Below are 72,089 nucleotides of genomic sequence, written 5' to 3' on the forward strand. Positions count from 1 at the left end.
GGCGATGTGGGTCTTTCAGGCAATGCTGCCATTGTGACGTATAATCTAATGGACGGGACATTTCTTCAACAACAAGGACGGCTAATCAGCCACCTCGGTAAATTGCTAGCCAATTAGGCTGCTGTCAAGAAACACTGGCATGTTTTATCATCGGACCCAGCTCTGCCAGCTTATTGTACAAAGGAGAGGTCGCAATTTACGCGACATGTTGGTCGATGACAATTGCCAAAATGAGCCAGGCTCGTTTACGGCCTCTTCCGAAGGGCAGCTATAAACGCAGAGGCTGCGCACAGTGCAACAATATGCCACCCACGTAAAAGAAAACGGTTCCAAATTAATGGCATTATTAGGTGCTCCTCCACCCATGTCATCTCCATGATTAAATGTCCATGTGGGCTGTGGGATGTAGGTAAAACCTCTCGTTCTCTCAAACCAGAGAATTCGTGAACATAAAAGTTCAACCGGAAGAAACGACAGGGATCATCCAGTCTCAGTACATTTTTAATGACCAAAAACATCACATTTCTACCTTTTTAGATTTAGTGTCAAAGAGAAAGTCAAGATATCAGACAGACGAGGCGATATAAAGAACTCTTGAGTAAAATAGAATGTTTGGGGATTTTCCCCCTCCAGACATTATTCCCTAAAGGTAAATAAATAAATATAAATATATAAATAATTAAATATCATTAATCACAATGGTTAGTCTTTTCAAATTAACAGGACAACATTCTGAACGTATTCATATGACTACATTTATCCCAATTGGAAACATAACAAACAGCCGCGGGGAGAAGTCAAAAGATCCTAGAAGTCGGGCTATAAATGGTCAAATCCAGAATAAATATAAGCTAGCCGAATTGTTCAGTCTTGATCTATGATCAAAATAGGCTGGGACGTGTTCGGGTTCCCTTACAGAAAAAAAAATGCAATCAGAGAGCAGTATAACTGCAATTACTGCGTCCAAAATACCACAGTCGACTAAAGTTACTGAACTTTTACAGCAGTTTCAAAAAAACTGCAATATTTAGTTGTAAGGGTTCGGTTTAGGCTATAGGTTATGGGGAAGAACGCAACTGCACTGAAACGAATAGCCTGATTCAATGCAATTCCCCACTCCTGAACATGTTTATAGGCATAACCTACCACTCAATTCCGGAGCATTTAAAACAACCATATTTTCTGTGGGATAATGATACTTGCACCGTGGATCATTGTTGTTTTTTTTATCACCATTTATAAGCCAACAACGGGTAGCCTATGTTTTTTTTGCCATTTGCTATAACAAGGGTTAGAACTACATCGTCACACACGCCCTCAAGTTCAAGACCTGCTTTTAACCATAACACGTGAAGCCCTCCATAGAAATTGATAGCATATAGCCTAAGGAGTGCGTGGTGACAGTGATTTGTGTCTATTAAAACAGGTAAACTTGTGGTAAACTGGGGGGGGAAGAGGTCAAATCGTGACATCAGTGATTTTCAGGTCGGAAAGTCGGAGATGTAGAAAGATTTCCGAATTTGAAATAAGAGTTGAACCATTGAAATAAAATTGTTCCTAGTCAGAGCTTGTTTTTTTCTGAGCGACTTTAAAGGGGAAATAAGCAATTTGCTACATCCAATTTCAAACTTTTAAATTAATGATTTATGTACCATTGACTCTTTTTAAGAATATAAACGTATACATGCCTAATGAGCTTAGTTCAACTGCCGAGCGTACCCCATCAGAAACCAACCTGTTTAACTCCATTGGTTTGTAAACATTGTAAACACTGTTCGCCTGAAAACATGGATAAACTAGAATTTAAATATCATCTTGCATCCATAGCTCTGTGAATTTGAGAGTGGTTGTATTTCTCCAGCCTCAGCTTTTTACCAAAACAGTGGTGGGGTATCCGCTTTGTTATTGTTTGAAGTGCAGATCCCCTGTAAAGGAAAAGTCATAACAGGGTTCATTATAACAGGGTTTATTATAGCAGAGTTTATTTTAATTATTGATAAACATGCACCTGTTTGGTAACTGACTGTTAGAACTGTAAAGGCTCCGTGGATTGATGAGGAATTGAAAAACTGTCTGGTTGAAAGAGACGGGGCAAAAGGAGTGGCTAATAAGTCTGGCTGCACATCTGACTGGTTGACTTACTGCAAATTGAGAGATTATGTGACTAAACTCAACAAAAAGAAGAAGAAAACTGTATTATGAAGCCAAGATCAATGATATAAAGAATGATGGAAAACAAATTTGCAGTACATTAACTGAAATATGGGTAGAATGACATTCAACTCCATCTTTCATCGAATCAGATGGCTTATTCATCACAAAACCATTTGACGTTGCCAATTATTTTAATGATTACTTAATTGGCAAAGTGGGCAAACTTAGGCAGGAAATGCCAACAAGGAACAGTGAGCCATCGTATTCATGCATAAAAAAACAAATAATGAAAGAAAAACATTGAAAGTTTGAATTTTGTAAAGTTAGTGTGGGAGAGGTGGGAAAAGTATTGTTATCGATCAATAATGACAAACCTCCTGGCATTGACAACTTAAATGGAAAGCTACTGAGTCTTTCAGGTGATGCTTCTTCCCACTCCAGTCAGCAGATGGCGATGTGAGTCTTTCAGGTGATGCTTCTTCCCACTCCAGTCAGCAGATGGCGATGTGAGTCTTTCAGGTGATGCTTCTTCCCACTCCAGTCAGCAGATGGCGATGTGAGTCTTTCAGGTGATGCTTCTTCCCACTCCAGTCAGCAGATGGCGATGTGAGTCTTTCAGGTGATGCTTCTTCCCACTCCAGTCAGCAGATGGCGATGTGAGTCTTTCAGGTGATGCTTCTTCCCACTCCAGTCAGCAGATGGCGATGTGTGTCTTTCAGGTGATGATTCTTGCGTGACGTATATTCTAGTGGACGGGACGGGAGGCTTTTTCAAAAACAACAACTCAGCCGCCTTGGTAGCTTGCTAGCCAACATAAAACCAAAATATTGAAGCTCTTTAGACCATTTTTGTGTATATTAACATCAGTGTTTTAAACACACTGTCTGTGTATTTACCAGTTACTCCATTTGATTTCACATTTACGTTATTAGCTATCTGGCTAAGTAACACTAGGCTAATGCTAACTAGCTAGATAACATCCCCGACCATGAGCTCACTAAGCTACTCTCCTCCTCCTAAAGAAGAGGAGGTCTGCTGGACAGAGAAAGACGTTACAGTGAAAGAAGAGGAGGAAGAGGAGGCTGTCACAGTTAAAACAGAAGTAGAGGGTGAAGCTGTTACTGTGAAAGAAGAGGAAGAAGTTACAGTGAAAGAAGAGGAAGAAGGTTTCAGAGTGAAAGAGGAGGATGCAGTTTTTGGAGTGAAGGGGGAGGGGGAGATTACTGTCACATTGGAGGAAGAAGAGGAGACTGGAGAGCTGATTAACACCAGTAAGTAGTATTTTAAAAACAGTGGCACAAACTCTGTAGTTGTTGAACTATTTAACTAATGTGTCTTCTTAAAGACTGCGGTCAAGTGAGCCGTCATTCGCAAAACGTGGTCAAGCCACCCACCCTTCTGTTTCCGCCTGAATTTTCTTACGGAATAGATACCACTTAACTGTACCGCGTGTTTTCTGGGAGGGAAACTGAGTCGGATGCTCTCTAATGCTCCGACAGAAACGATAGCTACAAATCATTCCAAGCAAACAGTTTGAGCCAAACTTATTCAATCTTTCATAATCAAAATGATACCAAATCGTTAATTTTATTTTCGCACCTTATAAAAATGACTTTGATATCACGGGTAGAGTGAGGCTGCAGAGGTTGCAGTAGCCCAACGTTGGTGCTGTTTAGGAAATGTTAAATTGTCAAAGCAAGATGTGTTTACGGTCATGATACACACACAGGAAGATCTAAATGAGCTTGATATGTTTTTAGTAAATCATGAATCCAGTGTGATGACCGTTGCTTACCATACGATCTCCATATTAAAATATAGGTTAATATAATTACTTATTCTATATTACAGTTAACTTTGAAGTAAAATTGGATTGTAAACATTTTGTCATGTCTGCCACTAGTACGTCACTAATCCATTTTCATTAACATTAGACTGTAAACACTCCTTCCAGACTCACATTAAGCATCTCCAATCCAATGTTAAATCTAGAATCGGTTTCCTATTTCGCAACAAAGCCTCCTTCACTCATGCTGCCAAACATGCCCTCGTAAAACTGACTATCCTACCGATCCTTGACTTTGGCGATGTCATTTACAAAATAGCCTCCAACACTCTACTCAGCAAATTGGATGTAGTCTATCACAGTGCCATCCGTTTTGTCTCCAAAGCCCCATACACTACCCACCACTGTGACCTGTACGCTCTTGTTGGCTGGTCCTCACTACATATTCGTCGCCAAACCCACTGGCTCCAGGCCATCTATAAATCACTGCTAGGCAAATCCCCGCCTTATCTTAGCTCATTGGTCACCATAGCAACACCCACCCGTAGTCTGCGCTCCAGCAGGTATATCTCACTGGTCATCCCCAAAGCCAACATCTCCTTTGGCCGCAATTCCTTCCAGTTCTCTGCTGCCAATGACTGGAACAAATTGCAAAAATCTCTGAAGCTGGAGACTCTTATCTCCCTCACTAACTTTAAGCATCAGTTGTCAGAGCACCTTACCGATCACTGCACCTGTACACAGCCCATCTGAAATTAGCCCACCCAACTACCTCATCCCCATATTGTTATTTATTTTGCTCATTTGCACCCCAGTATCTCTATTTGCACATCATCTCTTGCACATCTATCATTCCAGTGTTAATACTAATTGTAATTATTTTGCACTATGGCCTATTTATTGCCTTATCTCCATAACTTATTACATTTGCACACACTGTATATATATTTTCTGTTGTATTTTTGACTTTATGTTTTGTTTTACCCCATATGTAACTCTGGGTTATTGTTTTTATCGCACTGCTTTGCTTTATCTTGGCCAGGTCGCAGTTGTAAATGAGAACTTGTTCTCAACTGGCTTACCTGGTTAAATAAACGTAAATAAAATAAAAAAATAAAAATGAATTGTATGTTGGCCGAATCCCAACGTTTCAGTTGAACGGAAGTGAAGGCGGAGCCTGGCTCTTTTCTCTTGTGACTTTACGCTCCTTGCAGAGTAGAACACCAGACAACATGATTGAACAAAGGAGGAATGTTAAAATGATGTCAGACGGTAACTTTTGAAAATGAGCTAAACAGAAGCCTCCTGCTGTATTATTATTTGTATGTTGGCGGAAGTCCCATTTTTCAGTCGAACGGAAGTGAAGGTGGAGTCACATGTTCTCTATTCTCCATTTTGTCTTCTGACTTTAGGCAGAGAGTCAAATGTTGAAATATAACGTCTCGGTCCTCTACCTCCCTGATCTAAAAGGTCCGTAGACTAGAGATAAACATCTAGTTAACTTCGCCTGAACTCTGCAATCGACCATAAACACACGTTTCTACAATGAATCAGGTGAGTTTAGATTAATTTAATAATTTTTATAACGGGTCTTTGTGGCCTACTTTCTGCTTTTACACTGCGCGTATTTAATGGTCCTTGACTTTTGGAAAATCATTTTTGTAGTTTAGCTGGTTACTCGTAGCCAGGCCCGGCGGCAGGATGAACTCGGCAAAGGGGCATCAGAAATGACTAAGGGGGCACAACTATTTTCGCTTGCTGATAACACAGGATCGATAATAATCGATAGTACATTTACCCACAATGTATTTGCAGCCACGCACGGCCGTCTTGCAGCAAGAATACAGGCTACTGCACCGCTTTACAAACATGGACAATTCATAAATAGCAAGTCATGACAACGCTACACAGCTACATGCACAATACCCAACAATACAAAACAGTTGCTAATTACCGTAATAACACTTCCTCATGCAATACAATGCATTTCCAATCGTGGAAAGCAAACAATAATGCACTACCAATGACTTATCGGTACAATGCAGTTAGTTGGAGCTTGCCAGTTGGCTGTAGGCTACTCCACTAGCAGCTTGCCAGTTGGCTGTAGGCTACTCAACTAGCAGCTTGCCAGTTGGCTGTAGGCTACTCTACTAGCAGCTTGCCAGTTGGCTGTAGGCTACTCCACTAGCAGCTTACCAGTTGGCTGTAGGCTACTCCACTAGCAGCTTGCCAGTTGGCTGTAGGCTACTCCACTAGCAGCTTGCCAGTTGGCTGTAGGCTACTCCACTAGCAGCTTACCAGTTGGCTGTAGGCTACTCTACTAGCAGCTTGGCAGTTGGCTGTAGGCTACTATACTAGCAGCTTGCTAAAAACTAAGCAAGCTATCCTTTTCCTTCAAACAAGATCTGAAATATTTATATTCTCCTTTCACTCTGTCATTTAGGTCATTATTATGGATTACTGTGAATAGTCACATGTACAGGGTTGCAGGTGGTCACTGTGGTCTAAGGCACTGCATCGCACTGCACTGCACAGCGTCGTCCAGGGTAGGGGAGGGAATGGCCAGCAGGGATGTAGCTCAGTTGGTAGAGCATGGCGTTTGCAACGGCAGGGTTGTGGGTTCGATTCCCATGGGGGGCCAGTATGAAAAACTAGTCACATGTACAGGGTTGCAGGTCATTATTGTGGATTATTGCGAATAGTCAAATGTACAGGGTTGCAGGTAGTCATTATTGGGGATTATTGTGAATAGTCACATGTACAGGGTTGCAGGTGGTCATTATTGTGGATTATTGTGAACATCTTTGACGTGTCTGGGTGGCTTAATACACCATACACAACATCATTATTAACAGAGGAAAGGTTAGTCATTCATATCACACAATTACTATTTTAGTTATTGTTTTGTATTTGTTTGTACAAATTTGTAGAATTTTGTTTTTACTTTCACATTATTTTGTGTAGATGATTTACGAAAAATTATAATCAAATCTATTTCAATCCCACTTTTTAAAGCAACAAAATGTGAAAAAAGTTATAGTGGGTGTAGACTTTCCATAGGAACTGTATAGCCTAATAATATTTAGGAAGTTAATTTCCTTGGGAAGATAACTGCCGTGCTTATCCGTCCATTCATATATAGACTACTCTATTTAATTGAGACCAAATGCTCACCTGATCTGGCACGCCCAACTAGGAGAGGAGAGGTATGGCTGCTGAACTAGGAGAGGAGAGGTATGGCTGCTGAACTAGGAGAGGAGAGGTATGGCTGCTGAACTAGGAGAGGAGAGGTATGGCTGCTGAACTAGGAGAGGAGAGGTATGGCTGCTGAACTAGGAGAGGAGAGGTATTGCTGCTGAACTAGGAGAGGAGAGGTATGGCTGCTGAACTAGGAGAGGAGAGGTATGGCTGCTGAACTAGGAGAGGAGAGGAGAGGTATGGCTGCTGAACTAGGAGAGGAGAGGTATGGCTGCTGAACTAGGAGAGGAGAGGTATGGCTGCTGAACTAGGAGAGGAGAGGTATGGCTGCTGAACTAGGAGAGGAGAGGTATGGCTGCTGAACTAGGAGAGGAGAGGCTGCTGAAATAGGAGAGGAGAGGTATGGCTGCTGAACTAGGAGAGGAGAGGTATGGCTGCTGAACTAGGAGAGGAGAGGTATGGCTGCTGAACTAGGAGAGGAGAGGTATGGCTGCTGAACTAGGGAGAGGAGAGGTATGGCTGCTGAACTAGGAGAGGAGAGGTATGGCTGCTGAACTAGGACAGGAGAGGTATGGCTGCTGAACTAGGAGAGGAGAGGTATGGCTGCTGAACTAGGAGAGGAGAGGTATGGCTGCTGAACTAGGAGAGGAGAGGTATGGCTGCTGAACTTGAAACAGCAAGAAAGATGAGCGGTCCGTTGCACTTTCTCTTGACCTACGTTTTGCACGTAGGATATAGCCTGTCTTTTAGGAGCGGGAATATTTTCAGTCAGAGACAAATGGATAATTAATATATATTGAGAAGGAGAAGACTCAACGCTCGATCCCCATGTTGCGCCTTTTGCTTTATATTGATAATCACATTTTGGGGATTTCACCTCGACTCACGTTGGTTGAGCGTCCCCAACTTCTTTCTTTTAACAGACACTGTAGTAAACTATAGCCTAATTATATTTAAGTGAATTTCCTTGGAAAGATAACTGCCACGTGATTTATTCGCCCATTCATAGGTAGCCTTGTAGGCTAGTGTGTGAATAATGTGACAGAGGTGCTTTTAGTACAATAGCTAGGCTAACGCATACACAGCAGAAAGACACCGTTTCCAAATAATCTGCGGAACAAGTATATTTATCACAACGTTTTCTGTCTGACCGCCCTCAACATGAAAAATACGGGCCGTGCTGCAATGATCTCTGTCGGAGCCCGCAGCCCTCTACCTCCAAACATCTTTGTTGTACCATTTGAAAGTGGAAAGAAATATATACAGTACCAGTCAAAAGTTTGGACACACCTGCTCATTCAAGGGTTTTTATTTATTTTTAATATTTTTTACATTGTAGAATAATAGTTAAGACATCTAAACTATGAAATAACATATATTTTATATTTGAGGTTCTTCAAATAGCCACCCTTTGCCTTGATGACAGCTTTGCACACTCTTGGCATTCTCTCAACCATCTTCATGAGGTAGTCACCTGGAATATATTTTGATTAGTTTAACACTTTGTTGGTTACAACATGATTCCATATGTGTTATTTCATAGTTTTGATGTCTTCATTATTATTCTACAATGTAGAAAATAGTGAAAATAAAAACCTTGAATGTGAAGGTGTCCAAACTTTTGACTGGTACTGGATGTTATTACATTTTAGTACATTTGTCAGCCAAAACATGACACCCACCCTTTTTTTCATGTGTTCTATCGCAAACTGTCATAAACATAAAGCTTTCCAACGTAGCATCAACTATCCAATCAAAGCCACATCGACAATTTGAAATTAGCACATCAATTACAAAAAAATACAATTTAATAAATGTAAATCACACTTTGTAACGTAACAAAATGTGAAAAAGGTTCAAGGGAGTGCAGACATTCTAAAGGCAATGTATTATATTAGGTTAACATTTCAAAATAGTCTGATGCATATCCTGAAGATCAGATCAAATAGCCTGTAGATCAGATCAAGGAACGCTTTCTATACTTCCATCCCTTTGGTTATTGGCTGATTCCATCGCCAGCAATGGCCAAAAATATTATTGGAATTCTCACATAGAAACGTAATTGGTGTCTAAAATAAAAATAAGCTAAATCAATTTGCCCTTTTTCCCGATAGGGAATGTCCTATTGGTCTGAAGTGTAATATATTGGTTTCTCCCGTGGGAGCCCCGGGTTCATATCGTGCGTGTTACATACAGTTACAATATTTGAGCGCTGCAAATCTGCGTAGCAAGCAAACAGACGATGTGTATTATTATTAACATGCTGTGAAAGTGGTACTCACTTTTAGGAATGGGTAATCGTTTACAAGTTGCAAGCTATATCATAAACCCATCGTTGAAAACCACATTTTTCATCTTCTGTGGTTTGGTAACTTCCTGTTGTTCAACGGACCGGAATGAAGAAGCAGAGTTTGGGAAAAAATATATTTGGTGTCCATTAAGTCTTAAACAGCAAGGGGGCATTGTTTCCACTCCGTTGTGGCCGTCCCCATTTAAATGCAAGACCTCATCATACCATTGTTGTGTTGTTTTACCCTCAGTGTACTAACTTGAACTCCACTACCCTCTTTTTGGGATTTACAGGAACACCTATCCCACCCCCCTCCTCCCTCTCCCGCCAACCCTCCTCCTCCCTCCCCCTCTTGGGGTCCCCAGGTCGTGCCTCTCCTGGTAACTTACTGCTGGGTCTGAAGAGGGTGTCTGTGCTGCTGGTCGACTGCAGGAAAACACCGGGACAGAGTGGGTTTATGCTCTTAGATACATTTATTAAAATGTAGACTCATTAGAAGCACTCCTACCCCATTGGTTACATTGATGATTTTAACGCATCCAAAATGCTCAAATCTGATCACAAGAGTTGGAAAGCTGGGCCTTGAACTAACTTCGATATGAAGAAGGAACCCTAACTGTCTGTCTTTGTTTCACAGGGGACAGCCCTAACCGTCGCTCTTTCAGTAGAAGGGGCTTATCATCTGGGGAGGCTAACCAACATCATGATGCTGATGAGGCAGAGAAGAGTCTCTCCAGATCAGAACACCTCAAGAAACACCAGCAGAGACTTACAGGGAAGAAACCTCACTGCTGCTTTGACTGTGGAAAGAGTTTTACCTCTTCAACAAATCTTAATACACACAAGAGAATACACACAGGAGAGAAACGTTATAGCTGTGATCAGTGTGGGAAGAGTTTCACTCAGTCAGGACACCTGGCTTTACACAAGAGAATACACACAGGAGAGAAACCTTCTAGCTGTGATCAATGTGGGAAGAGATTCACTAAGTCAGGAAACCTGGCTGTACACAAGATAATACACACAGGAGAGAAGCCTTTTGGTTGTGATCAGTGTGGGAAGAGATTCACTCATTCAGGAAGCCTGGAGTTACACAAGAGAATACACACAGGAGAGAAACCTTACCACTGCTCAGACTGTGGAATGAGCTTAACCACTTCAAACGGACTTCTAGTACACAGGAGAATACACACAGGAGAGAAGCCTTATCACTGCTCAGACTGTGGGCTGAGTTGTACTACTTCAGGGGATTTAAAAGATCACCAGCGAACACACACTGGAGAGAAACCTTATAGCTGTGATCAATGTGGGAAGAGATTCACTCAGTCAGGAAGCCTGGCTGTACACAAGAGAATACACACAGGAGAGAAGCCTTTTGGTTGTGAACAATGTGGAAAGAGATTCACTAGGTCAGGAAGCCTGGCTGAACACAAGAGAATACACACAGGAGAGAAGCCTTACCACTGCTCCGACTGTGGGCTGAGTTGTACTACTTCAGGGGATTTAAAAGTTCACCAGCGAATACACACTGGAGAGAAACCTTATAGCTGTGATCAGTGTGGGAAGAGATTCACTAAGTCAGGAAACCTGGCTGTACACAAGAGAATACACACAGGAGAGAAGCCTTATCACTGCTCAGACTGTGGAGTGAGCTTAACCACTTCACGTGGACTTGTACTACACAGGAGAATACACACAGGAGAGAAGCCTTACCACTGACTGTGGGCTGAGATTCACTCAGTCAGGAAGCCTGGCTTTACACAAGAGAAAACACCACACTGTTGGGTAACCTTTCCACTTTTGGTAGTTCAATCCAGTTAATGGTAGACTAGTGTACACACACCGGAGAGAAGCCCTACAGGGTGAGTTTTGCCACCTCAAGCGTTCTTAATGTGGCCTTCCTTAGTGTAATTTGATGTACTGTCAACAAGGGGTCCACCCTCTGATAACTGTAACTATCCATTATTTCCAGATTTCTATTAATTGCAATGTGAGTGAAATAGTCTGTGTTTGAATGGTGTGGGCGTACGTACCCCAACAACAGAATGGTGTGGGTGTTTCCCAACAACAGGATTGGTCAGCTCAGAGAAAGCAGTGCGGTAGCTCCTCCCCCTCTCTCTGCAAGTCTATCGTTAGGGTTAAGGCAAGGGTCCGTTTAACATGTTGACTAGTTGGGATGTGGTCAGAAAAGTCCCTTAAGTCGCTGCCGTCCCACAGTCTGTTGACAGATGCTATGATACCAGGAGTTTACAGAAATGTTGGCAAGTCGATTTATTTGGTTTGCTTAGCGAGCAAGCTAGAGGGATCTGAAGACTGATAACTATGTCTGAGGACAATTCACCATCCTCATGATCAACCCTGTCTACCAGCCAACTCAATCACCATGATCAACCCTGTCTACCATCCAACTCACCATGATCAACCCTGTCTACCAGCCACTCAGCTCCTCATGATCAACCCCGCTTGTAACAGCCAACTCAGCATCACCTGATCAACCCCGTCTACCATCCAACTCACAATGATCAACCCTGTCTACAGCCAACTCACCATCACCATGATAAACGCTGTCTACCATCCAACTTACCATGATTAACTTACCATCCAACTCACCTTATTTTGAAATGACATGATAATGTTTGGCAGAATGAACACGGTATAGTGAATATTTTCCCAAACTGCGTTACCCACTCCAGTCAGCAGATGACGATGTGAGTCTTTCAAGAGCTGTTTCCTCCAGTGGACAGGACGCTTTTTCAACAACAACACGGACTCATCAGCCGCCTCAGTAGCTTGCTAGCAAACAAACAAACAAACCACAAAGTTTGCTGCTTCAGTGTTTTTAGATATTTTTCTCAGATGTTACTATGGTATACTGAAGTATAATTACAAGCATTCCATAAGTGTCAAAGGCTTTTATTGACAATTACATTAAGTTTATGCAATGAGTTAATATTTGCAGCGTTGACCCTTCTATTTCAAGACCTCTGCAATGGCATGCTGTCAATTAACTTCTGGGCCACATCCTGACTGATGGCAGCCCATTCTTGCCTTCAATGCTTGGAGTTTGTCAGAATTTGTGGGGGACCCGCCTCTGAGGATTGACCACAAGTTCTCAATGGGATTAAGGTCTGGTGAGTTTCCTGGCCCATGGACCCAACATTTCAATGTTTTGTTCCCCGAGCCACTTAGTTATCACTTTTGCCTTATGTCAACGTGCTCCATCATGCTGGAAAAGGCATTGTTCGTCACCAAACTGTTCTTGGATGGTTGGGAGAAGTTGATCTCGTTTTATATGGATGTGTTCTTAGGCAAAATTGTGAGTGAGCCCACTCCCTTGGCTGAGAAGAAACCCCACACATGAATGGTCTCAGGATGCTTTGCTGTTGGCATGACACAGGACATATGGTAGCACTCACCTTGTCTTCTCCGGACAAGCATGCCCCAAACAATCGGAAAGGGGATTCATCAGAGAAAATGACTTTACCCCAGTCCTCAGCAGTTCAATCCCTGTACCTTTTGCAGAATATCAGTCTGTTCCTGAGTTTTTCTGGAGAGGTTGTTCCTGAGCAAGCTCTGCACTGGTGGTGCCCTGATCCCGCAGCTGAATCAACTTTAGGAGACGGTCCTGGCGCTTGCTGGATTTTCTTGGCCGCCCTGAAGCCTTCTTCACAACAATTGAACCTCTCTCCTTGAAGTTCTTGATGATCCGATAAATGGTTGATTTAGGTGCAATCTTACTAGCAGCAATATCCTTGCCTGTAGGCGGCAGGTAGCTTAGTGGGTAAGAGCGTTGTGCCAGTAACCGAAAGGTCGCTGGTTCTAATCCCCGAGCCGACTATGTGAAAAATCTGTCGATGTGCCCTTGAGCAAGGCACTTAACCCTAATTGCTCATGTAAGTCGCTCTGGATAAGAGCGTCTGCTAAATGACTAAAATGTACAAATGTTAAAAAATATCCTTGCCTGTGAAGCCATTTTTGTGCAAAGCAATGATGACGGCACGTGTTTCCTTGCAGGAAACCATGGTTAACAGCGGAAGAACAATGATTTTAAGCACCACCCTCCTTTTTAAAGCTTCCAGTCTGTTATTCTAACTCAATCAGCATGACAGGGTGATCTCCAGCCTTGTCCTCGTCAACACTCTCACCTGTGTTAACCTCCTGAGTGGCGCAGTGGTCTAAGTGCTAGCTGTGCCACTAGAGATAATACTTGGCCGGCCGCGACCGGAGACCCAGGGGATTGGCCCAGCGTCGTCCAGGTTAGGGGAGGGAATGGCCGGCAGGGATGTAGCTCAGTTGGTAGAGCATGGCGTTTGCAACGCCAGGGTTGAGGGTTCGATTCCCACGGGGGGCCAGTATGAAAAAAATAATGTATGCATTCACTAACTGTAAGTCGCTCTGGATAAGAGCGTCTGCTAAATGACTAAAATATAAAAATCTTAACGAGAGAATCACTGACATGATGTCAGCTGGTCCTTTTGTGGCAGTGCTGAAATGCAGTGGAAATGTTTTTGGGGGATTAAGTTCATTTTCATGTTAAAATGCAATTAATTGCAATTCATCTGATCACTCTTCATAACAGTCTGGAGTATATGCAAAATGCCATCATAAAAATTGAGGCAGCAGACTTTGTGAAAATTTATATTTGGGTCATTGTCAAAACCTTTGACCACGACTGTATATTAACAGCAGGGTTTTAAACACAGTATGTGTGCTTACTAGTTATTACATGTCATATACAGTTGAAGTCGGAAGTTTACATACACTTAGGTTGGAGTCTTTAAAAGTCGTTTTTTCAACCACTCCACAAATTTCTTGTTAACAAACTTTGGTTTTGGCAAGTCAGTTAGGACATCTACTTTGTGCATGACAACAATTCTTTACAAACAGATTATTTCACTTATAATTCACTGTATCACAATTCCAGTGGGTCAGAAGTTTACATACACTTAGTTGACTGTGCCTTTAAACAGCTTGGAAAATTCCAGAAAATTATGTCATGGTTTTAGAAGCTTCTGATAGGCTAATGTACATCATTTGAGTCAATTTGAGGTGTACCTGTGGATGTATTTCCAGGCCTACCTTCAAACTCAGTGCCTATTTGCTTGACATCATGGGAAAATGAAAAGAAATCAGCCAAGACCTAGAAAAATGATTGTAGACCTCCACAAGTCTGGTCAAGTCTTATTGTGGGAAGCTTGTGGAAGGCTACCCGTAACATTTGACCCAAGTTAAACAATTTAAAGGCAATGCTACCAAAAACTAATTGAGTGTATGTAAACTTCTGACCCACTGGGAATGTGATGAAATAAATAAAAGCTGAAATAAATCACTCTCTCTACTATTATTCTGACATTTCACATTCTTAAAATAAAGTGGTGATCCTAACTGACCTAAAACAGGGAATTTTTTACTTGGATTAAATGTCAGGAATTGTGAAAAACTGAGTTTAAATGCATTTGGCTAAGGTGTATGTAAACTTCCGACTTCAACTGTATATGTTGTCAGTCAGCTAGCTTGTTAAGATAGCATTAGCGTAGTGCTAGGCTAGTTTTAAACACAACAAACATACAAACCAAAACATTGGTGCTATTTAGACAATTTTGTGTATATTAACAGCAGGGTTATAAACACACAGTCTGTGTGCTTACTAGTAATATATGTTGTTATTCAGCTATATTTGGTTTATTTATGAAAGGAGGGGGAGATGACTGTCACAGTGAAAGGGGAGGAGGGGGAGATGACTGTCACAGTGAAAGGGGAGGGGGGGGAGATGACTGTCACAGTGAAAGGGGAGGGGGGAGATGACTGTCACAGTGAAAGGGGAGGAGGGGGAGATGACTGTCACAGTGAAAGGGGAGAAGGAGGGGGAGATTACTGTCACAGTGAAAGGGGAGGAGGGGGGAGATGACTGTCACAGTGAAAGGGGAGGAGGGGGGAGATGACTGTCACAGTGAAAGGGAGAGGAGGGGGGAGATGACTGTCACAGTGAAAGGAGAGGAGGGGGAGATGACTGTCACAGTGAAAGGAGAGGAGGGGGAGATGACTGTCACAGTGAAAGGAGAGGAGGGGGAGATGACTGTCACAGTGAAAGGGGAGGAGGAGGAGATGACTGTCACAATGAAAGAGGAGAAGGAGGGTGAAGAGGAGGAGGAGGAGGATGGATATCTGATTAACAGCAGTGAGTTTTGTCTTGGGGAGAGTCAGAAAGCTCTGATTAGAGAAAAGGCCTTTTTGGCCTTTTTAACTATCCCAAAGCCTAGGACCAAGAGGCATGGAGAGGCAGCCTTTAGTTACTATGCCTACCAGCCTCTGGAATAGCCAGAGAACCTGAGGGGGAACGAAACTGTGGCATTTTAAAAAAGAGATCTTAAAACACAACTTTTTAGTGGTGCTTTTCCTCAGGGTGCTTTTTAGTCGTGCAGTTTATTGTAATTCTTTAGTTTTTTATCCTCTTATATTTGTGTAGTAAATATTTAATTTAATTTTAATTGTTTTTATTAGTTTTTTTCCTGTGAAGCACATTGTGTTCCATTCCATGCAGGGACGGCTTGTTCAATAGGGCGATATGGGCGACGCACTGCCAAACGGGAAAAGGAAGGGATTTTTTTTCTAATCAATTATAAAAAAAAAATATATATAATTTTTTTTTATAAATTTATAAAAAATTATATCACGGCAACAGCAGTTATCAGTGTTCACGTCTGATCTGCCAGCCACTAAATGTCAAATCAGGCTAAAGTCGTGCTTCAAATGGCCCCGCCCGTTTTTTGGGCGATTTCAGTCAGGTTGAAAATCGCCCAGAAGTCTCTCATAGCCTGTCATGTAAAATTTATTTTTTTCACATTTCAAAGCTTTCAATACATTCTCTATGGGTGTCTGTGTGCATGCACTTACGCGTTCGTCATACGTGACGTAACGTTGAAACGTAACTAAGACAATGGCGGCTATCAGCGTCTATGTTGCGACCTGCAGTGTGGCGTTATTTTATGTTTTTAATTTGTAGACTTAGTTTACAAACATTCTGCAAACATTCTGCTTTGGACTGATCTTCGGTTTTGGACTGATCTTGTTGATCGTGTACATACCCGCTACGAACGGACTAAATAATGAAAACGCTGCTGGCAGAGAGGTGGAGCCGCCACCTTCACCCTGGTCAGAGCGGACCGCGATCCTGGTAAGAGAGCGACTGTACCCCGACATTGAACTGCTTTCTGTGTCATTGAACCTTACTATTGTTGATAAAACAAGTTTACTGGAGAACGGAGAAAAAGTAGAGACTTTTGGACAAGGTGGATAATTGTATAATATAAGGCAGTTTATTCAGAGGTAAAGATATCTGCAATCGCGTTCACGGACCCGTTCGTCAAACTCTTAGGGAGCTATAAATCAAGCCCCATTACTTACCATATCAGATAAGAGAAATTGCTGCAGTTACATATATTTTACATCCTGGCCCTACATAGTTCACTATTTGCATCACTTACCAAAATATTACATGTGGTCATATATGCTTGGAAAGTGGAGATGCCATAGAACGTCAAAAAAGTAAACATTGCTGGAGACGCATTGCGTTTGCTAGCGAAGAGATTTGTTGTGGCAAATGAACTTGGGCTGGGAATTGCCAGGAACCTCACGATAAGATATATGCATCAGCATTGCGAGTCTCATGATTCTATACGTATTGCGATTCGATACTGTGATTTTATTGCGCACCATATGTCTGTTGCAGAGGGATCAGAAAGCCATGAGAACGAGTTTTGATCAGTCATGGAAATAAAAGTGCTGAAAACAAATTGGCTCCCAATGTGAAAAGATTGAGAACAAGCTATGAAGGAACAATAATGGTGTTTTGGTGCAGGTACAGCCAACTAGCGCTAAAATATTGCGATATTGTCAATACAGTATATCGTAAAGTATCACTATGTAACTCGATTTCTTTCACCCCAATCCCTCAAATTAACGGTAAATAACTGAATTGTTTGCCCCACATTTAGCTAAGATGATTAGCTAGCCAGCTAAAATGTTTTATTTAGTTAGCAGTCGCATCTACAATAGTTTACTGTCAATAACATGTCTCCAAAAATGACGTGGTGTCTCCAATTGTGTTGACATTTTACAATTGCAATGCGCATCCATGAGTATCCACTTTCTGTAGCTCAGCTGGTAGAGCATGGTGCTTGTAACGCCAAGGTAGTGGGTTCGATCCCCGGGACCACCCATACACAAAAATGTATGCACGCATGACTGTAAGTCGCTTTGGATAAAAGCGTCTGCTAAATGGCATATTATTATTATTATTATTATTATTATCTGAAGAGAGCCCCGAAACATTGTGTGCAGACATTTTATGCAATAAATGAAGTAGGTTCAATCTAGTAGTTCTGATCTTCTGATTGGTCCTGATGAGTTGGGCGAGGTCCCCTCCAGGCTACTGTCACTGTTGCATTGGCTCTGAGTCGGGTTCTCTGTCTTCAAATGTTCAGCCTAAGAGAGGGGATTTTTGTGTGTGTGTGTGTGTGTGTGTGTGTTTAACAGTGATGATGTGTGTGTGTGTGTGTGTTTAACAGTGATGATGTGTGTGTGTGTGTGTGTTTGTGTGTGTGTGTGTCCTCAGAGCAAGAACTCGTGAGTTGGAAGAACTGAGAGGCCTATGGCGTGGGTGTTGTCCTTGGCCACCTGCTGACAAGGCTGACAAGATAGGACCCTTTTGTCCATTGTTATTGGATAGGAACATAACTTATAACCAGCTCCTGACCTAAATAGATCTTAGCACAACATTTTACTCAACATATCATATTCCATATTCACTATAACAAATATATTTACTACGACATTAGCAAGAACCGCCACATCCTCAGCCGGCTAATCCAGTGTGTGAAGTTTTGCGGAGTGTTTGAGTTAGCTTTGCGAGGCAAAGATGAAACTGAGGGCTCCACCAACCCTGGTAAGCCAACACTTTTGAGATCAGTCAATAAATGCTTCTGGTATTGACTTATATGCTGCCCCTGTCTTCATGTTGTTGCTGGACATATCTTTTTTTAAATGTGTGTAGGTCACCTAAATCATCAGAAAAATTGCCCCTCCTGAGAATTTTTTCAGGAGCCGCCACTGATTCCATGTCTGAAATGTGCTGTATAAATAAAGCTTGATTTGATTCTCTATGGTGTTATTAGGTCCCTAATATTGTAGGAGATGTTTAGTTAACTACTTAGACAACGTAACAAACCAATTATATGATTTATACAGTTTTGTAGAATTAAACGCCTATATGCCTATGGATTAAGAACCAATTAAAGGGTTTAAAAAGAGCCATGATGAAATGGCTCTATAGGTATTTTTTCCATTACATATATTATAATATGCTTAGCAATAGTAGAGACATTTCTTTAGTGCAAATGCTGTGCTTCTGATAAATGATGGTTCCCTCTAGCTCCCTGCATCTGGTCTGGGCCTGTAGTCAAGGACATGGGATGTAGATAAACTTCAGGAACAGATACACCTGTATTGTAGTAACGGAACTAACGTTATCACTTGTTTGTGCGCTATGACCCAATACACATAGCCACAAGAAGAAACCATAGTGGCTCAAGGTCAAGGGAGGGTGGCTGTTTGGATAAAGAGGGGGTTCCGATATGATATGAAAAGGAGACCAAGCAGACATGGGGATAGACAGGAAAGAAGCTAGACAAAGAAACCATAGTGGCTCCGATATGATATGAAATGATGAAGCTGTATAAAAAGAGAGAGCTCCAAGTCTGGGATGGCAGTTGCTCTGCAGACCAGCTCGGCTCTATTGCTTGTGAAATAAAGTCTATCTTAATTCTACAAAAACTCTGAAAGTACTTTGTTTGTTTTAATAAGTATAGTGATAATTTACTACAACAATTGCAGCTAAATAGCCGCTAAATACTGTATATACAGTGCCTTCAGAAAGTATTTATACCCTTTCCACTTTTTCAAATTTTTTTGTTACAACCCTGAATTTAAAATGGATTAAATAGAGATAAATTGTGTCACTGGCATACACACAATACCCCAAAATGTCAAAGTGGAATCATGTTTTTCGAACAAATTAATTAAAAATGAAAAGCTGAAATGTCTTGAGTTAATAAGAATTCAACCTATTTGTTATTACAAGCCTAAGAAAGTTCAGGAGTAACATTTTTCTCAACAAGTCACATAATAAGTTGCATGGACTCACTCTGTGTGCAATAATAGTGTTTAACATGATTTTTTAATGACTACCTCATCTCCGTACCCCAGACATACTGTACAATTATCTGTAATGTCTCTCAGTCGAGCAGTGAATTTCAAACACAGATTCAACCACAAAGACCAGGGAAGTTTTCCAATGCCTCGCAAAGAAGGGCACCTATGGGTTGACAACATTGAATATCCCTTTATTCATTACATTTTGGATGGTGTATCAATATACCCAGCCTCTACAAAGATAGAGACATCCTTCCTAACTCAGTTGCCGGAGAGGAAGGAAACCGCTCAGGGATTTCACCATGAGGCTTATGGTGACTTTTAAAGAGTTACAGAGTTTAATGGCTGTGATAGGAGAAAACTGAGAATGGATCAACAACATTGTAGTTACTCCACAATACTAACCTAAATGACAGAGTGAAAAGAAGGAAGCCTGTACAGAATAAAGTTATTCCAAAACATGCATCCTGTTTGCAACAAGGAACTAAAGTAATAATGCAAAAAAAATGTGGCAAAGCAATTAACTTTTTGTCCTGAATACAAAGTGTAATGTTAGGGCAAATCCAATCCAACACATTACTGAGTACCACTCTTCAAATGTTCAAGCTTAGTGGTGGCTGCATCATGTTATGGGTATGCTTGTAATCATTAAGGATATATTCACCTGTCACCAAATAATTGATTAAAACACACTGTTTTGCAATGAAGGTCTACAGTAGCCTCAACAGCACTGTATGATAGCACAACTCCCTAACATAGACTACACAGTAATTATGACAACTTCCGGAGGACGTCCTCCAAACTATCAGAGCTCTTGCAGCATGAACTGACATGTTGTCCACCCAATCAAAGGATCAGATAATTCATCTAGTATTGAAAGCACAAGCTACAGCTAGCTAGCTAGCACTGCACTGCATAAAATGTGGTGAGTAGTTGACTCAGAGAGAGAGAAAGACAATAGTTTAGCAGTTTTCAACAAACTAATTTATTCAAAAATGAAGGAGAAGGAAGAGAGAGAGAATTCATTATTTCTTTTCACTTTCAGTTTCACTTACTTAGCTAGCAAATGCAGCTGGCTAGTTTAGTTACTCAAACACCCTGCTCCAACAGGGGATGCAGAGCTAGCTGGCTAGTTATACTAAACACCCTGCTCAAACAGAGGGATGCTATGTTAGCTAGCTGGCAAGTTTAGTTACTCAAACACCCGGCTCAAACAGAGGGATGCTATGTTAACTAGCTGGCTAGTTTAGTTACTCAAACACCCTGCTCCAACAGAGGGATGCTATGTTAGCTAGCTGGCTAGTTTATTTACTCAAACACCCTGCTCCAACAGAGGGATGCTATGTTAGCTAGCTGGCTAGTTTAGTTACTCAAACACCCGGCTCAAACAGAGGGATGCTATGTTAGCTAGCTGGCTAGTTTAGTTACTCAAACACCCTGCTCCAACAGAGGGATGCTATGTTAGCTAGCTGGCTAGTTTATTTACTCAAACACCCTGCTCCAACAGAGGGATGCTATGTTAGCTAGCTGGCTAGTTTAGTTACTCAAACACCCGGCTCAAACAGAGGGATGCTATGTTAGCTAGCTGGCTAGTTTAGTTACTCAAACACCCTGCTCCAACAGAGGGATGCTATGTTAGCTAGCTGGCTAGTTTAGTTACTCAAACACCCTGCTCAAACAGAGTGATGCTATGTTAGCTAGCTGGCTAGTTTAGTTACTCAAACACCCGGCTCAAACAGAGGGATGCTATGTTAGCTAGCTGGCTAGTTTAGTTACTCAAACACCCTGCTCCAACAGAGGGATGCTATGTTAACTAGCTGGGGCTAGTTTAGTTACTCAAACACCCTGCTCCAACAGAGGGATGCTATGTTAGCTAGCTGGCTAGTTTAGTTACTCAAACACCCTGCTCCAACAGAGGGATGCTATGTTAACTAGCTGGCTAGTTTAGTTACTGAAACACCCGGCTCAAACAGAGGGATGCTATGTTAGCTAGCTGGCTAGTTTAGTTACTCAAACACCGGGCTCCAACAGAGGGATGCTATGTTAGCTAGCTGGCTAGTTTAGTTACTGAAACACCCTGCTCCAACAGAGGGATGCTATGTTAGCTAGCTGGCTAGTTTAGTTACTCAAACCCCCGGCTCCAACATATAAACATATCTGAATTTGTCCATTAGAAACTCTTGTTTGCAACTGTTGGACAAATGATTACACCCTAGATAAGCTAATTGCAGGCAAGAGTGTGCAAGGCGGTATTGAATGTGTCACTGTCCGTATGTCACCTACGTTGTAAACTTTCATTCATAGACTAGGTTGTAGCAACCTCAGGATGGGTATAGGGAAAATTTGAGTATCATATAGTAGCCTAAACCAATCGATGTTATATTGAACTGGCTGAATGGAATATGAATGACAGTCATCCAACATGCTGTAATAGAAATGAGGCCATGCTCAATAAAAAATAAATAATGGTCCTCCCTCATCTTAAACGGCACTTACGGCCACCGTTGTCTAGCAATGATCAACAACCAATTTGACGGAGCTTGAAGAATTTGTAAAATAACAATGGGGAAATGTTGCACAATCCAGGTTTAGAAAACTCTTAGAGACTTACCCAGAAAGACTCAGCTGTAACTGCTGCTAAAAGGTGCTTCTATAAAGTATTGACTCGGGTGTCAATACTTACACTACCGGTCAAAGGTTTTAGAACACCTACTCATTCAAGGGTTTTTCTTTATTTGGACTATTTTCTACATTGTAGACTAATCGTGAAGACATCAAAACTATGAAATAACACATATGGAATCAGGTAGTAACCAAAAAAGTGTTAAACAATTCAAAACATGTTTTATATTTGAGATTCTTCAAATAGCCACCCTTTGCCTTGATGACAGCTTTGCACACTCTTGCCATTCTGTCTACCAGCTTCACCTGGAATGCTTTTCCAACAGTCTTGAAGGAGTTCCCACATATGCTGAGCACTTGTTGGCTGCTTTTCCTTCACTATGCGGTCCGACTCATCCGAAACCATCTCAATTTGTTTTAGGTCGGGGGATTGTGGAGGCCCGGTCATCTGATGCAGCACTACATCACTCTCCTTCTTGGTAACATAGCCCTTACACAGCCTGGAGGTGTGTTGGGTCATTGTCCTGTTGATAAACAAATGATAGTCCCACTAAGCCCAATCAAGATGGAATGGCGTATCGCTGCAGAATGCTGTGGTAGCCATGCTGGTTAAGTGTGCCTTGAATTCTAAATAAATCACAGACAGTGTAACCAGCAAAGCACCCCCACACCATAACACCTCCTCCTCCATGCTTTACGGTGGGAAATACACATGCGATCATCCATTCACCCACACCGCGTCTCACAAAGACACTGCAGCTGGAACCAAAAATTCTCCAATTTGGACTCCAGACCAAAGGACAAATTTCCATCGGTCTAATGTCCATTGCTTGTGTTTCTTGGCCCAAGCAAGTCTCTTCTTCTTATTGATGTCCTTTAGTAGTTTTTTCTTTGCAGCAGTTCGACCATGAATGACTGATTCACACAGTCCCCTCTGAACAGTTGATGTTGAAGTGTGTATGTGACTTGAACTCTGAAGCATTTATTTGGGCTGCAATTTCTGAGGCTGGTAACTCTAATGAACTTATCCTCTGCAGCAGAGGTAACTGGGTCTTCCATTCCTGTGGCGGTCCTTATGAGAGCCAGTTTCATCATAGAGCTTGATGGTTTTTGCGACTGCACTTTAAGAAACGTTCAAAGTTCTTGAAATGAGTGACTGATCTTCATGTCTTAAAGTAATGATGGACTGTCGTTTCTCTTTGCTTATGTGAGCTGTTCTTGCCATAATATGGACTTGGTCTTTTACCAAATATGGCTATATTCTGTATACCCCCTCCTTACCTTGTCACAACAAAACTGACTACAAAATTAACTACAACTACAACTGTTAACTACAACTGTGCTCCCTGCTAGCTGTGCTGAAGCACCAATTTGAACTGCTCTCGGACTCACATATTGCTGTTCACTGGACCTTATCATCATTCAGCTGCACAGCTGATGCCTGCTGGACTGTTCCTTTACACGGTACCCTGTCCTGTTTATTCTGTTTAGTCTTAGCCCAAATGTTATCGCTATTTCCAGTTGTGTCTTAGCTCTCTCTAATAACACCTGTGACTGCTTTATGCCTCTCTCCCATGTCAATTATGCCTTGCCTATTGCTGTTTGGGTTAGTTCTTATTATACAATTACAATGTAGAACCGCTAGTCCCTCTCAAACTGCATATAGTTCCTTTGTTCCACCCCCTATACACGCCGAGACCGGCTCAATCGATGCCTCCAATGACGCTATCTCTTTCATTGTTACCCAACGCTTAGGGTTACCTGAACTGTACTCATATCCTTCCATATCCTTTTCTGTACATAATGCCCTGAATCTTTTCTACAACGCCCGGAGAACTGCCCCCTTTATTCTATGTACCCAACGCACTAGAAGACCAGTTCTTAAAGCCTTTAGTCGTATCCTTATTCTAGTCCTCCTCTGTTCCTCTGGTGATGTAGAGGCTAACCCAGGCCCTGCAGCCCCCAGTATCACTCCGACTCCCCAGGAGCTATCATTTGTTGACTTCTGTAACTGTAAAAGTCACATAAATATCAGAAGCCTCCTTCCTAAGTTTGAGTTATTCACTGCGTTAGCACACTCCGCCAACCCTGATGTTCTAGCAGTGTCTGAATCCTGGCTTAGGAAGGCCACCAAAAATTCTGAAATTTCCATCCCCAACTATAACATTTTCCATCTAGATAGAACTGCCAAAGGGGGTGGAGTTGCAATCTACTGTAGAGATAGCCTGCAGAGCTCTATCATACTATCCAGGTCTGTGCCCAAACAGTTTGAGCTTCTACTTCTAAAAATCCACCTTTCCAGAAATAAATCTCTCACTGTTGCCGCTTGCTACAGACCCCCCTCAGCCCCCAGCTGTGCCCTGGACACCATATGTGAATTGATTGCCTCCCATCTATCCTCAGAGTTCGTACTGCTTGGTGACCTAAATTGGGATATGCTTAACACCCCGGCCATCCTACAATCTAAACTAGATGCCCTCAATCTCACACAAATTATCAACGAACCTACCAGGTACAACCCTAAATCCGTAAACATGGGTACCCTCATAGATATCATCCTGACTAACTTACCCCTCTAAATACACCTCCGCTGTCTTCAACCAGGATCTCAGCGATCACTGCCTTATTGCCTGCGTCCGTAACGGTCCGCGGTCAAACGACCACCCCTCATCACTGTCAAACGCTCCCAAAAACACTTCAGCGAGCAGGCCTTCCTAATTGACCTGGCCCAGGTATCCTGGATGGATATAGATCTCATTCCGTCAGTAGAGGATGCCTGGTTGTTCTTTAAAAGTAATTTCCTCTCAATCTTAAATAGACATGCCCCATTCAAAAATACAGAACTAAGAACCGATATAGCCCCTGGTTCTCCTCAGACTTGACTGCCCTTGACCAGCACAAAAACATCCTGTGGCGTACTGCATTAGCATCAAATAGCCCCCGCGATATGCAACTTTTCAGGGAAGTTAGGAACCAATATACACAAGCAGTTAGGAAAGCAAAGGCTAACTTTTTCAAACAGAAATTTGCATCCTGTAGTACTAACTCCAAAAAGTTTTGGGACACTGTAAAGTCCATGGAAAATAAGAGCACTTCCTCCCAGCTGCCCACTGCACTGAGGCTAGGAAACACTATCACCACCGATAAATCTACAATAATCGAGAATTTCAACAAGCATTTTGCTACGGCTGGCCATGCTTTCCACCTGGCTACCACTACCCCGGCCACCAGCTCTGCACCCTCCGCTGCAACTTGCCCATGCCGCCCCCGCTTCTCCTTCACACAAATCCAGACAGCTGATGTTCTAAAAGAGCTGCAAAATCTGGACCCCTACAAATCATCTGGGCTAGACAATCTGGACCCTTTCTTTCTAAAACTAGCCGCCGAAATTGTCGCAACCCCTATTACTAGCCTGTTCAACCTCTCTTTCGTAACGTCTGAGATCCCCAGAGATTGGAAAGCTGCCGCGGTCATCCCCCCTCTTCAAAGGGGGTGACACTCTAGATCCAAACTGTTACAGACCCATATCCATCCTGCCCTGCCTTTCAAAAAGTTTTTGAAAGCCAAGTCAACAAACAGATCACCGACCATTTCGAATCCCACCGTACCTTCTCCGCTATGCAATCCGGTTTCCGAGCTGGTCATGGGTGCACTTCAGCCACGCTCAAGGTCCTAAACGATATTATAACCGCGATCGATAATAGACAGTACTGTGCAGCCGTTTTCATTGACCTGGCCAAGGCTTTCGACTCTGTCAACCACCGCATTCTTATTGGCAGACTAAATAGCCTTGGTTTCTCAAATGACTGCCTCGCCTGGTTCACCAACTACTTCTCAGATAGAGTTCAATGTGTCAAATCGGAGGGCCTGTTGTCTGGACCTATGGCAGTCTCTATGGGGGTGCCACAGGGTTCAATTCTTGGGCCGACTCTTTTCTCTGTGTATATCAATGACGTCGCTCTTGCTGCTGGTGACTCTCAGATCCACCTCTACGCAGACGACACCATTTTGTATACATCTGGCCCTTCATTGGACACTGTGTTAACAAACCTCCAAACGAGCTTCAATTCCATACAACACTCCTTCAGTAGCCTCCAACTGCTCTTAAACACTAGTAAAACTAAATGCATGCTCTTCAACCGAACGCTGCTTGCACCCGCCCACCCGACAAGAATCACTACTCTCGACAGGTCTGACCTAGAGTATGTGGACAACTATAAATATCTAGGTGTCTGGTTAGACTGTAAACTCTCCTTCCAGACTCACATTAAGAATCTCCAATCCAAAGTTAAATCTAGAATCGGTTTCCTATTTTGCAACAAAGCCTCCTTCACTCATGCTGCCAAACATGCCCTCGTAAAACTGACTATCCTACCGATCCTTGACTTCGGCGATGTCATTTACAAAATAGCCTCCAACACTCTACTCAGCAAATTGGATGTAGTCTATCACAGTGCCATCCGTTTTGTCTCCAAAGCCCCATATACTACCCACCACTGTGACCTGTACGCTCTTGTTGGCTGGTCCTCACTACATATTCGTCGCCAAACCCACTGGCTCCAGGCCATCTATAAATCACTGCTAGGCAAATCCCCGCCTTATCTTAGCTCACTGGTCACCATAGCAACACCCACCCTTAGTCTGCGCTCCAGCGGGTATATCTCACTGGTCATCCCCAAAGCCAACACCTCCTTTGGCCGCAATTCCTTCCAGTTCTCTGCTGCCAATGACTGGAACAAATTGCAAAAATCTCTGAAGCTGGATACACTTATCTCCCTCACTAACTTTAAGCATCAGTTGTCAGAACACCTTACCGATCACTGCACCTGTACACAGCCCATCTGAAATTAGCCCGCCCAACTACCTCATCCCTATATTGTTATTTATTTTGCTCATTTGTACCTCAGTATCTCTATTTGCACATCATCTCTTGCACATCTATCAGTCCAGTGTTAATACTAATTGTAATTATTTTGCACTATAGCCTATTTTATTGTCTTACCTCCATAACTTGCTAAATTTGCACACACTGTATATTATATGTATTTCTGTTGTATTTTTGACTTTGTTTTGTTTTACCCCATATGTAACTCTGTATTGTTGTTTTTATCGCACTGTTTTGCTTTATCTTGGCCAGGTCGCAGTTGTAAATGAGAACTTGTTCTCAACTGGTTTACCTGGTTAAATAAAGGTGAAATAAATAAATAAAATTAAAAAATGCATTAAGAAGGAAAGAAATTCCACAAATAAACTTTTAAGAAGGCACACCTGTTTATTGAAATGCATTCCAGGTGACCACCTCATGAAGCTGGTTGAGAGAATGTCAAGAGTGTGCAAAGCTGTCATCAAGGCAAAGGGTGGCTATTTGAAGAATCACAAATATTTTTTAGACCCCAGGAAGAGTAGCTGCTGCCTTGGGAGAAGCTAATGGGGATCCCTAATGAATACAAAATACTTTTTTGGTTACTACATGATTCCATATGTGTTATTTCATAGTTTTGATGTCTTCACTATTATTCTACAATGTAGAGCATATTACAAATTAAGAAAAACCCTTGAATGAGTAGGTGTTCTAAAACTTTTGACCGGTAGTGTATGTAAATGAGATTTTTCTGTATTTAATTTAAATAGATTTATGCACAACAGCATTCTATCCAAGCTGGGAGAGAGCACGAGGAGGGATCATGTCATGCAGGTTCAGGAAGCAGCTACAGGACAGTTGTATATTATTTAAAACATCAATTGGTAGCTGATTAGTATGCATGGACAATTTATTTTAAAATCTTTAATGTTTGAATGTCCAGTTTTAATTACTGAACAAGAAATTACATTATTACCACCAGCCATCAGGCTATAAAATTGCAGCATTACGACACCGTGTATAGATTTCGTGGAATGTTAGGCCCCGTGTAGCTCAGTTGGTAGAGCATGTCGTTTGCAACGCCAGGATTGTGGGTTCGATTCCCACGGGGGGCAAGTATGAAAAAAAAAAGTATGCACTCACTAACTGTAAGTCGCTCTGGATAAGAGCGTCTGCTAAATGAGAAAATGACGACCAATAAACCTTTATCCATTAGCTAAAGCAAAGCTTTACATGCTCTTGCACCACAGGAACCCTATCATCGATTAATTAGGCACGCAGCCGCATAGACATGTCGCTATTTCAGCACGATGTACAGCGATCGGTTTGTGAGTGGATATCTGGCTGAAACATTCAATTTTATTTTATTTCAGGGAGAGGCCCAAAGTCCAACCTTGCGGGGTCCAGAGAAACTGTGTTAACTTTAGAAAATGAGTTACTAAAAGCAGAAGGCGTCCTTTTTCTTCAGTGGGGTTTCTCAGGTGACGGCATCCAACGTTATGGTGCATTACCGCCACCTACTGTACTGGAGTGTGGGCCAGAGACAGGGATAAACTAAATCCTACATGCCAACCCAGTTTCTCTTAAAAAATACAACAAAATATGTGATACTATATCTAATGACGTTCTACTCAATATACTCTTTAAACTAATTTCCTGTATCCCTCATACTTAATCTCATCCTCTCTCTTTCCCACTGATACTGCCCACACTGTAGCAATACATGCTCCACAGTCTCTATTTCCTGACAATAATCACATTTTTCTGATGGATGCTTTCCTATCACGGTTAGTGTCTTATTCAACTGGCTGTGTCCCACCCTTAATCTTGTAAATATACCTCTCTTCTGTCCCTTCCTGCTGTCCTCCCCTCCCCGACTTTCCTCTGTACTTGAAATAAATGCCTTCCCTTAATATTTATATTCCACTGCTCCTGCCATCTCTGCAACATCACTGTATATATCAGTCTTGTTGCCTCTGCCTTGCTCATTGAAACTTCAACATCAACATCCCCACTACTAAGTGCTTGTTTAGCCTGAGCATCTACTGCCTCGTTCCCCTCCACCCCCACATGGGCTCGAACCCAAGTAAATCCTATCTGAATAGCAATCTGTCTCATCCAGAAGGCTTCCTACGACTGGAGTATTATTTGTATGTTGGCCGAATCCCAACGTTTAAGTTGAACGGAAGTGAAGGCGGAGCCTGGATCTTTTCTCTTGTGACTTTACGCTCCGTGCAGAGTAGAACACCAGACAACATGATTGAACAAAGGAGGAATGTTAAAATGATATCGGACTGTATTCTGAAAAAGAGCTAAACAGAAGCCTGCGGCTGGAGTATTATTTGTATGTTGGCGGAAGTCCTATTTTTCAGTCGAACGGAAGTGAAGGGGGAGTCACATGTTCTCTATTCTCCATTTTGTCTTTTGACTTTAGGCAGAGAGTCACATGTTGAAATATAACGTCTCGGTCCTCTACCTCCCTGATCTAAAAGGTCCGTAGACTACAGATAAACATTGTTATCTAGTTAACGTCGCCTGAACTCTGCAATCAACCATAAACACACGTTTCTACAATGAATCAGGTGAGTTTAGATGACTTTAAACATCTGTATAACGGGTCTTTGTAGCCTACTTCCTGCTTTTACACTGCACGCATTTAATGGTCCTTAACTTTTGGAAAATCATTTGTGTAGTTTAGCTAGTTACTCGTAGCCAGGCCCGGTGGCAGGATGAACATGGCAAGGGGGCATCAGAAATGTCTAAGGGGGCACAACTATTTTGGCTTGCTGTTAACACAGGATCGATAATAATCGATAGTACAATTACACTCAATGTATTTGCAGCCACGCACGGCTGTCTTGCAGCAAGAATACAGGCTACTGCACCGCTTTACAAACATGGACAATTCATAAATAGCAAGTTATGACAACGCTACACAGCTACACGCACAATACCCAACAATCCAATGCAAAACAGTTGCTAATTACCGTAATAACACTTCCTCATGCCAATACAATGCATTTCCAATCGCGGAAAGCAAACAATAATGTACAATGCACTACCAACGACTTATTGGTACAATGCAGCTTGGACGCAGCTACCAAGCTGTCTTCCCACAAGAGTGCCGTCCTACGCTGCGTATGATAACATAGAAATTACAATTCCATTTCTACGAGTTGTTTATGGCAACACTATAGCTACATCGTTACTCAACCATTGGTCAAGGTCTGCTCACCCTCATCAATGTAATGCAAAGCACCTCTTCTACATTATAAAACATTAAAAACAATCCGATGATATTATAAACCAAACATTTCCAAACACATCACAGAAATTAAGCAGTATACTTGGCAGCAACGCAAATAAAGAAAATCACCTCTAGGCCTATTTCTGACGTTTGCAACGCAGCATTTCCAAAAGCTAGCAAAGAACAAAATAACCCAAGCCCAGCCAGGCTGCCTGTTCTTACCCAGATTCAAGAGTTGTAGCCGCCTTGATGCTGTGTTGAACCTCCTCAGCAGTCTCTTGTTCCCCACGGAATGTGCTTGTAAGATCCCTCTCATATCCATATATAGATCAATAAGATAAGTCTTGCTGACATTTCTCCCAGTACAGCATCCAGACTCTGTTACACTCCCTCTCATTGTCCTCTTCTAGCTGGCCCATTGTTGTTTCCACCACAATCTTTCAGATTACTACTCACTATTCTTTGCCATTTGCTTGGAGCGGGGGTGTCCAAGTGTGCTTGTATTTCTCCCATAACTCATCAAACTGCATCTGCCTTGCAGGAATATTCCTGTCACCCTCTGCCTTTGAACAACGTGCTACAAAATGCCTGTTTTCTCTCCCAGTCCAGGCGGGTTGGGTATTTCCCCAGACAAACCTGCGCTGGGTCCTCATCACCTCCTATGTCACCAGGCTGCAAGACGGTTGCTCAGGTGCCTTTGCTGCTGGGCTCGGCGGCCTTGGCCTCAGTGATTAGCGTCGGCCCAGCGGCCTTGCCTTTGGCCTCTGTGGCAGGCTTCTCCCCGCCACTTTGATCCGATGCTGCCGTTGTGCCCTGGCGAATCCACTTTGATGTCTTCACTATTATTCTACAATGTTAAACATTTTCAAAAGAAAGACAAACCCTTCAATGAGTAGGTGTGTCCAAACTTTTGACTGGTACTGTATTCACTGCTTTATCCAAAGTTACATCTTGCTCACGCAGCAATCTCTCATTGAGTCCATTATCAAGTATGCCTCAGACTATCCTTTCACTAGTGAGTCTTTCAGATTTTTCAAATTCACACGTTTTGCTCATTGTGTTCAGCTCAGCCAAGTACTGGTCAAAACTGACTTCCTGTTTCTGATCATGAGAGAAAAATGTGTATTTCTCAAATGTGATGTTCTGGCTTGCTTCAAAGTACTCCTCAAATTTAGCCATGAGCACAGTCAATGTCAAGTTTGCCTCATCTAGCTGAAAGCTATTGTATACAGTGCATTCGGGAAGTATTCAGACCCCTTTACTTTTTCCAGATTTTGTTACGTTAGTCTAAAATAGATTAAATTATTTTTGTCCCTCATCAATCCACAACCTACCCCATAATTACAAAGTGAAAACATACGCACATCTGGGGAAGGTACCAAAACATTTCTGCAGCATTGAAGGTTCCCATGAACACAGTGGCCTCCATCGTTCTTAAATGGAAAAAGTTTGGAACCACCAAGACTCTTCCTAGAGTTGGCTGCCAGGCCAAATTTAGCAATCGAGGGAGAAGGGCCTTGGTCAGGGAGGTGACCAAGAACCCGATGCTCACTCTGACAGAGCTGCAGAGTTCCTCTGTGGAGATGGGAAAACCTTCCAGAAGGACAACCATCTCTGCAGCACTCCACCAATCAGGCCTTTATGGTATAGTGGCCAGACGGAAGCCACTCCTCAGTAAAGGGCACGACAGCCTGCTTGGAGTTTGCCAAAAGGCACCTAAATGACTCTCAGACCATGAGAAACAAGATTCTCTGGTCTAATGAAACCAAAATTAAACTCTTTTGGCTGAATGCCAAGCGTCACATCTGGAGGAAACCTGGCACCATCCCTACGGTGAAGCATGGTGGTGGCAGCATCATGCTGTGGGGATCCTTTTCAGCGTCAGGGACTGGGAGACTAGTCAGGATTGAGGGGAAAGATGAACACCACAAAGTACAGAGAGATCCTTGATGAAACCTGCTCCAGAGCGCTCAGGACCTCCGACTGGGGCGAAGGTTTTACCTTCCAACAGGACAACCACCCTAAGCACACAGCCAAGACAACGCAGGAGTGGAATATGGTCTGGGTAAAGCATATTATAATTAGTCTCTGACATCCCTGACCTAGGGAAACAGCACGTGGTCTGGGTAAAGTGGGGGGTTAAGGCCAATCCAGAGATCACTGGGGGTTTTTGTTGGTGTGGGCATGCGCTTGGGCGGACTCTGATCTTTTGGAGCAATATGCACCTGTTGGTAACATGATACCCTCACCGTTCCATGTGTGCCTAGACCCCCGAATAGCAATATTCACAATGGGGATAGCAGTGACTCTCCATTTGGGATAAAAGCAAAAAATAATCCTGTTGAAAACATCACCACTGTTAGCTAATTTCAAAGAAATGGCATATTTGAATAATAGCTACATGTAATACAAGTTTAGGTTTGTATTAAATTTACATTGTTTTGTGCCAGTTGGCTGTAGTCTCTACTAGCAGCTTACCAGTTGGCTGTAGGCTACTCCACTAGCAGCTTGCCAGTTGACTGTAGGCTACTCCACTAGCAGCTTGCCAGTTGGCTGTAGGCTACTCCACTAGCAGCTTACCAGTTGGCTGTAGGCTACTCCACTAGCAGCTTGCCAGTTGGCTGTAGGCTACTCCACTAGCAGCTTACCAGTTGGCTGTAGGCTACTCCACTAGCAGCTTGCCAGTTGGCTGTAGGCTACTCCACTAGCAGCTTACTAGTTGGCTGTAGGCTACTCCACTAGCAGCATGCCAGTTGGCTGTAGGCTACTCCACTAGCAGCTTACCAGTTGGCTGTAGGCTACTCCACTATCAGCTTACCAGTTGGCTGTAGGCTACTCCACTAGCAGCATGCCAGTTGGCTGTAGGCTACTCCACTAGCAGCTTACCAGTTGGCTGTAGGCTACTCCACTATCAGCTTACCAGTTGGCTGTAGGCTACTCCACTAGCAGCTTGCCAGTTGGCTGTAGGCTACTCCACTAGCAGCTTGCCAGTTGGCTGTAGGCTACTCCACTAGCAGCTTACCAGTTGGCTGTAGGCTACTCCACTATCAGCTTGCCAGTTGGCTGTAGGCTACTCCACTAGCAGCATGCCAGTTGGCTGTAGGCTACTCCACTAGCAGCTTGCCAGTTGGCTGTAGGCTACTCCACTAGCAGCTTACCAGTTGGCTGTAGGCTACTCCACTAGCAGCTTGCCAGTTGGCTGTAGGCTACTCCACTAGCAGCTTGCCAGTTGGCTGTAGGCTACTCCACTAGCAGCTTGCTAAAAACTGTAAGCAAGCTAGCCTTTTAGCTTCCCACAGATTTAGATGTGGCTTAGTGTTGTAGGTTACGGTCTTGCTGAAAGGTGAGTTCCTCTCCCAGTGTCTGGTGTAAAGCAGACTGAAGCAGGCTTTCCTCTAGAAAATCCTGTTACTTTTCATTCTGTAAAACTCCCCAGTCTTTGACGATGTCAAGCATTTCCTTACCATGATGCAGCCATCACCATGCTTGAAAATAAGGAGGCAGTTACTCAGTGATGTTATGTTGGATTTGCCCCAAACTTAAGGCTTTGCATTTAGGCCCAAAAAGTGTATTCATTTGCCCTGTTAATTTTTTAGCAGTATTACTTCAGTGCCTTGTTGCAAACAAGATCTGAAATATTTATATTCTCCTTTCACTCTGTCATTTAGGTCATTATTGTGAATAGTCACATGTACAGGGTTGCAGGTGGTCACTGTGGTCTAAGGCACTGCATCGCACTGCACAGCGTCGTCCAGGGTAGGGGAGGGAATGGCCGGCAGGGATGTAGCTCAGTTGGTAGAGCATGGCTTTTGCAACGGCAGGGTTGTGGGTTCGATTCCCATGGGGGGCCAGTATGAAAAACTATTCACATGTACAGGGTTGCAGGTGGTCATTATTGGGGATTATTGTGAATAGTCACATGTACAGGGTTGCAGGTGGTCATTATTGTGGATTATTGCGAATAGTCAAATGTACAGGGTTGCAGGTAGTCATTATTGGGGATTATTGTGTATAGTCAAATGTACAGGGTTGCAGGTGGTCATTATTGTGGATTATTGTGAATAGTCAAATGTACAGTGTTGCAGGTAGTCATTATTGGGGATTATTGTGAATAGTCAAATGTACAGGGTTAAAGGTGGTCATTATTGGGGATTATTGTGAATAGTCACATGTACAGGGTTGCAGGTGGTCATTATTGGGGATTATTGTGAATAGTCACATGTACAGGGTTGCAGGTGGTCATTATTGGGGATTATTGTGAATAGTCACATGTACAGGGTTGCAGGTGGTCATTATTGGGGATTATTGTGAATAGTCAAATGTACAGGGTTGCAGGTAGTCATTATTGGGGATTATTGTGAATAGTCAAATGTACAGGGTTGCAGGTGGTCATTATTGGGGATTATTGTGAATAGTCAAATGTACAGGGTTGCAGGTGGTCATTATTGGGGATTATTGTGAATAGTCACATGTACAGGGTTGCAGGTGGTCATTATTGGGGATTATTGTGAACATCTTTGATGTGTCTGGGTGGCTTAATACACCATACACAACATCATTATTAACAGAGGAAGGGTTAGTCATTCAAAAAAATCATGTTAACCGCTATTAGTTTACAGTCCATATCACTTATTATGTGATTTCTTAACACCAACTTTACTTATGAACTAATTTAAGGTTACCTAAACAAAGGGGGTGAATACTTATGCAATGACTATATTTTAGTTATTTGTTTGTACAAAATTGTAGAATTTTGTTTTCACTTTCACATTATGGAGTATTTTGTGTAGATCAATTACAAAAAATTATAATCAAATCTATTTCAATTCCACTTTTTAAAGCAACAAAATGTGAAAGAAGTTATAGTGGGTGTAGACTTTCCATAGGAACTGTATAGCCTAATAATATTTAGGAAGTTCATTTCCTTGGGAAGATAACTGCCCGTGCTTCTCCATCCATTCATATATAGACTACTGTATTTAATTGAGACCAAACACTCACCTAATCTGGCACGCCCAACTAGGAGAGGAGAGGACTCTGAACTAGGAGAGGAGAGCTATGGCTTCCGAACTAGGAGAGTAGAGGAGAGGCTGCCGAACTAGGAGAGTAGAGGAGAGGCTGCCGAACTAGGAGAGTAGAGGAGAGGCTGCCGAACTAGGAGAGTAGAGGAGAGGCTGCCGAACTAGGAGAGTAGAGGAGAGGCTGCCGAACTAGGAGAGGAGAGGAGAGGCTGCCGAACTGGGAGAGGAGAGGTGTTAAGCAAATCAAAATATATGTGATGTTTGAGATTCTTCAAATAGCCACCCTTTGCCTTGATGACAGCTTTGCCCAGTCTTGGCATTCTCGCAATCAGCTTCATGAGGTAGTCACCTGGAATATATTTTGATTTGTTTAACACTTTGTTGGTTACAACATGATTCCATATGTGTTATTTCTTAGTTTTGATGTCTTCACTATTATTCTACAATGTAGAAAATAGTACAAATAAAATAAAACCCTTGAATGTGTAGGTGTCCAAACTTTTGACTGGTACTGTATGTTATTACATTTTAGGACTTTTGTCAGCCAAAACATGACACCCACCCTTTTTTTCATGTGTTCTATCGCAAACTGTCATAAACATAAAGCTTTCCAACGTAGCATCAACTATCCAAAGCCACATTGAAGTTTTGAAATTAGCACATCAATTACCAAAAATTACAATTTAATATATTTAAATCCCACTTCGTAACTTAACAAAAATGTGAAAAAGGTTCAAGGGAGTGCAGACGTTCTAAAGGCAATGTATTATATTAGGTTAACATTTCAAAATAGTCTGATGCATATCCTGAAGATCAGATCAAATAGCCTGTAGATCAGATCAAATAGCCTGTAGATCAGATCAAGGAACGCTGTCTATACTTCCATCCCTTTTGTTATTGGCTGATTCCATCGCCAGCAATGCCCAAAAATATTCTTGGAATTCTCACATAGAAACGTAATTGGAGTCTGTTATGATGAGTTTCTAGGGTGTTCAAAGAATCAAGGATATACTTAGACATTCTGTATTTAATGATCGGTACCGGGTTAGAAACACCAACGGACATAGCTTTGCTGTTTGCTGTTTCCAACTAACTAACAAAGAAGACCCTCTACCTTTTATATACCCTCTTGGTCCTCCTTCCTTTCACATCCATCTGGAAACCATCATAGGCCACTCTCTGTTCTTATTGCCCTTTGACCTCAGGTCACTACATCCTGTCCATCACTCACACTACCCTGACCATCACTAATTACATTTTAATCATTTAGCAGACGCTCTTATCCAGAGCGACTTAAAGTTAGTGAATACATATATATATATATTTTTTTTATACTGGCCCCCCGTGGGAATTGAACCCACAACCCTGGCATTGCAAACGCCATGCTCTATCCACTGAGCTACATCCCTGCCGGCCATTCCCTCCCCTGCCCTGGACGACGCTGGGTCAATTGTGCGCCGCCCATGAGTCTCCCGGTCGCGGCCGGCTGCGACAGAGCCTGGATTCGAGCCAGGATCTCTAGTGGCACAGTTAGCACTGCAGTGCAGTGCCTTAGACCACTGCGCCACTCAGGAGGTGTACATCTCTTGCACATCAATCATTCCAGTGTTAACACTAATTGTAATTATTTTGCACTATGGCCTATTTATTGCCTTACCTCCATAACTTGCTACATTTGCACACACTGTATATATATGTTCTGTTGTATTTTTGACTTTAAGTTTTGTTTTACCCCATATGTAACTCTGGGTTGTTGTTTTTATCGCACTGCTTTGCTTTATCTTGGCCAGGTCGCAGTTGTAAATGAGAACTTGTTCTCAACTGGCTTACCTGGTTAAATAAACGTAAAATAAAAAATAAAAATGATTTGTATGTTGGCCGAATCCCAACAGTTCAGTTGAACGGAAGTGAAGGCGGAGCCTGGCTCTTTTCTCTTGTGACTTTACGCTCCGTGCAGAGTAGAACACCAGACAACATGATTGAACAAAGGAGGAATGTTAAAATGATATCGGACGGTAACTTTTGAAAATGAGCTAAGCAGACTACTGCTGTATTATTTGTATGTTGGCGGAAGTCCCATTTTTGCATCGCACTGCACAGCGTCGTCCAGGGTATGGGAGGGAATGGCCGGCAGGGATGTATTTCAGTTGGTAGAGCATGGCGTTTGCAACGGCAGGGTTGTGGGTTCGATTCCCATGGGGGGCCAGTATGAAAAACTAGTCACATGTACAGGGTTGCAGGTCATTATTGTGAATAGTCACATGTACAGGGTTGCAGGTGGTCATTATTGGGGATTATTGTGAATAGTCACATATACAGGGTTGCAGGTGGTCATTATTGGGGATAGTTGTGAATAGTCACATATACAGGGTTGCAGGTGGTCATTATTGTGGATTATTGTGAATAGTCAAATATACAGGGTTAAAGGTGGTCATTATTGGGGATTATTGTGAATAGTCACATGTACAGGGTTGCAGGTGGTCATTATTGGAGATTATTGTGTATAGTCACATGTGCAGGGTTGCAGGTGGTCATTATTAGAGATTATTGTGTATAGTCACATGTACAGGGTTGCAGGTGGTCATTATTATTGTGAATAGTCACATGTACAGGGTTGCAGGTAGTCATTATTGGGGATTATTGTGTATAGTCACATGTACAGGGTTGCAGGTGGTCATTATTGGGGATTATTGCGAATAGTCAAATGTACAGGGTTGCAGGTAGTCATTATTGTGGATTATTGTGAATAGTCAAATATACAGGGTTAAAGGTGGTCATTATTGGGGATTATTGTGAATAGTCACATGTACAGGGTTGCAGGTGGTCATTATTGGAGATTATTGTGTATAGTCACATGTGCAGGGTTGCAGGTGGTCATTATTAGAGATTATTGTGTATAGTCACATGTACAGGGTTGCAGGTGGTCATTATTATTGTGAATAGTCACATGTACAGGGTTGCAGGTGGTCATTATTGGGGATTATTGTGAGTAGTCACATGTACAGGGTTGCAGGTGGTCATTATTATTGGAGATTATTGTGTATAGTCACATGTGCAGGGTTGCAGGTGGTCATTATTATTGGGGTGTCACACTCTGGCTCCGGGACTTGTATTTGAGCCAGGGTGTATTCGTTTTGTTGGGGTTTGTTTTGGTTATGTTGGGAATAGGGTGTGTTCATTTGGGTGTGTGTGGTTTTGGTTAGTTCTTGTGTAGTCATGTGACTCCCAATCGGAGGTAACGAGTGTCAGCTGTCGGCTCGTTATCTCTGATTGGGAGCCATATTTAATCTGTATGTTTTCCTTTGGGTGTTGTGGGTTTTTGTTTCCGTTTCGGTCAGTGTAACCGTGGACCTCATGAGTCGTCTTTTGTTTGTAGTTCGAAACTTTAATTAATAAAGTCATGTTTCTTGCACACGCTGCGCCTTGGTCTCCTTCGCTCCTAGACGACCGTGACAGAAAAACCCACCGTAAAAGGACCAAGCAGCGTGTTCAGGAGCAAGACAGCTGGACATGGGAGGAAGCGCCGGGTAAGGAGATCGAGAGGCTGGCGATGGCCCAGGTGGGCAAATCGTGGTCCTGGGAGGACATGCTCGGGGGCAAGGGACCTTGGGGGAGGATCAAGGCCCTGGCGAGAGAGGAGCAACGGCGTCAGCAGGGCCATCGTTGGAAGGACGAGAGGCAACCCCCAAAAAAATTTTTGGGGGGCACATGGCTTGGGCGGCTGGGCAGCAGGAGGCTGCCACAGGGAGACGTGGAGAGAAGGCTACCGGATTACGGGAGCCATTGGCGAGTAGAGGGAGGGAAGTAGTTGAGGCACGGCGTGAGAGACTGAGGTGTGTTACCAGTCCGGTCCGGCCCGTTCCTGATCCCCGGTTAAGGCCAGTGGTGTGTGTTCCCAGTACGGACCGGCATGTTCCTACTCCACGTACGAAGCCTACGGTGTGCGTCGCCAGCCCAGCCCGGCCTGTTCCTGCTCCACGCACCAAGGATACGGTGTGCGTCGCCAGCCCAGCCCGGCCTGTTCCTGCTCCACGCACCAAGGATACGGTGTGCGTCGACAGCCCTGCCCGGCCTGTTCCTGCTCCACGCACCAAGGATACGGTGTGCGTCGACAGCCCTGCCCGGTCTGTTCCTGCTCCACGCACCAAGGATACGGTGCGCGTCGCCAGCCCGGCCCGGCCTGTTCCGGCCACTCGCACCAGGGATACGGTGCGCGTCGCCAGCCCGGCCCGGCCTGTTCCGGCCACTCGCACCAGGGATACGGTGCGCGTCGCCAGCCCGACCCGGCCTGTTCCTGCTCCACGCACCAAGGATACGGTGCGCGTCGCCAGCCCGGCCCGGCCTATTCCGGCCTCTCGCACCAGGGATACGGTGCGCGTCGCCAGCCCGACCCGGCCTGTTCATGCCACTCGCACCAGGGATACGGTGCGCGTCGCCAGCCCGGCCCGGCCTGTTCCTGCCACTCGCACCAAGCCAGGGGGGCGAGTCGTCAGCCTGGTAAGGCCCAGTCCTCCTCCACGCACCAAGCCAGGGGCGCGTGTCTTCAGCCCGGGACCACCAGTTCCGGCACCACGCACTAGGCCTTATGTGCGTCCCCAGGGTCCAGCATGCCCTGTTCCTTCTCCCCGCACTAGCCCTGAGATGCGTGTCCTCAGCCCGGTACCTCCAGTTCCGGCACCACGCACCAGGCCTATAGTGCGTCTCGGCCGGCCAGAGTCTGCCGTCTGCCCAACGGCGCCTGAACTGCCCGTCTGCCCAACGGCGCCTGAACTGCCCGTCTGCCCAACGGCGCTTGAACTGCCCGTCTGCCCAACGGCGCCTGAACTGCCCGTCTGCCCAACGCCGTCTGAACTGCCCGTCTGTACTGAGCAGCCGAAGCCTTCCGCCAGACAGGAGCAGCCAGAGCCTTCCGCCAGACAGGATCAGCCAGAGCCTTCCGCCAGACAGGATCAGCCAGAGCCTTCCGCCAGACAGGATCAGCCAGAGCCTTCCGCCAGACAGGATCAGCCAGAGCCTTCCGCCAGACAGGATCAGCCAGATCCGTCAGCCAGCCATGAGCAGCCAGATCCGTCAGCCAGCCATGAGCAGCCAGATCCGTCAGCCAGCCATGAGCAGCCAGATCCGTCAGCCAGCCATGAGCAGCCAGATCCGTCAGCCAGCCATGAGCCGTCCAGCCAGGATCCGCCAGAGCCGTCCAGCCAGGATCCGCCAGAGCCGTCCAGCCAGGATCCGCCAGAGCCGTCCAGCCAGGATCCGCCAGAGCCGTCCAGCCAGGATCCGCCAGCCAGCCAGGATCCGCCAGAGCCAGCCAGCCAGGATCCGCCATTCAGTCCGGTGCTGCCCCTTAGTCCGGTGCTGCCCCTTAGCCCGGTGCTGCCCCTTATCCTGGTGCTGCCCCTTATCCTGGTGCTGCCCCTTATCCTGGTGCTGCCCCTTAGTCCGGTGCTGCCCCTTAGTCCGGTGCTGCCTCTTAGTCCGGTGCTGCCCCTTAATCCGGTGGGGTTAAGTTGGAGGGTGGTCAGTTGGAGGAGGCTACGAAAGCGGGTAGTGACTATGGTGGGGTGGGGACCACGACCAGAGCCAGAACCACCGCCGAAGAGGTATGCCCACCCAGCCCTCCCTTGGTTAGCCCTAGTTGAGGCGCGGTCGCAGTCCGCGCCTTTAGGGGGGGGTACTGTCACACTCTGGCTCCGGGACTTGTATTTGAGCCAGGGTGTATTCGTTTTGTTGGGGTTTGTTTTGGTTATGTTGGGAATAGGGTGTGTTCATTTGGGTGTGTGTGGTTTTGGTTAGTTCTTGTGTAGTCATGTGACTCCCAATCGGAGGTAACGAGTGTCAGCTGTCGGCTCGTTATCTCTGATTGGGAGCCATATTTAATCTGTATGTTTTCCTTTGGGTGTTGTGGGTTTTTGTTTCCGTTTCGGTCAGTGTAACCGTGGACTTCATGAGTCGTCTTTTGTTTGTAGTTCGAAACTTTAATTAATAACGTCATGTTTCTTGCACACGCTGCGCCTTGGTCTCCTTCGCTCCTAGACGACCGTGACATGGGGATTATTGTGAATAGTCACATGTGCAGGGTTGCAGGTGTTCATTATTGGTGATTATTGTGAGTAGTCACATGCTATATGTTAATATTATATTATATATTATTATAATATATGCAAATACTTATTTCCCTCATTTAAAATGCAAATCAATTTATAACATTTTTTACATGCGTTTTTCTGGATTTTTTTGTTGTTATTCTGTCTCTCACTGTTCAAATAAACCTACCATTAAAATTATAGACTGATCATTTCTTTGTCAGTGGGCAAACGTACAAAATCAGCAGGGGATCAAATACTTTTTTCCCTCACTGTATGTAGTTGAATCTGTTTGAAAATCAATACTTGACTGAGGGACCTTCCAGATGTTGTATGTGGGGACAGGGAAGGGTTAGTCATTCAAAAAATCATGTTAACCGCTATTATTTACTGAGTCTATATCACTTATTATGTGATTTGTAAAGCCCAACTTTACTTATGAACTAATTTAGGCTTGCCTAAACAAAGGGGGTGAATACTTATGCAATGACTATATTTTAGTTATTTATTTGGATTTGATTGTACAAATTTGTCAAATTTTGTTTTCACTTACACATTATTTTGTGTAGATGAATTACGGAAAATTATAATCAAATCTATTTCAATCCCACTTTTTAAAGCAACAAAATGTGAAAAAAGTTATAGTGGGTGTAGACTTTCCATAGGCACTGTATAGCCCAATAATATTTAGGAAGTTAATTTCCTTGGGAAGATAACTGCCCGTGCTTCTCCATCCATTCATATATAGACTACTCTATTTAATTGAGACCACACGCTCACCTGATCTGGCATGCCCAACTAGGAGAGGAGAGGTATGGCTGCTGAACTAAGAGAGGAGAGGTATGGCTGCCGAACTAGGAGAGGAGAGGTATGGCTGCTGAACTAGGAGAGGAGAGGAGAGGTATGGCTGCTGAACTAGGAGAGGAGAGGTATGGCTGCTGAACTAGGAGAGGAGAGGTATGGCTGCTGAACTAGGAGAGGAGAGGAGAGGTATGGCTGCTGAACTAGGAGAGGTATGGCTGCTGAACTAGGAGAGGAGAGGTATGGCTGCTGAACTAGGAGAGGAGAGGTATGGCTGCTGAACTAGGACAGGAGAGGTATGGCTGCTGAACTAGGACAGGAGAGGTATGGCTGCTGAACTAGGACAGGAGAGGTATGGCTGCTGAACTAGGAGAGGAGAGGAGAGGTATGGCTGCTGAACTAGGACAGGAGAGGTATGCCTGCTGAACTAGGAGAGGAGAGGTATGGCTGCTGAACTAGGAGAGGAGAGGAGAGGTATGGCTGCTGAACTTGAAACAGCAAGAAAGATGAGCGGTCCGTTGCACTTTCTCTTGACCTACGTTTTGCACGTAGGATATAGCCTGTCTTTTAGGAGCGGGAATATTTTCAGTCAGACAAATAAATGGATAATTAATATATATTGAGAAGGAGAAGACTCAACGCTCGATCCCCATGTTGCGCCTTTTGCTTTATATTGATAATCACATTTTGGGATTTCACCTCGACTCACGTTGGTTGAGCGTCCCCAACTTCTTTCTATTAACAGACACTGTAGTAAACTATAGCCTAATTATATTTAAGTGAATTTCCTTGGAAAGATAACTGCCACGTGATTTATTCGCCCATTCATAGGTAGGCTAGTGTGTGAATAATTTGACAGAGGTGCTTTTAGTACAATAGCTAGGCTAACGTATACACAGCAGAAAGACACCGTTTCCAAATAATGTGCGGGACAAGTATATTTATCACAACGTTTTCTGTCTGACCGCCCTCAACATGAAAAATACGGACCGCACTGCAATGATCTCTGTCGGAGCCCGCAGCCCTCTACCTCTAAACGTCTTTGTTGTACCATTTGAAAGTGGAAAAAAATATATACAGTTCAATCAATCAATCAATTTTATTTTATATAGCCCTTCTTACATCAGCTAATATCTCGAAGTGCTGTACAGAAACCCAGCCTAAAACCCCAAACAGCTAGTAATGCAGGTGTAGAAGCACGGTGGCTAGGAAAAACTCCCTAGAAAGGCGAAAACCTAGGAAGAAACCTAGAGAGGAACCAGGCTATGAGGGGTGGCCAGTCCTCTTCTGGCTGTGCCGGGTGGAGATTATAACAGAACCATGCCAAGATGTTCAAAAATTGTCATAAGTGACAAGCATGGTCAAATAATAATCAGGAATAAATCTCAGTTGGCTTTTCATAGCCGATCATTAAGAGTTGAAAACAGCAGGTCTGGGACAGGTAGGGGTTCCATAACCGCAGGCAGAACAGTTGAAACTGGAATAGCAGCAAGGCCAGGCGGACTGGGGACAGCAAGGAGTCACCACGGCCGGTAGTCCCGACGTATGGTCCAGTCAAAAGTTTGGACACACCTACTCATTCAAGGGTTTTTCTTTATTTTTACGTTGTAGAATAATAGTGAAGACATCAAAACTATGAAATAACACATATGGAATGATGTAGTAACCAAGAAAGTGTTAAACAAATCAAAATATATTTTATATTTGAGATTCTTCAAAGTAGCCACCCTTTGCCTTGATGACAGCTTTGCACACTCTTGGCATTCTCTCAACCATCTTCATGAGGTAGTCACCTGGAATACATTTTGATTTGTTTAACACTTTGTTGTTTACAACATGATTCCATATGTATTATTTCTTGGTTTGGATGTTATTACATTTTAGTACATTTGTCAGCCAAAACATGACACCCACCCTTTTTTTGCATGTGTATTATCGCAAACTGTCATAAACATAAAGTTTTCCAACATAGCATCAACTATACAACTATCCATTTCAAAATAGTCTGATTCATATCCTGTAGATCAGTTCAAATAGCCTGAAGATCAGTTCAAATAGCCTGAAGATCAGATCAAATAGCCTGTAGATCAAATAGCCTGTAGATCAGATCAAGGAACGCTGTCTATACTTCCATCCCTTTTGTTATTGGCTGATTCCATCGCCAGCAATGGCCAAAAATATTCTTGGAATTCTCACATAGAAGCGTAATTGGGGTCTAATATAAAAATAAGCTAAATCAATTTGCCCTTTATCCCGATAGGGAATGTCCTATTGGTCTGAAGTGTAAGATATTAGTTTCTCCCGTGGGAGCCCCGGGTTCATATCATTCGTGTTACATACAGTTACAATATTTGAGTGCTGGAAATCTGCGTAGCAAGCAAACAGACTGTGTATTATTTTTAACATGCTGTGAAAGTAATACTCACTTTTAGGAATGGGTAATCGTTTACAAGTTGCAAGCTATATCATAAACCCATCGTTGAAAACCACATTTTTCATCTTCTGTGGTTTGGTAACTTCCTGTTGTTCAACGGACTGGAATGAAGAAGCAGAGTTTGGAAAAAAATTATTTGGTGTCCATTAAATCTTAAACAGCAAGGGGGCATTGTTTCCACTCCGTTGTGGCCGTCCCCATTTAAATGCAAGACCTCGTCAGACCATTGTTGTGTTGTTTTACCCTCAGTGTACTAACATGAGTACTCCACTACCCTCTTTTGGGGATTTACAGGAAACACCTATCCCACCCCCCTCCTCCCTCTCCCTCCAACCCTCCTCCCCCCTCCCCCCCTTGGGGTCCCCAGGTCGTGCCTCTCCTGGTAACTTACTGCTGGGTCTGAAGAGGGTGTCTGTGCTGCTGGTTGACTGCAGGAAAACACCGGAACGGAGTGGGTTTATGCTCTTACACTCCCTAGATGTCCTTAATTACTATTAAATACAATCACTAACCTTCTTAAAATGTAGACTCATTAGAAGCACTCCTACCCCATTGGTTACATTGATGATTTTAACCCATCCAAAATGCTCAAATCCAATCACAAGAGTTTGTAAAGCTGGGCCTTGAACTAACTTCGATATGAAGAAGGAACCCTAACTGTCTGTCTTTGTTTCACAGGGGACAGCCCTAACCGTCGCTCTTTCAGTAGAAGGGGATTATCATCTGGGGAGGCTAACCAACATCATGATGCTGACGAGGCAGAGAAGAGTCTCTCCAGATCAGAACACCTCAAGAAACACCAGCAGAGATTTACAGGGAAGAAACCTCACTGCTGCTTTGACTGTGGAAAGAGTTTCACCTCTTCAGCAAGACTTAAAACACACCAGAGAATACACACAGGAGAGAAACCTTACAGCTGTGATCAATGTGGGAAGAGATTCACTCAGTTAGGACACCTGGCCGGACACAAGAGAATACACACAGGAGAGAAGCCTTACAGCTGTGATCAATGTGGGAAGAGTTTTCCTAGATCAGACCAGCTTGTAATACACCAGAGAACACACACTGGAGAGAAGCCTTACCACTGCAACTGTGGGAAGAGTTTTGCTCAATCGGGAAATCTGATAAAGCACCAGCGCATACACACAGGAGAGAAACCTTACAGCTGTGATCAATGTGGGAAGAGTTTTCCTAGGTCAGACAAGCTGGAAATACACAAGAGAACACACACAGGAGAGAAGCCTTACCACTGCTCTGACTGTGGAATGAGCTTAGCCACTTCACAAGGACTTCTACTACACATGAGAACACACACAGGAGAGAAGCCTTTTGGTTGTGATCAGTGTGGGAAGAGATTAACTCACTCAGGACACCTGGCTTTACACAAGAGAATACACACAGGAGAGAAGCCTTTTGGTTGTGATCAGTGTGGGAAGAGATTCACTCAGTCAGGAAGCCTGGTTGAACACAAGAGAATACACACAGGAGAGAAGCCTTTTGGTTGTGATCAGTGTGGGAAGAGATTCACTCTGTCAGGAAACCTGGCAGTACACAAGAGAATACACACAGGAGAGAAGCCTTACCACTGCTCAGACTGTGGGCTGAGTTGTACTACTTCAGGGGATTTAAAAGTTCACCAGCGAACACACACTGGAGAGAAACCTTATAGCTGTGATCAGTGTGGGAAGAGATTCACTCAGTCAGGACACCTGGCTTTACACAAGAGAATACAAACAGGAGAGAAGCCTTTTGGTTGTGATCAGTGTGGGAAGAGATTCACTCAGTCAGGAAGCCTGGCTTTACACAAGAGAAAACACCACACTGTTGGGTAACCTTTCCACTTTTGGTAGCTCAATCCAGTTAATGGTAGACTAGTGTACACACACCGGAGAGAAGCCCTACAGGGTGAGTTTTGCCACCTCAAGCGTTCTTAATGTGGCCTTCCTTAGTGTAATTTGATGTACTGTCAACAAGGGGTCCACCCTCTGAAAACTTTAACTATCCATTATTTCCAGATTTCTATTAATTGCAATGTGAGTGAAATAGTCTGTGTTTGAATGGTGTGGGTGTACGTACCCCAACAACAGAATGGTGTGGGTGTTTCCCAACAACAGGATTGGTCAGCTCAGAGAAAGCAGGGTGGTAGCTCCTACCCCTCTCTCTGCAAGTCTATCGTTAGGGTTAAGGCAAGGGTCCGTTTAACATGTTGACTAGTTGGGATGTGGTCAGAAAAGTCCCTTAAGTCGCTGCCGTCCCACAGTCTGTTGACAGATGCTACGATACCATTTGTGTCTGTTCACCAGAGATTACAGAAATGTTGGCAGGTAGATTTCTTTGGTTTGCTTAGCGAGCAAGCTAGAGGGATCTGAAGACTGATAACAATGTCTGAGGACAATTCACCATCACCATGATCAACCCCGTCTACCATCCAACTCACCATCACCATGATCAACCCTGTCTACCAGCCAACTCACCATGATCAACCCTGTCTACCAGCCAACATTTGCTGCTTCAGTGTTTTTAGATATTTTTCTCAGATGTTACTATGGTATACTGAAGTATAATTACAAGCATTCCATAAGTGTCAAAGGCTTTTATTGACAATTACATGAAGTTTATGCAATGAGTTAATATTTGCAGTGTTGACCCTTCTATTTCAAGACCTCTGCAATGGCATGCTGTCAATTAACTTCTGTGCCACATCCTGACTGATGGCAGCCCATTCTTGCCTAATCAATGCTTGGTGTTTGTCAGAATTTGTGGGATTAAGTTCTGGGGAGTTTCCTTGCCCATGGACCCAACATTTCAATGTTTTGTTCCCCGAGCCACTTGGTTATCACCTTTGCCTTATGGCAAGGTGCTCCATCATGCTTGAAAAGACATTGTTCGTCAATAAACTGTTCTTGGATGGTTGGGAGAAGTTGCTCTCAATTGTGAGTGAGCCCACTCCCTTGGCTGAGAAGCAACCCCACACATGAATGGTCTCAGGATGCTTTACTGTTGGCATGACACAGGACTGATGGTAGCGCTCACCTTGTCATCTCCGGACAAGCTTTTTTCCGGATGCCCCAAACAATCGGAAAGGGGATTCATCAGAGAAAATGACTTTACCCCAGTCCTCAGCAATTCAATCCCTGTACCTTTTGCAGAATATCAGTCTGTCCCTGATGTTTTTCCTGGAGAGTAGTGGCTTCCTCGCTGCCCTTCTTGATACCAGGCCATCCTCCAAAAGTCTTCGCCTCACTGTGCGTGCAGATACACTCACACCTGCCTGCTTCCATTCCTGAGCAAGCTCTGCACTGGTGGTGCCCCGATCCCGCAGCTGAATCAACTTTAGGAGATGGTCCTGGCGCTTGCTGGATTTTCTTAGGCGCCCTGAAGCCTTCACAACAATTGAACCTCTCTCCTTGAAGTTCTTGATGATCCGATAAATGGTTGATTTAGGTGCAATCTTACTAGCAGCAATATCCTTGCCTGTGAAGCCCTTTTTGTGCAAAGCAATGATGACGCACGTGTTTCCTTTCAGGTAACCATGGTTAACAGAGGAAGAACAATGATTTCAAGCACTACCCTCCTTTTTAAAGCTTCCAGTCTGTTATTCTAACTCAATCAGCATGACAGGGTGATCTCCAGCCTTGTCCTCATCAACACTCTCACCTCTGTATTAACGAGAGAATCACTGACATGATGTCAGCTGGTCCTTTTGTGGCAGGGCTGAAATGCAGTGGAAATGTTTTTTAGGGATTAAGTTAATTTTCATGGCAAAATGCAATGAATTGCAATTCATCTGATCACTCTTCATAACAGTCTGGAGTATATGCAAATTGCCATCGTAAAAAGTGAGGCAGCAGACTTTGTGAAAATTTATATTTGGGTCATTCTCAACTTTTGACCACGACTGTATATTAACAGCAGGGTTTTAAACACAGTCTGTGTGCTTACTAGTTATTACATGTCATATACAGTTGAAGTCGGAAGTTTACATACACTTAGGTTGGAGTCATTAAAAGTCATTTTCAACCACTCCTCAAATTTCTTGTTAACAAACTATAGTTATGGCAAGTCGGTTAGGACATCTACTTTGTGCGTGACACAAGTAATTTTTCCAACAATTGTTTACAGACAGATTATTTAACTTATAATTCACTGTATCACAATTCCAGCAGGTCAGAAGTTTACATACACTATGTTGACTGTGGCTTTAAACAGCTTGGAAAATTCCAGAAAATGATGTCATGGTTTTAGAAGCTTCTGATAGGCTAATTGACATCATTTGAGTCAATTGGAGGTGTACCTGTGGATGTATTTCCAGGCCTGAGGGTGGATATCTGATTAACAGCAGTGAGTTTTAACTATCCCAAAGCCTAGGACCAAGAGGCATGGAGAGGCAGCCTTTAGTTACTATGCCTCCCAGCCTCTGGAATAGCCAGAGAACCTGAGGGGGAACGAAACTGTGGCATTTAAAAAAAATAGATCTTAAAACACACCTTTTTAGTGGTGCTTTTCCTCAGGGTGCTTTTTAGTCGTGCATTTTTTATTGTAATTCTTTAGTTTTTTTATCCTCTTATATTTGTGTAGTAAATATTTAGTTTTATTTTAATTGTTTTTATTAGTTTTTTTCCTGTGAAGCACATTGTGTTCAATTCCATGTCTGAAATGTGCTGTATAAATAAAGCTTGATTTGATTCTCTATGGTGTTATTAGATCCCTAATATTGAGTTAGGCCTATAAGGTAAATAGACTGATATGATTGAAATCTCTATGATGTTATTGAATTGAAACAACAAGACACTCAACCCCATGGATTATTGTACAACTAATAGCTGTTCTCTAACATGACGAATAACACACAACTAACGTTGCCGGATAGATTCAACCACAAAGACCAGGGAAGTTTTCCAATGCCTCGCAAGGAAGGGCACCTATGGGTAGACGACATTGAATATTCCTTCATTCATTACACTTTGGATGGTGTATCAATGTACCCAGCCTCTACAAAGATAGAGACATCCTTCCTAACTCAGTTGCCGGAGAGGAAGGAAACCATTCAGGGATTTCACAATGAGGCTAATGCTGACTTTTAAACAGTTACAGAGTTTAATGGCTGTGATAGGAGAAAACTGAGAATGGATCAACAACATTGTAGTTACTCCACAATACTAACCTAAATGACAGAGTGAAAAGAATGAAGCCTGTACATAATAAAAATATTCCAAAACATGCATCCTGTTTGCAACAAGGAACTAAAGTAATAATGCAAAAAAATGTGGCAAAGCAATTAACTTTTTGTCCTGAATACAAAGTGTTATGTTAGGGGGCAAATCCAATCGAACACATTACTGACTACCACTTTTCAAATGTTCAAGCTTAGTGGTGGCTGCATCATGTTATGGGTATGCTTGTAATCATTAAGGACTGGGGAGTTTTTCAGGATAAAAATAAATGGAATGGTGCTAAGCACAGGCAGAATCCTAGAGGAAAACCTGGTTCAGTCTGCTTCCACCAGACACTGGGAGATGCATTCACCTTTCAGCAGGACAATAACCTAAAACACAAGGGCCAAATCTACGCTGGAGTTGCTTACCAAGAAGATAATGAATGTTCCTGAGTGGCCGAGTTACAATTTTGACTTAAATCTACTTGAAAATCTATGGCAAGACCTGAAAATGGTTGTCTAGCAGTGGAGGCTCCTCTGAGTAGGAAAGGGATGAGAACCATCCTTCTCAGTGAATTTCATAAAAATGGTAAAACATTGAAAAAGTCATCCTTTATAGATAAAACTATACTAAATATATTCACCTGTCACCAAATAATTGATTAAAACACACTGTTTTGCAATGAAGGTCTACAGTAGCCTCAACAGCACTCTGTACGATAGCACAACTCCCATCAAGCTAGCTGGCTAGTTTAGTTACTCAAACACGCTGCTCCAACAGAGTGATGCAATGTTAGCTAGCTGGCTAGTTTAGTTACTCAAACATGCTGCTCCAACAGAGTGATGCAATGTTAGCTAGCTGGCTAGTTTAGTTACTCAAACACCCTGCTCCAACAGAGGGATGCTATGTTAGCTAGCTGGCTAGTTTAGTTACTCAAACACCCTGCTCCAACAGAGTGATGCTATGTTAGCTAGCTGGCTAGTTTAGTTACTCAAACACCCTGCTCCAACAGAGGGATGCTATGTTAGCTAGCTGGCTAGTTTATTTACTAAAACACCCGGCTCAAACATATAAACATATCTGAATTTGACCATTAGAAACTCTTGTTTGCAACTGTTGGACAAATTATTACACCCTAGATAAGCTATTTGCAGGCAAGAGTGTGCAAGGCGGTATTGAGTCACTGTCCGTATGTCACCTACGTTGTAAACTTTCATTCATAGACTAGGTTGTAGCAACCTCATGATGGGTATTGGGAAATGTTGAGTATCATGTAGTACCCTAAACCTATCGATGTTACATTGAACTGGGTGAATGGAATATGAATGACAGTCATCCATCATGCTGTAATAGAAATAAGGCCATGCTCATTAAAAAATAAATAATGGTCCTCCCTCATCTTAAACGGCACTTACGGCCACTGTTGTCTAGCAATGATCAACAACCAATTTGACGGAGCGTGAAGAAGTTGTAAAATAATAATGGGGAAATGTTGCACAATCCAGGTTTAGAAAGCTCTTAGAGACTTACCCAGAAAGACTCAGCTGTAACCGCTGCTAAAAGGTGCTTCTATAAAGTATTGACTCAGGTGTGAATACTTACACTACCGGTCAACATATTTAGAACACCTACTCATTTAAGGGTTTTTCTTTAATTTGACTATTTTCTACATTGTAGACTAATAGTGAAGACATCAAAACTATGAAATAACACATATGGAATCATGTAGTAACCAAAAAAAGTGTTAAACAAATCAAAATATGTTTTATATTTGAGATTCTTCAAATAGCCACCCTTTGCCTTGATGACAGCTTTGCACACTCTTGTCATTCTCTCAACCAGCTTCACCTGGAATGCTTTTTCCAACAGTCTTGAAGGAGTTCCCACATATGCTGAGCACTTGTTGGCTGCTTTTCCTTCACTCTGCGGTCCGACTCATCCCAAACCATCTCAATTTGGTTGAGGTTGGGGGATTGTGGAGGCCTGGTTATCTGATGCAGCAGTTACATCACTTTCCTTGGTAAATTAGCCCTTACACAGCCTGGAAGTGGGTCATTGTCCTGTTGAAAAACAATTGATAGTCCCACTAAGTTCAAACCAGATGGGATGGTGTATTGCTGCAGAATGCTGTGGTAGCCATGCTGGTTAAGTGTGCCTTGAATTCTAAATAAATCACAGACAGTGTCACCAGCAAAGCACCCCCACACCATAACACCCCCTCCTCCATGCTTTACGGTGGGAAATACACATGCGGAGATCATCCGCCAAAGCCTATTCTCCCTCAGGAGACTGAAAATATTTGGCATGGGTCCTCAGATCCTCCAAAAATTACACAGCTGCACAATCGAGAGCATACTGACTGGTTGCATCTCAGACTGTTATGGCAACTGCTTGGCCTCCGACCGCAAGGCACGACAGAGGGTAGTGCGTACGGCCCAGTACATCACTGGGGCCAAGCTTCCTGCCATCCAGGACCTCTATACCAGGCGGTGTCAGAGGAAGGCCCTCAAAATTGTCAAAGACTCCAGCCACCCTAGTCATAGACTGTTCTCTCTGCTACCGCACGGGCAAGCGGTACCGGAGTGCCGAGTCTAGGTCCAAAAGACTTCTCAACAGCTTCTACCCCCATCCAATAAGACTCCTGAACAGCTAATCATGGCTACCCCGACTATTTGCACTGCCCCCCCACCCCAGCTTTTTACGCTGCTGCTACTCTGTTAATTATTTATGCATAGTCACTTTAACTCTACCCACATGTACATATTACTTCAACTACCTCAACTCGCCGGTGCCCCTGCACATTGACTCTGCACCTGTTCCCCCCTGTATATAAAGCCTCCCTACTATTATTTTATTTTACTTCTGCTCTTTTTTTCTCAACACTTTTTTGTTATTTTATTTATTCTACTTTTTTTTTAAATAAAATGCACTGTTGGTTAAGGGCTGTAAGTAAGCATTTCACTGTAATGTCTGCACCTGTTGTATTCGGTGCATTTGGCCAATAAGATTTGATTTGATTTGATCCGTTCACCCACACTGCGTCTCACACAGACACAGCGGTTTGAACCAAAAATCTCCAATTTGGACTACAAACCAAAGGACAAATTTCCACCGGTCTAATGTCCATTGCTTGTGTTTCTTGGCCCAAGCAAGTCTCTTCTTCTTATTGGTGTCCTTTAGTAGTGGTTTCTTTGCAGCAGTTCGACCATGAAGGACTGATTCACACAGTCCCCCTCTGAACAGTTGATGTTGAGGTATGTCTGTGACTTGAACTCTGAAGCATTTATTTGGGCTGCAATTTCTGAGGCTGGTAACTCTAATGAACTTATCCTCTGCAGCAGAGGTAACTCTGGGTCTTCCATTCCTGTGGCGGTCCTCATGAGAGCCAGTTTCATCATAGAGCTTGATGGTTTTTGCGACTGCACTTTAAGAAACTTTCAAAGTTCTTGAAATTTTCCGGAGTGACTGATCTTCATGTCTTAAAGTAATGATGGACTGTCGTTTCTCTTTGCTTTTGTGAGCTGTTCTTACCATAATATGGACTTGGTCTTTTACCAAATATGGCTATCTTCTGTGTACCCCCCCTTACCTTGTCACAACAAAACTGATTGAATCAAATGCATTAAGAAGGAAAGAAATTCCACAAATTAACTTTGAAGAAGGCACACCTGTTTATTGAAATGCATTCCAGGTGACTACCTCATGAAGCTGGTTGAGAGAATGTCAAGAGTGTGCAAAGCTGTCATCAAGGCAAAGGGTGGCTATTTGAAGAATCACAAATATTTTTTAGACCCCAGGAAGAGTAGCTGCTGCCTTGGGAGAAGCTAATGGGGATCCCTAATGAATACAAAATACTTTTTTGGTTACTACATGATTCCATATGTGTTATTTCATAGTTTTGATGTCTTCACTATTATTCTACAATGTAGAGCATATTACAAATTAAGAAAAACCCTTGAATGAGTAGGTGTTCTAAAACTTTTGACCGGTAGTGTATGTAAATGAGATTTTTATTTATTTAATTTAAATAGATTTATGCACAACAGCATTCTATCCAAGCTTGGAGAGAGCACGAGGAGGGTTCATGTCATGCAGGTTCAGGTAGCAGCTACAGGACAGTTGTATATTATTTTTTAAAATCTATTAGTAGCTGATTAGTATGCACGGAACATTTATTTTAAAATCTGCAATGTTTGAATGTCCAGTTTTAATTACTGAACAATAAATGACATTATTACCACCAGCCAGCAGGCTATAAAATTGCAGCATTACGACACTGTGTATAGATTTCGTGAAATGTTAGGCTTAACATGAGAAAATGACGACCAAATAGAGGCCTACCAATAAACCATTAGCTAAAGCAAAGCTTTACATTCTCTTGCACCACAGGAACACTATCATCAATTAATTAGGCATGAAGCCGCATAGACATGTCTCTATTTCAGCACGATGTACAGCGATCGGTTTGTGAGTGGATATCTGGCTGAAACATTCAATGTTATTTTATATATAGAGGCCCAAAGTCCAACCTTGCGGGGTCCAGAGAAACTGCGTTAACTTTAGAAAATGAGTTACTAAAAGCAGAAGGCTTCCTACGACTGGAGTATTATTTGTATGTTGGCCGAATCCCAACGTTTAAGTTGAACGGAAGTGAAGGCGGAGCATGGCTCTTTTCTCTTGTGACCTTACGCTCCGTGCAGAGTAGAACACCAGACAACATGATTGAACAAAGGAGGAATGTTAAAATTATATCGGACTGTAACTTTTGAAAATGAGCTAAGCAGAAGCCTCCTGCTGGAGTATTATTTTGTATGTTGGCGGAAGTCCTTTCTTTCAGTCGAACGGAAGTGAAGGTGGAGTTACATGTTCTCTATTCTCCATTTTGTCTTTTGACTTTAGGCAGAGAGTCACATGTTGAAATATAATGTCTCGGTCCTCTACCTCCCTGATCTAAAAGGTCCGTAGACTACAGATAAACATTGTGTAACTGCCTCTGTCGCCAGTTTATTTCATGTACTAGCACTTTAGTTTATTTCATGTATTTGCCCTTTTTATTATTTAATTTATTCTGAATTGTACGTTTACAGCAGGACGGAACTAATTATTGGTTCCGCCCGAGTGTTGTCACCCGAGCGCCTTTAGCGACGCACCGAGGAAACTTTACCGCAAAAAGCGAATTATTTTTCAACTGTTATCGTGTTTAAGTGCATACTGTCAAAGTTGCGTCAATTCAAATCTGGCATTAGGAACAAAAGAGGTCAAGACGACTTCTAAGGTATACTAGTTATTTTAATTAATGCAAAAACCTTCAATGGTAAATATGATGTTTCGTATATACGGGTCCACTGTAATACCACGCAGGGCATTCTCAGAGAACTAACACATTGTTTTCAGAAACAATACCCAAATACCCTGACAGAAAGTTTCCCACTTCTCTGCTGGCCAATTAGAGTAAAGACTTGAGCGTGGTTTAAAGTTTCTCAGCCAATCCTAGGTTCATGGGGTTGGTCTCATCTCCTCGGCGCCATTTGTTGCACACTACAGCCAGGCACAAGATTATCACAACAACCCATCATAGTGAGAAGAGCCAGCTCCCCTAGACATCACTCCCATGTCAAAGGAAGACTTACAGCTCACAAAGAACCATTATAGTCTAGCATTTGAAGACACAATCCTTATCCTACCTTACACACTAAAACAGACCTTCACATCAATCACAGCCTCCCCAGGTGTCACAACCTACATTAGCCCAGTCAAGAATGCACTCCTTCTAAGTTAGTCATCCCATCAATCTAAGAGAATAATAAATCCCTAATAGTCCCCCTTTTCACACCTCATAAGGTGTGATTCAAAAAAATAAGAAAACACAGATTGTCATTCATTATAATACAATACAAACAAAAAATTACACTTTTATTAATAGGCTATAATGATTCAAAAACATTCAAACCCTCAGTTCATCTACACCCCACTTGTAAATTGTTACCAGTCATCAAAGAACTTCAAACCATAAAACACAGGATTAATAAAACACAAAACATAAGACTATTAAAACATAAAACCCAAACAGAGAAGTATACTTTGGCCCCCTTTAGACACCCTCTAGTGTCACTCCACCAAGCCTGGTAGATCATATCCTCAATTCCTTGGTTGGAGTCCAGGATTGGGCCCTATCTCACCATCTGTGGGAAATCACCTTCTCCATCTCCTTTCTCACCAAACCTCAGACACAGGAAATAAGACAACATCCACAAAGAACAAGTATACCCATAGAAGCTATAACTTCACCCAGAATAGTCACAACAATAGTTTTCCATTTATCAAATATGTTATCAAACCAACCGTTTATGGAGCTATCAATACCAGAGTTCTCAGCCAGTTTGTTAGTCAGTGTAGTTACTCCCTGTAGCTCTTTTGTCACTGACCCGTCCGGTGCTATATTGTTGGAGATGAAAGTACAGCACATAGATCCAAACAGAACACAAACTCCGCCCCTCTCAGCCAAAAGCATATCTAAAGCTATTATATTCTGCCTTGTCATTAAGATAGTTGCCACTGTTTGCTCATCTAATCCCTTTATTGCATCACAAGTGTGGTTTATAAATCTTTGCTGGCTATAGTAAATATAATTTATCCAACCTATGTTTTTATTAATTGTTGATCACCAAAAATACTTGATTCAGACTCAGCTGCGATCTGATTCCTAGCTTTGAATTGTTCTGGAACCTCTCGAGGTACTCCTATCCCATCAAAGGATCCTTTCATCAAAGGATCCCGGAGGAGGTCCTACTTTCTACGTGACAACTCACCAGTCTCTGACACGTTTGTTTGTTTACATATGTAGTTGAGTTCACAATCAGTTATCACCACACAACCATCAGATGTCAGCACGGGCCTGGTTTAGTTCCTACAATCCTCTGGCTGCAACAAAGGAGAGATTAGTCATGTTCTCTCTCAGTTGTGATATTCTCTGTGTAGGAGCAGAGCTAAGATGCCCTACTCTGTATCCTATCTTACTAGTCCTAGAAAAATAATTAGAATCCCTGAGACTTCAAACGTAGGCAACCTAGGTCGGAATGACTTTGTTATCGGGGGATACTGATAGTTCAAGTTACTACAAGACTCTTTCACCACATTCCCAGGTGGCTTGCATGGGGATAAACCTGTTTTTGCGTACTTCAGACTTTCAGACAGTACCTACCCTTCTATGGGTCGCACTGCCATTTCTGGTAATTCCCTATTTTCACAATACTTCACCTATCCCTAAACTGTGCACGGAGACCTACACATCCCCCACGCTCTCGACACAAGCAACTACATAGTCCCAGGATGTACATGGCGACACACATACAGTGATGTCCTCCCCTAAAGTCCCTAATCTTCCCCTTTCCCTACGTCTAGCTGTCTCCTATGCCTTCGTATACTGTGCTCAGGTATTATTTTATCAACTTGTTTTAGGTTTACTACTACTTTCGGCTGATCAGAAGGGTTTGAGTGTGTTAGGAATATGGCCCCCACAATCAGACAGCTACCTACCGTCAGGAGACCTGTGAATCCCCACCCTTGCCCTGAGAACATGTCAGATGCCAGAGGCCAACCCATTGCTTCACCTTCTACTCGAACTCACACAGGGATGATCAGACAGGGTAAGGGAATCTTCGTTAAGGAGCCAACCCCCGGACCCTTGTGGTGATCGGATCTTTCTCCTAACTCTGTGTTTGTTCGTCAGGTGTAGCTGGGTTTACCTTTTTACAGTGTGTGACATGCACCCAGATGGATCTCTCAGCTATTCTGCTGGCAAAGGCAGTACTTGGTGTGGCCCTTCCCGCCAGGCCTGATTCAGTCTCCTGGTTAGATAGAGTGGGTCACCTTCTCCTTTAGTTCACCTGTGGGGGCACAAAACCTCTGACATACGGGTGTGGTTAATAAACTATCTTCACACATACATGTTGAGCTCTCAATTTCTATTGTTGTTTTTTTCTTTTAAGTATTTTTATTTAATCCTATCAATATTATTTAATCCTATCACTCCCCCTCTTTGACACATGATTTGCCCATGTGTCAATATTACCACCTTTCTAAACCATTCCCTATATAATTTATCATCCCTATTGCCATGCCTATCATTTTTTAGATTATCTTTTGCTTCCTTATTGCTCCTCCCACTTCCTTTGTCTTTTATGGCATCTAAATTCAACTTTCATCCAGTTCAGAATCAATTAGTAATCCAATCATTCAATCTCTTATCTTGTAAAAACACTCATGTTTAGTTCAAACTCTGTTCTACCCAGGCTCTCCCGGGCTTGACCTGAAGACTAATTGTTGGACATGACAAGTCTATTTTTTAAGTCACCTAAGTCTTCTGTCTAGCAACAAAGAATAAAAATCTTTATGTTTATGATTAACCCAGTTATATCTAATAGGCCCACCAAAAACTTCATCTTTAAATCACTACCAATGTCATATCCCTCGTTACTCTCTACCATTTGGATAACATCCCTGATGTATGTATGCCTCCTTAGAGTTCCAAATTACTTTACCATGGGCTACCATTGCCTTCTCATAGATAAGATCACTTAATTTACCCGTATGCAGTACATAATGGAGTTATTAAACTATACAGCACTTTATCATTAACAAAAGCTCATCATTTGTTTTTTGTTTTAACGGTTTTAGCATTTAAATATAGCAGTTTTCCTGGATGAATTTAACATTCGCCCCCTCCTGTGTTATAGTGTGTCCTAGGTAAATGACCTCGCTCTACCAAAGTTGAAGTTTCTTTTTGCTCACTTTGTGTCCCAGTTCTGCCAGGAAGGTTAACAATTGGATTGTATCCCTCCTTACATCCCTCCTGAGTGGGATTAGCCAATAGAATATCATCTACATAAACTAACATTTGCTTCCTTCCCTAGGTTCAAACTTTCCCAAAGTCTTAGTTATAGCCTGGTCTAAGATTGTAAGACTTTCTGAGTAGCCTTGAGGTATCCTAGCCTAAGTCCATTTCCTTCCCTGAAAAGTAAAGCCAAACCACCCCTGACTATCCGGATGAACTTGGATACTAAAGAAAACATTAGCTAAATCTATCACTGTAAAATAGGAGTTCTCTGGTTTCAATTGGTTCAGCATTGTATGTGGATCTGTACACATTGAACTCTGGGAATGATATTTCTATTAAACTAACTGTAAGTCCATGACCATCCTCCAGTCGGGCGCTAGGTGCCTCCTTTCTAACAGGAAATATTGGAGAGTTTCATTGTACCTCATCTCCAGGAATTATCACCTCTCCCTTAAGTAAATGCTCAAATGTAGGTGTTATCCCTTTTATTGCTTCTGGTTACATAGTATATTGCTTTTGGTATGGTCTATTATCGAATCGAGGAATCACTTGTACTGGAGCTACCCCCTTAATTAGTCCTACATCTGCTGTCCTTGTGACCATAATTTGAACGGAATTGCTTCTAACTCAGCCTCCTGTTCCTGAGTTAAGAAAATCTCTTCCTGTCATCCGTTAAAATGTATCTCCAGATGGACACTGGGCTGGGCTTTTGCTCTCCAATTTATCTTTCTTCTATATCTCCCAGTGGAGTGGCCATACTGATCCCCACTTGGTGTATTCTGCTAATCAGTAATGTTTTTCCCTTGTTTTATCCATTTACCTAGTAACCATTCCTCTGAATGTTCTTTCACTAGGGCAACATGGGGGCTCCACATTTCTCTGTACAGCCTCTGGCTCTGTGAACCCATTTTAACCCAATTTGAAAAAACAACAATCACAAATAGCCAGGCCTCACTCAATTTGATAGCTCACTTTTATGACCTAAATTCTGCCTAACTGAGATGAGCTAATCTCTTTCTCCTAGTTATAATCTAAAGATGGTAGTACACACAAAACATGATAGATATCCCCAGTCTTAACCCATCAATAATTGTTTGTATCATTCTAATTCCTCATATCTAATTCATTAAACCACTCAAAATTCCTCGAGTATACAATGATTATTTAATTGATTACCCTAACTCTGCTACATGTGATCTCATCTCAAATGATCCATTTATCAATTATTTATTCAACCCCCTAGGAAAACCTGTCTTCCCTTCTATTGTTCCTATCCTCCCTGTAAATGTCCTATTTGAGTCTTTAGCCAATACAATCATGGTTACATCAAATGTTCCCTCATTTAATTGTATTTTCTTCCTAATATAACTTCCCTAAATGAGATTAAATCCCCTGCCTTCCTCTACTATCCTTATATCATTACTGGATCAATGATAATAACTGTAATAACTATCAATAATACTTGTAATAACTATTTCACATTATATTGTGTATTCTTTCTGATAATGTTATAATTGTAGCCTATTCCATCACTTTAATTTAAAATATAAGTTTATGTAACAAATCCATAACCCACTACAGGCTGGCGCTATTCCCCAGCACAACAGCCAATGCATACTTTCATCCTAACCAAAATAAATTATTGTTTTAAAATCGTCCAATTATTCTGTACTTTTCCGCTAACCCATTTCAGTTCACTATTCAATTTATTTAACTGTTCTCTCTGATTACGCCCTAATTAATAAAACAAATACTTGCAATCGCTGGTCAGCATACGCTTAATGACATTTGAACTATACTGTCTTTCACCCTCCCCTTGCTCCTTCGGGGAGAGCGCATGGTAACCTTATAACATATTTTTCATAGACTTTTCTAGAATACTTCTATTTAAGCTATCTAATTCAACCTTTTCACAATCCACATAGTAATCTATGTATATAGCCCCACTACGAAAGCTTTGTCTACTGTCCCTACCTGTGTTCGAACCAGGGACATCGCCAGTCACTCCACACCATCTGCGATGCTCTCAAAGTAACTACTCCCAGTTCATCGAGCAAGTGACGTTACCAAATGAAAATCGCAGTAGCTTTCACCTCAGCAAGAAACTCTCTCTCTCTCTTATTCCCTATTGAATAGGTTAGTTTTTCTATTTAACCTCTAAACACGCTCGCTACAAATAGTCCATTCAACATTACCAAACCAAATACTCATCGTACCCATTCAATCAACACATCAGCCGTGGAATTTACACTCATAAATGCAGATTGTTACTCCATGCCTTGAAATGATAAATAGATTTCCACCAATAGTACTATTAATGATCTCATCTTACCCTCTGACACAAAATGAAGTTCCCTCACTGTACTACGTTAGCTCTACCATGATAATTAGTTCAATTTAACCCTCTATTTGTTTTGTACTATATTACACATTACGTCTAAAACAACATTACTTATGGTCAGTTTATTCCGCCATCATATTATCCAACAACACCCCAATCTTTAAACTCATATGGGGCGGCTGGCAGTTTAGTGACCAATAGCGCCGCGCCAACAACCGAGAGGTCGCCGATTACAATCCCCGAGCCGACCAGGCGAAAAATCTGCCGATGTGCCCTCGAGCAAGGCACTCAACCCCAATTGCTCCCATAAATCGCTCTAAACAAGAGCGTCTGCCGAATTACCAAAAAACGCAAATGTGAATATTCTCTACTTTCTCACCCAACGCACGTCTGCGTTCGGTGAGCAAGTTTAGAACACCCTCTCGTCAGATACCCGCATGCGTTCCCAGTCAACTGCCATTATTTTCTGGCTCCAAAAGCCACACTTTCGCTCTCTCCAGCCCCTCCCCTCGCAACTCTACCTTTTTGAGGAGCTGTGAGGGAGCTGCTTCTCGTCCCAGCGCGCCTCCAATATTCCGCCGTTACTCAAAGTACTCCAGTCCATTTATTAAATCAAATAATTCCCACCTAATTAGTTAAAGTTGGTGCACGTTTATATTTAAACGTAAAACCGAATTATTTCAGTCTAATTGTTTAAGCAGTATTTTACAGGGTCAAACGTCAAACATTACATCAAATAATAAACCAAATTGCTTCGACATAACTATTTCAAAAGCAGTATTATGCTATGTAAAACACCAAATGTTATATTTCAAATATATCCATTCAAACGTTCTAGTTCAGTCACACAATTCATCACTTTAGCTTTATGTTCCCAATTGTTTTAACGGGTTATATGGTTTAAGCAACCACATACCCAACATGTATTCCCAAATTATACCGTTTGGGCAGCCACAAACGTCTTAATATACCAGTTTATTATTTTTAATAACCCCTATTCATTATTTTATTTCGTCTGTGATCATTCGCGCACTCATGCATACAACAACACCCAGTGTCCCCCTGACTCTATCCGTATCTAGCCTTCTGATACGTGTCAGTAGCGTAACACTATCTAAAATTTAAGTGGCCATTATGATCCTAGCCATATCTCAGTGGATATGTGCCACAACGTTACACTTTAATCAATTAATCCCTGTATCTCACGGTTCCACCATTTGTGGTCCAGAGACTTCAGTATCTTCCTTGAACCTAGCCATATTTCTCTGAATATGTGTCAAGGGAACAATACTCAATTAAAATTTTGGCGCTCCTCTGATCCTGGCCATATCTCGATGAATATGTGTCAGTAGTCAACGCCCTTAGCCAATAATTCCCTGTATCTCCAGTTCTCACCCCTGGTGATCCTAGCCTGGAGACTTCAGTATTTTCTCAGAACCTAGCCATATCTCTTCTGGATATGTGTCAGAGAAACAATACTCAACTAAAATTTTTGGCGCTCCTCTGATCCTAGCCATATCTCTTCTGGATATGTGTCAGTAGCCAACGCCCTTAGCCAATAATTCCCTGTATCTCCAGTTCTCACCCCTGGTGATCCTAGCCTGGAGACTTCAGTATTTTCTCAGAACCTAGCCATATCTCTTCTGGATATGTGTCTCAGAAACAATACTCAACTAAAATTTTTGGCGCTCCTCTGATCCTAGCCATATCTCTTCTGGATATGTGTCAGTAGCCAACGCCCTTAGCCAATAATTCCCTGTGTCATCCAGTTCTCACCCTGGTGATCCTAGCCTGGAGACTTCAGTACTATTTCCCGATCCTATCCGTACCTAGGCTTCTGGTACGTGCGGTGAAACAATACTCTACGGTACCAAGGTTTAAACATCACATCTACCAAAGGCTTGCATGTCACAATATTGTGCTTATCTACTCATAATAGTTTCATAATTTAGTTCACTTACATCAGACAGTTGTTTCACAAAATTAATTTGGATAAAGCCAATGTGCAGATCTTTGGTTATTTAACAACAGGTATCTGCTTACCTTTTTAGAAGCCCGGGCAGTTTGTGAAACATACGGTTCGAGTGAAAGAGTTGACCAAATGTGCGGACATTACCCAGCAAAAGTCCCTTCTACCAGATCGCGTCGGGGTCACCAATTGTCAAAGTTGCGTCCAATTCAAATCTGGCATTAGGAACAAAAAGAGGTCAAGACGACTTCTAAGGTATACTAGTTATTTTAATTAATGCAAAAACCTTCAATGGTAAATATGATGTTTCAGTATATACGGGTCCACTGTAATACCACGCAGGGCATTCTCAGAGAACTAACACATTGTTTTCAGAAACAATACCCAAATACCCTGACAGAAAGTTTCCCACTTCTCTGCTGGCCAATTAGAGTAAAGACTTGAGCGTGGTTTAAAGTTTCTCAGCCAATCCTAGGTTCATGGGGTTGGTCTCATCTCCCTCGGCGCCATTTGTTGCACACTACAGCCAGGCACAAGATTATCACAACAACCCATCATAGTGAGAAGAGCCAGCTCCCCTAGACATCACTCCCATGTCAAAGGAAGACTTACAGCTCACAAAGAACCATTATAGTCTAGCATTTGAAGACACAATCCTTATCCTACCTTACACACTAAAACAGACCTTCACATCAATCACAGCCTCCCCAGGTGTCACAACCTACATTAGCCCAGTCAAGAATGCACTCCTTCTAAGTTAGTCATCCCATCAATCTAAGAGAATAATAAATCCCTAATAATACTTACAAAGAAAGTATACGGAAGAAGATAAAGGACATTTAAAAGGATGTTTAGCACCTCTGTGTGATAAGCAGCAATGAGGTTTGTTGACTATTTATTTTGCTATGAGGGTGTTTGTGTTTACGTGCGTCATTTTTTGGTGTAAAATATACATAAAGTGTCTAGCTGTATGAGCTTGATTATAACGCCAGATGTGTGAGACATGCATATGGCATTATTTTGTTAATGTATTTTTTCTTTCTTTAAACCAGTTCTCACGGGTTAACCAGCATTAAAGCCCTGTATTCAAATCAAGACCTCTTGCCTCATGCCTGTCACTGGAGGAGCTACAATATTTATGCACAACAGTGTTCTATCCAAGCTGGGAGAGACACAACAAAATGTGGAATAAGTGACGGGGTATGGGTCCATTCTGAAGGCACAGTAGCTATAGATAGTACACTGAATAATGAAACAATCCCTAGTAAGCTAATGTTTCGAGGGCGTGCTGACAGTATTATTTGGCATTAATAGACTGGTTTTAAGCACAACAGCGTTCTATCCAAGCTGGGAGAGAGCACGAGGAGGGTTCATGTCATGCAGGTTCAGGTAGCAGCTACAGGACAGTTGTATATTATTTTAAACATCAATTGGTAGCTGATTAGTATGCATGGATAATTTATTTTAAAATCTGCAATGTTTGAATGTCCAGTTTTAATTACTGAATAAGAAATGACATTATTACCACCAGCCAGCAGGCTATAAATTTGCAACATTACGACACTGCCTTAAGTCCTATGGGGCTCCGCTCCACTCATAGAACTGGAGTTACACTCCGGTAACTAATCGTTCTATATCGTGGAGCTCCGCCCCATAGGGGAGCTCTGCTCCTAGTGGTTTAAGGCGGAGCGTAGTGCTCCAAAATGTACTCCCTGCCGAACCTAACACTTCCCATCGAAACGAAAAGGTCAGGCCTGGCAATGGCTGCAACCAAGTCCCGCAGTACTGCAACTAAAAACCCCTACAGGCGTCACAATATACCGCGTCATCGGTTAAAGACCCGCCCCACCTAGTCCAATGGCAATGCCAATGACCAGTTCTATGAGTGGAGCGGAGCCCCATAGGACTTAAGGCCCTGCCGACCCTCTAGTCTCGCTGAAGATAAATATCTCGGGAGGCTGATTGAGGGGAGGCATCCCCTCTTATAGGGACACCTGTGCTCCTATTGGCTGCAGGTGTGTGCATAATTTTGTCTCAGACTCATAGCCTGGTTCCTCTCTAGGTTTCTTCCTAGGTTTTGCCTTTCTAGGGAGTTTTTCCTAGCCACCGTGCTTCTACACCTGCATTACTAGCTGTTTGGGGTTTTAGGCTGGGTTTCTGTACAGCACTTCGAGATATTAGCTGATGTAAGAAGGGCTATATAAAATAAAATTGATTGATTGATTGACTAGTGGGCAGATCACCAGAATAGAAGCCATACTAATCTGTACTAGCAGATAGATGTGCCTCAATATCCTGTGAAAACACTACCAACCACTAATGGAATGACACCAAATGTCACTCTACATTTGTGAACGCGGTAGACCGCCTCACTCACTCAATGGAATCCCAGAGATTAGTGTGCAGGAACAAAACATGAGTCATACTAAACTGAACAAGCAGATAGATGACCTCACATTCTGTCAATCAACGCATGCTTCTACTGTACTGAACCTGTCAGTCAGGAGTCATGCTACAAAATATGTTTTCTTATCCAAAGCGGACCTGATGGAAACCTTGTCCATAGTCCTGCTTTTTCCTCTCTTCCTAGCTCAAGATCTCCCTTCAGCTATGCTGAGTACAGACCGAGCCAAAGAGTTAGAAAACACATCTGTCCAAAAACACGTCTTCCTAACCAAAGCGGACCTGATGGAAACCTGTGTCCACAGTCCTGCTTCTCCTCTCTTTTCTTGCTCAAGATCTCCCTTCAGCCACGCTGAGTACAGATTGAGCCAGAGAGTTAGAAGACATATCTAAGAGATAGAAACGGATAAATGGAGACGGCGTCGACCATGATGCTGCTCTACAGATATCCTCTACCCCTGTTCCTCTGAAAAGGGCAGTAGAAGCCGCTACCCCACGAGTGGAGTGAGCTCTGAAACCCTGAGGCAATTGCCGCCCGCTGCCTCATAAGCTGTCTCAATGCCTTCACAAAGCCAGTGAGACAACGGCTGTTTTGAAAGTGGTCTACCTAGTGCAGCCGCACCGTGACACACAAACAACTGAGGCGATGACCTAATCGCTGCTGTGTGCTCGACGTAACACGCCAAAGCGCGTACCGGGCACAGGCGATGGAGCTTCTCCTCACTCCTCTCTCTATGAGGAGGAGGAGAAAAAGCCCACAGCTCCACGGTCTGTGACCTATATGAACTCTTAATAACCTTCGGCACAAATGCCGGGTTAGGACGTAACACTGCTCTGCTCAGGTCACCATTGATGGCCAAGCAGTCAGGTCTCGTCGAAAAAGCACACAAATCACTGATCCGCTTAGCTGTAGTCAAAGCGAGCAACAGTGCTGTCTTAATAGACAGCATCTTGAGGGGTATTTGATTCAATGGCTCGAACGGCGACTTCAAATTCAAATCAAATCCAAATCCTTACATAGCGCTTCGAGTACCAAAGCCAAATCCCACTGAGGAAGCGTGACTCTAGGTGTTGGCCTAAATCGCCGCGTTCCTAATAGGAAGCGTTTCACTAGAGGGTGGCTAAAGACATTGTCTCTGCCAAACCCCTCATGACAAGCTGAAATCGCTGCTGCAAACACCATAATAGTGGCAGGCGATTTTTGCTTATCAAACATGAGTTGTAGAAAAGAGAGAATACTCTCCACCTGACAGCTCATGGGGTCTACACCTTGTGTAACACACCATCGTGAAAACACGTTCCATCTACTGGCATACATCTTAGAAGTGGAACTGGCGCGTGAACCCTGTATGGTCCTGATGACTGCATCAGATAACCCACGGCGCTCTAGCCTGTCCCTCTCAGCAGCCAGGCCTTCAGTGGTTGGCCGATTATGGGCAACTTCCCTATCGTGCCTTCCGCCTGAGACAACGCCTCCCGTCGATGTGGAATTGGCCAAGGTGGCGCAATCAACATCTGACTCATCTCCGCAAACCAAGGAGCCCCCCGGGCGATCGGGCGCTATCAGTATCACTGACAGCCCCCCCTGACCTCACCCTGGCTAGCAGTGGGAGAATGCAGGACAGCGGAGGGAATGCATACAGGAGACCTCTCGGCCACGGTTGGTGCGCAAAGGCGTCCCTTCCCAGTGGCGGTTCGTCCTGTTCCTCAGAGAGAACCACAGAGGACATTGCGCGTTCACGCGTGACGCGAATAGGTCCACCTCGGCTCTCCCGAATTGTTCCCAAATCTGAAGAACAATGTCCGGATGCAGACACCACTCGTCGTCTCGAGGACCCCCTCTTGACATGAGGTCTGCTCCTACGTTCAAGTAGCCCGGAATGTGTGCTGCTCTCAATGAGCGAAGGTGCTCGTGAGCCCACAGCCACAATTCCTCTGCCGCCCGATGGAGAGCAGGAGACCTGACTCCTCCCTGGCGATTTATGTGAGCTACTGTGGTCCGGTTGTCTGACCAGACCAGCACATCGCGACCCCGAAGGGTAGACGCGAAGTGGGTCAGAACCAGTCGAACCGTTTCCAACTCCAAGAGGTTGATATGACGACCTGATTGAGGCCACACACCTCCTATCGCTTGGGTCTGACATGTCCCTCCCCATCCCGTCAGGGACGCATCCGTGAATACTGGGATGTGAGAGGACACCTTTCCTATCGGGACTCCGTGCGTGAGAACGCGCGGGTTTCTCCAATAGTTCAGATCTGCACTGAGCGAGAGGGGAACCACCACCAACCAATGATGTTGACGCAATGGGTCTAGTCTTAGTTCGGCGAACCATCGCTGCATCCTGCGCATATGCAGGAGTCCCAGCGGAACCACAGAGTGGGCTGACGACATGAGACCCAAAAGTGACATGATCGACAGCGCCGTCACCGTGTGATTCGGACGACACTTCCTCAGGGCTAGCAACAAGGCTAACCTTCGGGGGTCCGAAATTCGAGCCCTCATCCTCACAGTGTCTAGCTGTATCCCCAGGTAGACAATCTGATGAGTGGGCCAGGGCGCGCTCTTTTTCCAATTCACAGCAAACCCCAGACTTGTGAGATGCATCACTGTCTGTGTTGTGTGAGTGATCGCCAGCTCTGCTGAAGGGGCGAGAACCATTAGATCGTCCAGGTAGGCTAGTAGCCGTATTCCCTGACGACGCAACGATTCCAATGCCGCCTCCACACATTTGGAAAATGTGCGAGGTGCCAGGGCGTACCCAAATGGCATCCTCGTGTATTCGTACGCCACCCCTTGAAAGGCGAACCGCAGAAACTTCCTGTGACGCGGCTGAACCGGCACATGAAAGTACGCGTCCTTTAGGTCGATAATCGTACAAAAGTCCCCTCTCTGGACACATTCCAGCAGACGTTTTGTCGTTAGCATTCGGGAGGGCCGTTTGGTTATGCTCTCGTTGAGAATGCGTAAGTCCAAAATCGGCCTCACTCCCCCCGTCTTTTTGGGCACTAGGAAATAAGGCGAATATAGCCCTTTGTTCCTTTGCTCCCGGGGAACTACTGTCACCGCCTCCTTCGCCAAAAGTTCCGTAATCTCTGTCATCAGAGCGGCCACTTTGTCTGGCGTTTTCATCACCCGTCTCCACCACTCCCTGAACGGGGGTGGGGTCCGGTGGAATTGGAGGGCATAACCCTTCTGCAACGTCTGTTCTAGCCAGCGTGAGAGGGTGCAGCTTCTTCGCCACTGCCAACAATGCAGAGAAAGTGGCTGAGCACGAAGCTGTGGTGCATCCAGCAGGAAGGACCTGTATTCCTCTATGGCCCTTACCGCCACTGTTCCCCGACATTGAAGTGGTGGAACAGCCCAAGGTGAGCATCCCGTGAAAGGGAGAGGAACCATCAATGCGTTCTGAGAAAGAAAGGGGAGCAGGGACGTCGTTTAAACCCATAACCGTCGTATTCCTGCCCTCCTTGAACGCATCGCGGGTCTGAATTGCGCTGACCGAGGTCACAGCCTGCGGCAGGGCACCATCCCCAGCAAGCGATTGCGTCATCTTAGGTGACTGCAATTCGCTATCAGAGACCTTCACTACAGTACTCCTAGAAGTCTGTAGTATGAGGTCTCTATGAGGTAAAACAAGGCGGCGCCTTGATACCTTCTTAACTTTCACCTTCTGTGTGTGTTCAACTCTGCACCCCTGGTGGGTTGATTCACGCTCAGTGTGGTGAGTACTGGCTCGTTCTGTCAGGGGAGCTTATACTTTGGTTATACCCATAACCTAGTAATCCGGCCCTCCGTGAACGTAGCATGGGTCTGAATCGCATTAACCGAGACCTTGGTCTGCGATAATGCGCCGTCCCCCAGATAGCTGCTGTGTTACAATGCCTGGGGGCGCCGATACTCTGGACACCTTCGTGACCGCGTGTAATCGGGCCCTCCGTGAACGCAGCATGGGTCTGGCTCGTACTAGCTGAGACCTTAGTCTGTGCTAGTGCGCCATCCCAAATAGCGGCTGCGTCCTCATGTCAGAATCTGACCGGGACTGCTGCCTTCTATGTAAAGCACTTCTTATATGTGAAGTGTGATGTGACGACCTGATTGAGGTCTTATGGATACCTACTCTAAGTGCCTGTTCAACAACGCACCCTCGGTGGGCTGAACGGCTCTTAGAGTGGTAAGGAAGAGAGGGTGAGATTTGAACGCTCTCGGACGTATTATGGAAAAGAGGCTCTTTTTGACAAAGTCAGGTGGAGCCAACTCTTTATTAAATACATCAACAAAGGCATTTACATCAACACCCATCCCTTCAACCGAAGGGGTGGGGGGAACATGGGCACGTTCGACACCATCGATGCGTCCTCTATCCACTCCCCCGCGTCCGTCACGTACGCCTCCTCTTGCCTCCCTTGGAGGGCCAGGTCGCGTCCTCTTCACCTCCCTCGCTGGCTGTAGTGGGGCTACCGTAGCTGCTGGAAGGGCGGGGCCCGTTCCCCTTGCTGCTCGTGGCCGCCGGATGACGCCGATTACGCGCCTCGCCGTAGACCCCGGTCTACTTGGAGGGGCGGAGGTAGATGGCCTTTGGGATGGAGGCGGGGCCAAGTCGTCCTGCCAACGGCAGGTGCTTGGCCAGCTGTTTCTTCTCCTCCTCTAGCTTGGAAAAACGCTCCGTCGCCTCTTTGACTGCGACCCCCAAAGAGGCCGTTCGTCAGAGAGGGGGGCGTTCAAGAGAGACGTCCTGTCTGCCTCTTTCATGGCTGTCAAGGACAACCAGAGGTGTCGTTCCCCGACCACCGAAGTGGCCAAGGACCTCCCCGCGCAGACTGCGGACGCCTGTGTCAGGTGGAGTATGGCTCCAGAAATTCTGGACGCCTCCTCCACCTCCTCCGGTGCCAGCTCTGTCTTGCCCGTGGTTAAACGGGACAGAGAGGCCGCCAAGAGGGCAATGTTGTTAGCTGCTGCTACAGCTTGGGCTCCCAACCCAAAGGACTTCTCTAACAGCGACGCTGTGAGTCGGTCCTTCTGGGATGGCAACGTGGCCTTCTTGGAAGAGGGCCAAGGGCTCGAACCCGGTACGAGATACGCCTCCATGGCGCTCTCTAACCTGGGGATTCCCTGACCCTGGAATCTTCCTTCCACTCTCGTGAATGGGAGATACGCTTTTACTGGCGAACGCGCCGCTAAAGGTGCCTCCCACGAGCCCTCAACGTACCCTAGCCAAAGAAGGCATGGCAGGAGCCACTGGCTCTGCCGCCTTCCTTGGCCTGGAATAAGGACCGCCCTCCATCATATCAACCTCCGGTGCGGAGGGGAAGAGGGGCAGCCCTATCTCCAGACGTTGCGCAGCCTCTCTTAATGAGACCCGGAAAATCCACTCTCAGAGAGGCTGCAGCGAAAGAGAGCTTCTGATCTCTCAGAGCTCGTATCCCCTTCGCTATAGGGACTACAAGCCCTCTCGCTCTCCATGGGAAAGGGGGGCTTGAAAATATGAGGGATGGGGTCCGACTGTTCCATTGGAATGCCAGACCCCTCCTCAAAGTCCAAGATGGCGAAGTAGTGCAGTCTTGTTTCTGTCGTGTGTCTGTAAATAGCCTGTAAATACCCAGTTTTTTGTATTTTTCGTACATATTTCCCTATCAGACTTTTCATCCTTCTACAAAATATACTTTCCTGCAACCTGCCTCACTCAATGTGGAACGGATTCTATTATTGACTTACCTTTTATCCAGAATCTAGAATCTCCAGTTGAAACTAGCTAGCCAGCTAACTAGCTACTTGCTATTAGCCACGGCTAGCGGTGTTTCACCCAGAACATAGGATTTTTTTTCCGCAGGATTAATTTTAATCACTGGACATTGATCACCGGATATTCGGCCAGTCTGCACAGCGCGTTATCGACCCAGAACATATCAGTTCTTCCGCCGGATTCACTGGACCTCTAACTCCGGATTCATCGCCACCAGCTGGCTACAACAAAACGGACGCTGTGGTCTGGCTAATCAACCTGAGCTAGGCCCATCTCCCGGCTATCTACCTCTCTATCAACTGGACGGGACCACCTAGGATTGACGCGGAGCCCCGCCGATCCTACACGACTGGTCTGCCGACGAAATCGTCTGATGTGGTTACGACGTAACCACGAAGATTCCATCCATCTGCTAGCCCTGGCCCGTTAGCACACGCTTACTCACTAAACTGAACTAGCTACTGAACTAGCTACTTGCTATTGGCCACAGCTGGCGGTGTTTCACCCAGAACATTTGATTTTTTTTTTCCGCGGGATTGGTTTTAATCACTGGACATTGATCGCCGGATATTCGGACAGTCAGCACTGCGCGTTGTCGACCCAGAACATATCAGTTTTTCCGTCGCTACCAGCTGGCTACAACAAAACGGACGTAGCACACGCTAGCCGTGGCCTCTTGCTCACTGGCGCTTCACCACCGGACCTTGTGATAACTCAGCTATACAGCTGATATCTGCTGGACTGTTCCTTTTTACGGTACTACATCCTGTTTATGTTTAGCCTCAGCCCAAACATGGTTAGTTTATTGTTGTTTCGGTTATTTCTAATTGTACTATATCACTGTAGACCCCCAGCCTAGCTGAACCTGCCTTGGTTAGCCCCTTTGTCCCTCCACCCATACACTCACAGACCGACTCAATTTATGCCTCTAGAGATA

At 43.7% G+C, this 72,089-nt stretch overlaps 1 long non-coding RNA gene across 1 annotated transcript; it reads right to left on the reverse strand.

The window, feature by feature from the left end:
- Positions 1–5,145: 5,145 nt before the first annotated feature.
- On the reverse strand, positions 5,146–29,597 carry LOC121560276. The gene is made up of 3 exons (XR_006659128.1): positions 29,567–29,597; positions 20,430–20,432; positions 5,146–5,342 (listed from the first exon to the last, which is right to left on the reverse strand). It is a non-coding gene; the product is annotated as an uncharacterized LOC121560276 (long non-coding RNA).
- Positions 29,598–72,089: the final 42,492 nt, after the last annotated feature.

Source organism: Coregonus clupeaformis, unplaced genomic scaffold, assembly GCF_020615455.1.
Source record: "Coregonus clupeaformis isolate EN_2021a unplaced genomic scaffold, ASM2061545v1 scaf0818, whole genome shotgun sequence".
Lineage (NCBI taxonomy): Eukaryota > Metazoa > Chordata > Actinopteri > Salmoniformes > Salmonidae > Coregonus > Coregonus clupeaformis.